This window comes from Lynx rufus, unplaced genomic scaffold (assembly GCF_022079265.1).
Source record: "Lynx rufus isolate CCGP_SWC_20201006 ecotype Redwood Valley unplaced genomic scaffold, mLynRuf1.p SCAF_3, whole genome shotgun sequence".
Taxonomy (NCBI): Eukaryota; Metazoa; Chordata; class Mammalia; order Carnivora; family Felidae; genus Lynx; species Lynx rufus.
Genome location: NW_025814845.1, coordinates 34905615 through 34977703, shown reverse-complemented (window position 1 = coordinate 34977703; position 72089 = coordinate 34905615).

The window sequence follows — 72089 nt, the reverse complement described above, 5'->3', positions numbered from 1 at the left end:
CTATCATCCTCTCCCTGTTCTCAATATTAAATCTTCCCTCAGGTGTTTGTCTCTACTTAAAATGAAAACATTGGCACATGGTACAAAATCCTCCTTTCCATAAAATATTTTACTGTCAATGTGGAAAAACTTACATCTTAAATGCATTTGTTGGCTCTTTGTATCCCCCACTAGTAAACAAGCTCCATAAGGGCAGAGGCATTGCTTTATATACTGCTATACCCATAATTTATCATGTATTAGCCTGGTGCTCAATAAACCACTTTGAATAAATAAACATATAAAATCTCATGTTCTTGGCCATGACATCTACTTCACCTTAGGCATCTATTCCCAAAACCATGCCCCGGATCTTCCAAATGCAAGAATCATTATGTCTCAGGCATCTAAACACCAATATTCATTCAATCCCCATTCAACTGATATTACCAATCACCTACCATACACAAATACTATTTTATGTATTAAACAATAAACATAGAGTGTCTGTGCCTCAAGTAACTACATTCTAGTAAGGAAGACAAAAAAGAAAATAAATACACAGTATAAATTCATTAACTGGAATTATATTATGAATAAATACAAAATACATAAAAAACTATTATGCTGAGTGAAGTCAGTCAGTCAGAGGACATATATCATATGTTTTCACTCATATGTGGATCTTGAGAAACTTAACAGAAGACTATGGGGGAAGGGAAGGGGGAAAATAGTTACAAACAGAGAGAGAGGGAGGCAAACCACAAAAGACTATTAAATACAAAGAACAAACTGAGGGTGGGCGGGGGACATGGGGGAGAGGGAAAATGGGTGATGAGCACTGAGGAGGACATTTGTTGGGATGAGCACTGGGTGTTGTATGTAAGCCAATTTGACAATAAATTATATTAAAAATTAAATTAAAAAATAAAATACTATGAAGAGATTTTATTATGCTATGAAGAAAAATAAAGTAGGGAAAGAAGACAGAGCATGATGGAAACATGGCTATTTTAAAAGTAGAATTGGTTAGAGAAAGACTCCTATAGGTGAATTTGGCCAGAGACTAATGAAGCAAGCAATAAACCACTCACATGTCTTGAGAAATAGCATGCCAAGTAGAGAAAACAGTAAGAGCAAAGTCCTGAAGCAGGAACAAATTTGGGAGGATGAAGGTACAGGAGGAAGGCCAATGTGATGGTAGGAGATGAGGCAGAAAAGGGCGAAGAAGATACAAAACAGGGGCCTGTGTTAATTAAGTTAATTCAGGAAGATTTCATAGGTAAACCTGAGATATCCATAATTTAACTCATTTTTCTAATATGCCATCGGGGAGGGGAGGAGGGGTGGGTGTCATTGCTCGTAAGGTGTTTAAGGTATCCAGAATAGTATCATCTTTAACACATGGCTTCCAAATCAATATTGTGCTAAAATTCCATCAACTGGAATGCATACTGAAAGGGATTCTGGGGCTGGCTGCCCAGTGATCTGCCCATGAAGAAAATGGTAGGCATAGTGAGCAAGTGGGCACTCTTTGCCAAACTTGTGTTGGCCATGATAAGGAATAGTGCTTTTAATCTAAATAATGTGGGAACCTAGGGGAGAGTTTTGAAAAGGAAAATGGTATAATTTATATTTTAATGAGTAGTATGATTGTTGGGCTGACAATAAAATCTAGGTGAACAAACTTGAAACTTCTTTTTTTCAAAGAGGAGGTGATGATAGTTTAGATTACACTAACATGCTAGCTCTGAATATAGCAAGAAATGTTTATATCTGTGCTATCTTTTGCTGGCAATTTCTTACGGGGTGCAATTTGAATTAGGAAGTTCTCAAGGCTGGGTAACATTCCTCTCTTTCGACCTCTTATAATCCTGTGTTAAATCACTATTACGCATTTGAAAACTCTCTTTTTTGACATGTATTTATGTGACTGTTCTATTATACATTGAACTCTCTAAGCATAATGACTATATCTTGATAACCCTGGTTATAGTACATTGCCTGAGGAGTTGGAGCACACAATTATTTTTTTTAACTGAATGAAGAAACTTGCCTATGGACACAACACAATTACAGTATCACCAACAGTACTGGAATCCTGATGCGGGTTATTACAAAACCAAGCCTTACTCCACTACTTTATGTTGTAGCAACTTATATATGGCAAAGGAACAAGGAAAGTTTTACTTAATCCTAGTTAGTCGATGCTCGTAGGTATCCAGTCTGGAGATTAAACTGTGACAACAGAATTTGCAAACAACATTTTATATTAGATGGATATGGATATTTTGTGTTGTTTATTCTGTCTGGAACAAAACTTTAGACAGAATCAGAGGAAAGACACATATGGAATCCAGATCTTTAAAAGACAGTATTGACCTGACTTTAAACAGAATAAGATCTTAACTCAAAAATATATATAAAGGCACAGAGGACTAACACTGGTATTCATTTGTTGATCCATTCAATGAATAGTTAGTGCCATCTACTATGAAGGAAGATCTGCTATATCTGCTGGAGGCATAGTAATGAAAAAAGAGTTAAAATACTCTACTCTTATGAAAACGGCTTTCTCCTGTAAACTGAATTTGATCTTGACTGTCTAACAGAACTCCAGACAAATGAAATGCAAAAACACAACAGAATATAGACAGAACAGATATCTCAGTGGAAAGAAAGGTACTGTTTTACTCTAGAAGTGCAGCATACAAAGATTACTATGAATGTAGGGAAAAAAATGGCGGGGGGGGGGTGCTCCTGCATTGTTCAGATCTGGGTCAGAGACCAAGCAAAGCTAAGGATACCAGTTGAAGGTATTCAGTGTTTGAATCTTTATGGGACTGGACAAAAATCTGACAATATGGTGTTTTTATTTTTATCCAGTACTTACTAAAATGGACAAGACCTAGAGGAGCAAATATTAAACTTGTGAGAAAAAAAACAGAGGTTGTAATGGGTTTCTGCTTATGCAAACTAACCAAGGAAAATAGCCCTCCATTTACCATACCTCACTTTTCACCACCAATTATTGGGAATACCTTTGACTAGATGTCATAATTGATCTCCAACAAATTGTGGGTGTTCTGCCCATGGGTTCTCCAATCAGAAGCTTGGGTGGCAAACTTGAACCTCAATCTGTGCACTTTCTCTTCAGAAGCTCTTCCCATTAGGAATCCTAAATTTGTCCCCTAAGGATGCTTAGGGCATTTGTTTTTATCCATCTTAATTCCAACAGTAAACTTTATGAGATCTTTTAGGTATATTTTAAGTTTAAATAACCAATGTTTTCCTATACTTATATATAATATTGCTTTTATTCATCTTTATCATTTTTAATATTTATTTATTGCGAGATAGAGTGGGGGAGAGACATAAAGAGAGGGAGAGAGAGAATCCCAAGTAGGCTCCCTGTGGTCAGGACAGAGCCTGATGTGGGGCTTGAACTCACAAACCATGAGATCATGCCCTGAGCTGAAATCAACAGTCAGACCCTTAACTGACTGAGCCACTCAGGCGCCCCTTTACTCCTCTTTATAAATACTTTGCCTAAATATTTAACTTTGTTATTTTAATTGCAAAGAGGAATAACCAGCCCAGGTTGCCAATTCTAAACATAACCCTTACCCAAAAGAAGCAAATGTCTGATCTTAGATAATTATCTGAGACCTGAAGACAGCTTAGCTTCTTTAATACGATCAGCAGCCTGGTACTTAACAATTGCTGCTCTAGGTGACTCAAGATCTTAGGAAAAATCTCTTACTGAAAAAAGCAGTAAGATGTGTCTAAAGAAACTCTGCCGGCATACTTTATTCTTCATATAACTTCAGTCTTTCTGATGAAAATTAATGACAAAAAAATCATGGCTCCTAATAAAAATAATATGCAGGTGATTTGTTTGTTCTGGTGAAAAATGCTTGAAATTTGAAAACTTACCACAAACTTAAAATGAAAGATGATCCTCCTCCCCCAAATTAATTAAACTAAATGAAAAATCGGTTTTAGAAATTGATTTGTAAACGTTGCCTATTCATAAGCAATTTATCCACTCTAGGAAGACTAATCTGCTATAGTTACAACTTGGCAGTTCAGCAGTAATTAAGGATCAAGAAGCTGGGGTATTGTCCAAACAAGAACAAATACTCATTTGAAAAAATATCCAAAATATGACCAAATTATATATCTAAAATCAGAAAATTTCACATCAAATAATTTATCAATTGCTTGAATATACAATGATATTTCAAACTTAAGGAAGTATTTTTCTCCACTGGATTTATCATATATTTATTTTTTAATTTGTTTTTCATGTTTATTAATTTAGAGAAATTGTGTGTGTGTGTGTGTGTGTGTGTGTGTGTGTGTGTGTGTGTGACAGAGAGAGAGAGAGAGAAAGGGGAGGGGCAGAGAGAGGTAGAGAGAGAATCCCAAGTAGACTCCACACTGTCAGCGCAGAGTCTGATGTGGGTTTTGATCTCACAAACCATGAGATCATGACCTGAGCAGAAATCGAGTAGTCCTCTTAACTGACTGAGCCACCACAGTACCCCAAAGATTTTAATGAAATATGTATCATAATCTGAATTCCTAAGGGGTGCTTCTTTTTTTACACTAAATTAAAAAACACTTATGAATGACTCTCATTCCTTGTAGGTCCATGAAGCATATGCTACAATTTCAGATTGATGTCTCTCAAAATCTCACTGCATGCTACACTGGTGAAATTGGTTTTATGTTCTTTCACATTTGGGGTGCCGGGGTGGCTTGGTCAGTTAAGCATCCTACTCTTGATTTCAGCTCAGGTCACCATCTCATGGTTTCTGAGTTTGAGCCCCACACTGAGCTCTGCACTAACAGTACAGAGACTGCTTGGGATTCTCTCCCTCTCTCTCTCTGCTCCTCCCTTCCAGCACACTCTCCTTCTCTCTCTTTCTCTCTTGCCTGCTCAAAAAATGAATAGAAATATATTTCCTGCCACATTTACTAGAAATAACTGTATTCAAAATAAATGTGGTGTACCAAAGCAAGCCCAAGCCCCTTATATTTATAAGACCCTCACTTCAAATATAATGATATAGATAGGTTGAAAGTAAAAATATTTTAAAAAGTACACTATGAATAAGTGAATTTTTAAAAAAAGAAAGCAGAAGTGGCTATATTAACATTAGGGAAAAAAAGGCTTAGGAGCAAAGATAATTATCAAAAACAAATAATATTGATATAACTAGTAAAAAAAAAATAAGTGAATACTACCAGCAATTCTATGCATATAAGTTACAAAAGTAGAGAAAGTAGCCCAATTCCTTAAAAACTGCCAAACCTTCATCAGCATATAATAAATTAACTGAATAGTCCTATAAATATTAAAGAAATTGAATCTGAAATGTAAAAGGTTTTAAAAAAGAAATTCCTAGGCCCAGATGGTTTCAATGAATAACTTATAGAAAAACTTTGGAAAACTTCTTGGCTGTTTGTAGTTTCTATAAAAGTTGAACATATGATTACAAGCCAGCAATTCCACTCCCATGTATATTAACATAAATATATATGAAATATACGTATATGAAATATATATCTTGAATATAAAAATGTATCTACCAATGTTCTTAGCAGGTCTATTTGCAATAATTAAAACCTCAGGAAGAAGTTCAGAGCTCAGTATTCTCAGCCTCCTTCAGAACAGCTGCACTCCAGGGAGCCTGGGTTGCTGAGTAGGTTGAGCACCTGACTTGGGCTCAGGTCATGATCACTCAGTTAGTGAGCCCAAGCCCCAAGTCGGACTCTGTGCTGACAGCTCAGAGCCTGGAACTTGCTTAGAATCCATGTCTCCCTCTCTCCTTGCCCCTCCCTGCTTGCACTCTGTATCTCTTTCTCTCTATCAAAAATAAACAAACATAAAAACAAAACAAAACAAAACAAAACAAAACAAAACAAAAACCAGCTACATTCCCTTGCCCCTAAACATGCACACACACACAAAGTGATCCCTCAGGCTTCTTTTCAAAATCCTATAATTGCTTAACAGAATTAAAAAACCTGTGCTATTAGGTACCTTGAGGAAATCAACACTAGCTTCCAAATTACCTAAACTTAAAATTTTTTTTGTTTGCCTTTTTTTTTTAAATATCCTTTTTTAAAGAAAGAATTAACACAAGTTTTATATAACATAATTCTGTTCCTGGATTTTATTTTCTTCATTAAACTGCATTATAAAATTTCACATTTATTTACATTTCTGAAAAAAAAAAAACTGACTTACTTCAGAAAGAAGTAAAACTTTAAAAAAATCTTATGATCAAGGATCTTTCAGAAAACCTTTAAAAAGTAGTATAATTTCTTAAAGAATTCTGTGTTTCTTACAGTCAGAATTATCTTTCTTACATAGACTGTGTGGCAGATGGTTTCATTGTTCTCCAAATTCCATTATAGATTTCTCTGTTAGTAAAAGAGGTTTAACTGTCTGTCTGCTCAGATAGACAGAATAGTCCTCAACTTCCTTGGAAACTAGTTATAATTAATAGACACATACTGTGAGTAATTTTGGATCATTCAATTAAAATAGAATAGTCTTTTTGGACTTAAACTCATACCTCCTTAAGGGCCTAAATATCATCGTGACAATAACTCAGCTTTGATCAGGTAGTAAAAACAAGAAAAACTAAGTGAAAAAAAATTAAAGAATCAATGTCCTTGGGTGATTCTGTGGAACAGCACCTCCCCACACACAAGAACCTGACCCACTCATATCTGGAAGGTGGTAGAAAGGAAATATTTGTTTTTTGTCAGCATACTTTGTGATTCCTTGTTGTAGCCACATAGCTTACACCCAAATATGGGCTGTATACCCAAATTTGGATTGTGACTTAAACAATATCAAAACCAATTTGAGACACTATCATGAAACTTAACCTCTATTCCAACAAAGCCCCCCGCCTACTTACAAACAAAATAAGAGCATTGGAAGACAAGTATTCCCTTATAATTTACTTTCAGACTGTCCACTTTCACAGCTTTATTCCACTCCATCTTTTGACGTCTTGTTTTTTCTTAAATCTTATTTCATTTGCCAAATAGTTATTTTATTCAGATTGCTTTCAGACATTTCACCTGCCTTCCAAATACTGTTTCACCTATATAATTATGAATATATCTCTCTAAAATATTTAGTTCATATACATTCTTTATACCCTTAGTATATATAAATAACATATTATATATAAAATATTTACTCTATGTATATTTGTATATTGTATGTAGATTTATGTGAATGCATATAGATAAAGATAGAAGGAGAAATATATAGAAAATGAGTTTATGATATGCCATCCCCAAAGTATGCAGGTTTGGAACATTCATTATTTTGAGCTGAAGTCTGTTGAGAAACAGTAGATGCAATAAGGGCTTTCTGATCTACCCTTTTCTATCTGAAACTGGGCCATAATATTTCCTATGAGTAAGGTTTCTCCCGGTACTAGGAAGAAATGCATATCCTTATCACCAGAGACTGGGGGCTGACACTGTAATGGATCTGTACAAATAACCTAACTAAATAAAATGACTTATCTTCCACTAGTCTCCTCCCCCTATACGTGTCCTAGTCACTTCCCCACAATATATTGCCCGTAGTTCTAACCCTTTTGTATCGTCATTTCTTCACAAATGTATTGTTTCTTTGTTGAAAAGATATAAAGCTTTCTGTTCTGGCAACTTCTCCAGGTACTCATTTTCTTTTGAAGTCCTCATGTACACAAAAAATTCTAATAAAACTTGTATGCTTTTCTCCTGTTAATTTGTCTTACATCAGTTTAATTCTTAAGGCCAGCCAGGGTTTCTAAAAGGGGTAGAGGAGAATTTTTTCTTCCCCTATAATCTCTATCTGTTTCATCTCTCTCTCTCTCTCTCTCTCTCTCTCTCTCTCTCTCTCTGGAGAGAGAAGAATGAGGTGGAAGAGGAGGAAGAGGAGGAGGAGGGGAAGGGGAAGGAGGACAAGGAGGAGAGAGAGAGAGAGAGATAGAGAGAGAGAGAGAAACAGCTCCACCATGCTAGACACAAAGAATAAACAATGAACAAAACAGGCATAATATCATTCAGTCATAATCTTATTAGGGAGACAGACATTAATAAAATTAATTACATAATAAATATGAAATCACAAATGTGGTAAGTACATAAAAGATAAATAATGCAGTAAAAAGCTTTTAATAAAGTAATTTGATCCAGTTAAGGAGGCAGGGAAGGCTTAACTGGGGAAATTGTTATTGAGTTGAGATTTGAATGAGGAGTAAGAGATGACTGGATAAGAATAGAAGACCATTTAATTCAATGGAAATAGCATGTTCATATGCCCTCAAGATTAAATATGGGAATGCAATTTATGACTGGAGCTGAAGGTAGGGGCTACTCCATCCTGATTGCTTACAAGTAGAGCTCCTGGTTCATTCCTGGCCTTTCCCTGCCCCTTATTCTCTTAAATGCCAGGGGATATGGAATAACTTTACCTCATTAAAAAAATTGGTAACAATAAACTAGTCATATTCAACTTAGGGCCTCTCTTCTTTTTGATAGTGAATCTGCCATCAAGGTCCCAAATTTTTCACCATCACCTCAATTCTTAATCCTTTCTTGGGAAGGTGTTCCAGGTTGTGGCTTGAGCTTTCTTTACCTGTGGCTTGGAATGAGGGAGGAGTTGGCTTATTTTTGAGTTTTATTTAAAAGGTCCATTTGCCTCTCCATACCAAGCTTAGACTTTTATCTCTCACCTTAGATTCTATTAGTAAAGTAACTTGATATTTTACAATATTTTGTCTTATTTCTCAATTTTTTTAGAACCTAGAGGCTCAGCTAAGGTAGGTTTAATTGTACTACCAACAAAAGATCAGAAACTTCTAAACTTCTTTGTCAATCATGCAGTCCACTGTGTCTAGATGACTCCTCAAGGCAGATATCTTCCAAGTTTTGACTTATCATTTCTGGCTGTATTGATTTCGTGGCATTCCGTACGAACAGGTGCTTTTGCTGTTGCTAGGTGCAGAGTAAGACTGCACATATAATCACTCACAACTCTCAAATACTTCCATTCAGAAAATATACATGTCATTTCAAGTTCACATTTCATCGGTTAACACAAATCATATGGCCATTATTGTCTCCAAGGGACATGTTCCCCAAAAGAGAATAAAATCAGGTACTTCAATGATCCCTAGTGTTGTCTTCCATAATCTTCCCTTTGGGATCACCTAAGCCTAGTCAAATTTAATATAAGTAGCCTAAGGCAAAAGTTGGATCAAAAAGTCCACTCTAAATATATCTCTGCTGAATCCTAAGTCTATATCATTTGTCTACATCTTAATATTCTACCAGTTTACCATTCCATTCATCAGTAAAAGTGAGAAGGCAGGAGCAATTGTTTCATAATTGTTGTTCTTTTTTCTCCAGTCCTCAGAATAGGTCTTTCTTAGGAGTATAAATGTGGGGAAGCAGGGGCACTTGTGTGGCTCAGTCCAGTAATTGACCCACTTCGGTTCAGGTCATGTTCTCATGGTCCATGAGTTCGAGCCCTGCATTAGGCTGTGTGCTGACAGCTCAGAGGCTGGAGACTGCTTTGGATTCTGTGTCTCCCTCTCTCTCTGCCACACCCCCCGCCCGGCTCACACTCTGTCTCTCTCTCAAAAATAAACATTTAAAAAAAATTAAATGTGGGATGCATAGTTTCTAAGAGGATTGCCTAGGGCTTTCATACTAAATAATGTAGGAAATTTGATTATTTAAAAGGGTCTAAATATTCATTCATCTTTTCATTAAATCTTTTCAGTGACCCAACCTCTAGGATTTTAGTGCAAAAAAAATACTCCTAATATTTTAGTCACTACAGCCCATTCCTTCTGTGTTAAAGCAGGAATGAAGTTGGGAAGGTTGGCATACCAATGACCTGGGAAGGGCAGAAATTAATCCCAAGCTGGTTGTGAAGGTCAATAAAGGCTAAGGCCTATTGGGTCTATTTTGAGTAGCAAGATAAGATGGATGAAATTATAAAAGTAAGTATCTCCAAAATATAACTTCAAAGATATTTTGGTATAAATATAAAATATTATTTATATATTTCTAAAGTCTATATATTATTAACTAAATTATGTTACCTATATAATAGCTGTGGTAAATAAAATTTTCCCTCCAAATCACCTTGAGTAATTATTTCTAGTTATTTGTAAAGTGGTTAAAATATTCACTCATTAAATCCATCAGTGTTACAGGGTGTCTATTAATACCCTGAGCAGTGACACATGCTACAAGACAAAGATGAATAGGTGGTGATTTTTGTTTCTGAGAAGCTAAAATTTAGTAATTATGGTTCTACAACGGGTATTAGTCTTCAGAATAAAGAACAGACAAATATAAGCAAATATATGGTTTACTACCATACCTAGGAATAAGACAAAAACATTTTTGTACATCTGCAAGGGAGCAAGTTTAATTTTACCCTAGTGTTCAACTCTCTTCTGAAAGTGACTCACTCCTTTCTAATTAAAAAGTTGGCATTTTACTTAATAACTATAGTAGACATTATATGGATTTCTCAAAAGCTATATCCAAATTAATTTCCCTTGTCTTCTTCTATTAACAAAGCAATAAAACTAAAATATATATTATCCAACGTTTCCTTGAAGCTATGATTAGTCACGTGAAGCACTCCACGAAAGACCTATCTTCCCTTGGTACTTTCCTTTTTCTGAATTTAATTGAGACACATTCTTCAGTGTGATCATGACAGCCAAAATCACAGGCTGTAATTAGTGAAGCAAAGAGATAAAGGACACCAAGTTACCAATGCACACTTAAGTCACACTACCAGCTCTGCATGACCTCCTTCTGAATTTCTTTACATGAGAAATGTAAGTCTATATTAGTATAAGTCATATTAGTAGGATTTTGTGTAAATCAGAGCCAAGTGGAAACAATGATAGAGTGACAGTCAAAAGACTACTAACTAAGAACATTTAGAGAGGAATTTGTTTTATTTTGTGCATGAACTACTTAGTTTCTATTAATTTTTGTGGGAAAAAAATAGCTAACCTTATTTCATAAATCAAGATTGAAGTTCTCATTTATTTTTCTGATATCTTCTAATTTTGCAAAATAAAGTCAAAGGAATGAAAATATGATTTACAATACTATCATGTAAATAAAAAGAACATTTTAGCTTCTGGGATTGTGGTTGTGTCTCGTTGTCAATTTACACACAGAGAAATGCACACATGCACACACTTGCATATTTAATATACAGAGAAAGTTGGCACCCAAAAGCAATTCTGCACAGTATGTGGGAAATTAATAAGACTTCTTTTGAAATAAGATATACAACACATCTTCTCAAATAGAATTTTCTAACAGATAGTATTAGATGAGGGATATTCACTCATAGTCCAGCTGCTGAGGGATTAGATCCAAATCTTGGTATTTGACCTATTGTTACTCTTTTGAAACAGGAGGGATTATTTTCCTCTTACAGATTTACAGAAAACAAATTTGCCAATTGAAACCATCTGTCACTGATCCAAGAAAATATTTATTTTCACTGAAAAGTTATATTTAACCAAAGAAATAAAAGTCATTAAAGATAGGTTTTCAGTTTATGATGCATTTTTTAGACTCTTTCATCCTAGTTAACTATACCTTCTTGTCCTTGATGCAGTTATCAAGGATCTAGAAACTTCCTGAAAATTGCATCTAGGAAAGTCAAATTAGAAGCTAATTCTTAGACTGTAAGAAGACAAACATACCTGTAGTAATTGCCCAAGGATATTCTAACAAAGTCTTTTCTGGATGTTACACAATCTCTGATTTTCTGTTAACCTAATAATTCTCTCACCAGTTATTCATTCAGCAGTTCCAGAAAATGATGTCATTGCTGCTCAATCACTGTTGAGCAAGGAAGGTGGTGAGGAAATGAATAATTGGTTGAATCTGGGGCAGCACAGAAACTTTGTCAATGACATTACCACTGTCACAAGTATGATGTGACATATGTGGGCTCACAGTCAAAATAAAAGATATCATCCACAGAGCAGAATACCTATTAATTATGAAATTGGTCCATCTCCTAATTTATAAAGATTTACAATTTGAAAGTCTGGATATTGTATTATTAGATGTTGCATAATTCCAGATGTTTTTATTGACTTATTATCCAATGTGCGTGTGTGTGTATGTGCACATTATCTATTTTAAGCAGAATTTGCAGACTATAACACAGAGAAGTATGAACTTTAGGAACTTTAACCACATTTCCAAATATTTATTTATCAATGTTAATGATTTGCATAATAGTAAGTCAAAAGTAAAATCTTAAGAGTGGCTGTATGCTCCATCTTGACAGACTCCTTTTTTTGAGTGTATCATAAGATAATATGTCAAAGTAAAACTTGCATAGAGAGACAAGTTTTAGATAAACTTGTAATAGTAAGGGTTCAAAAGCAATAAAAAGCCCTAAGAGATTCCATTGTATTTTTCCCACATCATTCATTTTCAGCCACATGAACTTCTCTAATCACCTACAACAGGCATAACAATGGGTGGCAAGTTCTTAAATAATAGTTTTAGTGAAGAAATTTCTTTATTGAAAATACAGAACTGAACAGAAACAGACTGCAGGCAGTATCGTTGATAGACAAATATAGACCTAAGTATAACACAAACGTGGTCCCAGATTCCAGATCTTTCAGGTGGTTTAGTTACTTAGGAAACACAAGAAAGATATTTATAATCTTTTTTTTTAATTTTTTTTCAACGTTTATTTATTTTTGGGACAGAGAGAGACAGAGCATGAACGGGGGAGGGGCAGAGAGAGAGGGAGACACAGAATCGGAAACAGGCTCCAGGCTCGGAGCCATCAGCCCAGAGCCTGACGCGGGGCTCGAACTCCCGGACCGCGAGATCGTGACCTGGCTGAAGTCGGACGCTTAACTGACTGCGCCACCCAGGCGCCCCTATAATCTTGAGTTCCATCATCAATAAACTAGGGATCTGAAAACCTCACAAGGTTTTTTAAAGATTAAATGAGCAATAAAGTATCCTATATATAGCACCTAGTGAATAGCATATGTTCAATAAATAATAAATGTGATTATTTCCTATTTGTATGTAGAACATAGGTGGAGTAAAGCAATAAAAACAATATAAAAGAATTATAAATTAAAAAAAAGCATAGTCAATGCAGTGGTTTATTAATTTTCAAGTTTATTAATTCTATATGCTATTGACTGCCAAAACTTTGTCATTGGTCCAATCTTCTTTTTAGATAAAGTCTCAATTTCTAACCAATAAGTAGGTACACATCTCTACTTGGATTTTCCTCAGGCATCTATAACATAGTCAACTGAATCCACTAATTCACATACATCAGCACAATTACAAAAACAATATCAGACAGAACATCACCATTACCACCATCAAAAAATTTGTTTCCCTTTAAATTCTAAGAGTCTTACCAAAACCCCTTGAACCTCCTTCTCTGTAAACATTTAGTCACCAAGTTCTAATAATTTGATCACTATATATATATATATATATATACACACACACACACATATATGTATACATATATATGTGTATATATATACACATACTTGTAATGGTAAGAATGGTATATATATAGGATGCATATATATGTGTGTGTATATATATATATGTGTATATATATATGTACATATGCATATATATGTGTGTGTGTATGTGTGTGTATATATATGTGTGTGTGTGTGTGTGTGATATATATATATACACACACACTATGTTTTCATTATCCCCATGGTTTTGAAACACAAATATCCTTAAGTGGATTCCATTGTTCTTTCATTTTTTCCCCATAAATCAGGTACATGTAGTCATCTATAGACACTTTGACTACATTTTACCCCTTGAACTCTATATTCTAACTATATCAAAGATCTTCCTATCCCTCTGATACATCAAATTCTCATAAATGCTGTTTCCTTCGTCTGTAATATCTGCCTTATGCAATTCCTACCCATCCTGCAGTGTTCATTTTAAATGGTAATTCCCCTGGAAGGCCAATATAATATTAAAGTATTTTAGGTTTCCATGGATACAGACCATACGAGGCAACAGGTCATGGTGCAATAGGGGTGAAATGAAATTATAAAGTAGAATTAAAGTGAGATTTGTGAAAAGAAAATTGAGTGAGTAGAGTTGGAATTGCCAAACTTAAACTACCATCTTCCTGCAGGAGATGGTTAAAAACTATTTGTTGAGTTCAAATTTTATTCACTTAACATATGTGTAGGGAATATCTAGTGTAGGCCCATTATTATTCTGTGTTCCAAGAATACAGCAGAAAAACTCTCTGTGTCCTCCTGGCATTAACATTATAATGAATTTTGAAAAAGTTTAACATAAAATTATCTTTTTAAAATTTTTTATTAATGTTTTTTATTTATTTTGAGAGATAGACAGAGAGCAAGTGGGGGAGGGGCAGAGAGAGAAGGAGACAGAATCCAAAGCAGGCTCCAGGCTCTGGGCCTTCAGCACAGAGCCCAGTGCAGGGCTCAAACCCACAAGCAATGAGATCATGACCTGAGCTGAAGTCAGAGGCTAACTGACTGAACCACTCAGATGCCCCCACAGAATTATCTTTTAAAAATGGTGTAGTAACATCAAAGAAATTAAATCTTAGGTATATAGGAATAACTCCATATTATTCCACTGCTTTGATGATATAGATATTTTCATATTGGCATCCTACCATTAATATTTTCTTCCTGTAAAGGTTTAATATAAATCAGTGAATGTACTGGATAGCACATTAAATGCCACAGAAGAGTTTTTGAAAAAAGTAATTTACTGATGCATTTCTAATTAAAAACATATATATATATATATTTGAAAATATAGATTTACAAATGCAAATACATATACATACACACACACATATATATATAAGTATACATACAAATACATATATATGTGTACATTTACTGACTTTTAACTTTAGACACTAGATACTCATTTCTGACATGAAAGATCAGGATCTAGCTTTCTTACTCTAGACTTCTCCTTAATAATACGCGCAATGTGTGTTATCATTTTAGTTCTGTCACTTACTAAAATCCTTTAAATATAATATAAAGATTTTGTTTCTTTTTCCACAAGTGTTTTCAGTAAGCTTTGACTATCTACATTGAAAGATGGTGGTACTAATACTCCTATTCTTTCTCCATATTGCATCTCCTAAATTCTGCTACTGATATTTTATCCTTACAAAGTGAAGTTTAATATTTATTTTCAATTTTGTTATAACCACCAAAGTTTGTAGTTTGGTCCATTAAGTCAAAAGCCTTTAAAATGAAAGGGATGAAATAACATTTACATTATTAATGGAATATAAACTCCAATATTAGACTTAGTAATATGCTAAAATAACACATTTTTTAATGCATCCAAGTAATTAACCCTGGAACCACATGAACTAAAATGTTCCCACCATTAGGTAAAATACATAAGTTTTATTCTTTAGTGGTTAATTTAAAATTCATAACACATTTTCCTCTCATATTGAGCAATTTTTTATACAATTTTTGTTCATTGTAAGTTTGCCAATTGCTTAATTTTGGTTATATTTTTGGATTTTCTTACATCTTCATATTTTTTACAATCTCAGCTATAGCATATATGTATTTGTGGTCTTTCTATACTTCTTGGCTTCAATTAAGACTGACTGTTCTGGGGCACATACGTGGTTTATTTAGTTAAGCCTCTGACTCTTGATTTCAGCTCAGGCCATGGTCTGACATTTGTGAGATCAAGCCTTGAGCACAGAGTCTACTTGGAATTCCCTCTCTCTGCTCCTTCCCCACTTGACGTGTGCTCACTAGCGCTCTCTCTCTCTCTTTCTATCAAAATAAACAAATAAACATTAAAAAAAAAAAAAAAAGACTGACCATTCTTAATCTGACGCACCGTTGTCATCCTAAACCCTGGATTTACTGACCCCTTGGATCTAATCCACTGTCTCCTGGATACATTTTTCTCTATCTTGATTTGCACCTTAATTTTTATGGAGAACTTCTCCTAGTAACTTTATTTTAATAAGTATGGGAGGTGATTTGGGGAACCCACAACAACCCAGTGTTTGGTGATACTTGAAGTGTTTGGTGACACTTGAAGGAACAATAGGACCCAGAGGCAGTTGTCCTGATGGCAATGATAAATCACAGTGAAAGAATATAGAGAAGGATCAGCAACAGAAAAAGACACATCAGGAAGTCTGGAGGGCATCAGGAACAGACATCCAAGTTTTCTCTCTCAGCTTAGGGGGTGGTGGGGTTGCAAAGAACATGCTCTTTTCTCCAGTAATGAAATGCAGTAACATTTGTATAAGACATCCAGGGACGTCTACTTGAGACTCAAATGAGTGTAGTTATTTATACTGGAAAAAGTTTCATGTCATTGCTTTCTTTTGTATCATACTTATTCTCATTGTCCTGAGAACATGTTCTGTTTCCAAGTAAATGCCACAAAAATATTCAGATTAATCAGTTATTTTTTTTGTAACCGAGAATCAAAAACAAAATACCATGTCTCATCTAGAATTTTGTTGGAAGAGTTATAATTTTCCTTTAATAAGGAAAAATGCCTACATTACTCTAGGCTAGTGTGGAGGGGGATGTGTACTTTAAATAAGCCTAGACATGAATGGCTAAAAAGTAACTCACAACACCCTAATACTGCCCATCAGCAATAAGGCTGAATTGTTCCAGAAGATTGGGAGAGGTAAGGACATTATGTGCAAATGCACGTGTCATTTAAAATAATGGCATGCAATAATGAAGTGTGATTATGCCATAGCTTGTTAATAAACAAGCAATATCTTAGTAGAAACATGTATTTCAAAAGTTTGAATTTCACAAAACAACTAATTTAAAACTATTAATATTTTTATCAACTTCTAGCTCCATCTTGAGGAGGATTAAATAAAATCCAGACTACTCATTTATGTACCTTCTTAGAAAAGATGAAACATCGAATGCAAATGTTACTACTACTACACAGTTGACTCAGTTTTTTGTTCCTTTTGGATTTAAGGGAAGAGTAGCAGTTCATTCCTCTCTTAACTGGTACTTTCCTTTCCATGTTTGGGGGTGTCTTCCTTTTCATTATCTTAACACGAGAATGCATTCATTTTGACTAGGTTTCAATAAGAAGGGACTCTTGTTCATTTAATTTTATATATTTAATCATTGGAATAACTTTCTACAGACTACTTTTGGAATCCTGCATTTCAAACCTGGTTTTGCTCCATTCACATAATTCTGAGTGCCATGGGACATAGTCATATCATGATAAGACCCCTGTCCCCTCATCTTTGTGTCATGACACTGAGAAAATTGGCATAGTGGGTAATCAAAACTCCTGAAAGCCATTTATACATATAAATGGCAATAAGTACAGATGGGAAGAAAAGCAAAACATCTGAATATATTCTCCCAGAGGTCATCCACATACAGCCTTAATTCAATACTCCCCTTTTCAGATCCTAAAATACCTTCTACCTCTACAACTTCATACAACACAAGGTGAAATGTGAGAGATGGAGTCCAGAGTAGAAAGAGACCAGGTTATGAAAGGGCTGTAGCTAAAATGTCTTTTACAAATACATGTAAAACACATGTGTAGGGCTCTGTATGAGTATTAGCTGAAGCTGGATCAAGTGAAATGCCTGAGTGTTAAGTTTCACTAGCTTGATGGTGAATCCACCTCTAAACACATGGGGGTTATCAAATGCCAGGCTTAGAAATGATGCACATAATTTCTGTCCATATCCCATGGGACAAAAGTCAATTCCATAGCCAAGTAAGTGCCAACTGAGTTTTGGAAATATAGTTTAGTTGTGCATCTAAAACAAAGTGAAAGCAAGTTTTCAGTGAACTCTTGACCCTGTCATAGATGATGATAAGGGCAATGCAGGAACACAAAGGAATTTGAGGAATGTAGAGACGGCAAGAGGTAAAGTTAGTTAATTAGTATAAAGAGTCTGGGGGCCCTATTTAAACTACTACCAGTGTGTTTTAGGGCTTACAGTAACGGTCTACATTGCAATACTGCCTGGGTTTAAATCTTGGCTCCACTCTTACTGAAAGCGTGACTTTGAAAAAACTAACATACCTCTCTGTGGCTCAGTTTCTCCATCTACAAAACTGAGGTAGTATTATCACCTAAAGTGCTTAAAATTGTTTCTGATAGTCTATCTACGGTATTTTCTATTATCATTAGGCCTTATTAATAAAGTATATTTGAGCAGAAATATGAAGATATAAGAGAGTCAGTCATATGGAAAAATGGGAGATATTCTAGATAAAAAACAAAAACAAAATAAAAAGAGGCTTTGAATCAACTTGTAAGATTTTGGTGACGTGAGGTCTAAACTTTGATCACTATTTAGTAAGGTAGAGAACATTGGTGTCCTTGACAAGAACTGTGTCTGTGAAATGCTAGAGAGAAAGCCTAGCTAGAGTAGGTTGGAGAAAATGTGAGGAAAGGAATTACATACATTAAATATATAGTCATTTTAGGTATTTTGCTGTAAAGTGGATTACTAAAATAGAGTTTTCTGGAGATCAAGTAAAGGTGTTGTTGAGATAATATTTGAATGCTAATAGAATGATTCAGTGGAAAGGAGAACTGATGTTGAAAAGAAAGTGAGACAACTATACAATTAGGCAGAGTGGTTGAAATCCAGGGCAAGTTTTCTCTAATAATGAGAGCAAAGGCAGTCATATGGACATGGGTTAGAAGTATGGGCAGAACAGGAGCTTAGAGAAGCTCTAATACTTCTATTTTCTCAGTGAAATTCACGGAGAAGGAAGACAGCAGTAGTCTTAATGGTAATTTGAGTTGAAGAAGGAAACATGTAAACTAAATGTCTAAGATATTGTGAAGATAAATGGTCAAGAACAGTGTTTCTCAAACTTTGGCATGCATCAGAATCACCCAAAGAGCTTGTGAAAACTTAGATTTCTGGCTTATCTTCCAGAATAAGTGCATCTGTGACGAAGTCTGAAAAACTATTTGAAATAAATCACCAGGTGGTGCTAATCTTATGTGTTCAGTGACCACAGTTTGAGAACCAATAAACAAAGGAATTTTAGAATTCTTGTGCAGCAAACACAGGTGCATTGATCATGGATTTAGTGAGAAGGTTGTGTATTTTTCTCTTATTATACACAGAAAATATAAACTTGGATTTAATCATAGTTTGTTCTCCCAATTTCACATAAGCAGAGAGCAGGGAGGGGATTTAGCCTATATACAAGAGTAGTTATAATGATGGATCATAGACTCTGACTCCAGGAAGATGAAACATGAGGATTGGACAGAGAAAGGACATGAAAAAATATTCGTGTGTGCACATAAAGATTTAATACATAGGTATTAAATAGGATAGGAGACTGCTATCCTTTCAAAGTCCTATTTAGAAAATTGCTCCTTGGCTGGAATCTGGGAGCTTGCATTTAGAGACAGTTCTTATAATTCCTTGATAGGAATGGCTTATTCTATCTAAACTGTTGGTATAAACAATATGGTTTATGCTCAACATCTGTTTTCCTTCTCTGGGTCTAAAACTTTAGTACATTCTAGGAAGAGCGTACCTACATGACCAGTTCCCAATAAAATTCTCAGGGAATGATTCTCCAATGAGCGTCTCTGGTAAACAAGTTCCAGACAAGTTGTCACAACCCATTGCTGGAGGAATTAAGTGCATCGTATGTGAATCCACTGAAAAAGGACTCTTGAAAACTTGCACCTGATTTGCTTCAAACTTTTTCCTATATGTCCTTCCCTTTGCTGATTTTGGTTGGTATATTTTTACTGTGATAAATTTTGGCAATGACTATGACTGTATCTTGAGTCCTGTGAATCTTCCTTAAAAATTTTTTTGAAACTGGAGATGGTATTGGGGACCATTAACATCATAAACTCGATGCATTGCAGTTATATTATGCGAGTGTGTGCTATAAAGTGGTAGTAACTAAAAAGATAGGAGATTGTGACCACAGAATAGGGTGCTTAAAATAAAATTATTAGAGAATTGTGGTTGTACATTAAAGGATTAATGTTATTAGCATGGATGTTGTGTCTAAAATAGGGTGAAAAGAGTCAGTTCATTGAAGAAGAAACCAAGAAACTTAAAGGCTAGAGGTTTTAAGGAACCATCTACATGAGAGATTAAAAAAAAATCCTAGTTTGTAGGTCTTTAATTCATTCTGCTAGGCATCAGGGAGCTCTTTTCTATTTATAGACTTATGTCCTTCATTCATTTGGATAAGTTTTCTTCTATTATTTCATCTCTCTATTTTATCTTTTCTTTTTTGGACTTGGGATATTCAAGTGTTGAATATCTTGAATTAATCCATTATCAGTGATACTATTTTCTCCTATTGGATATTTTCCATAGTTTTATAAATATAATTTATTGTCAAGTTAGCTACCATCCAGAGTATACAGTGTGCTCTTGGTGTTGGGGGTAGATTCCCATGATTCAGCACTTCTATACAACACCCAGTGCTCATCCCAACTAGTGCCCTCCTCAATGCCCATCATGCATTTTCCCCTCTCCTCTACCCCCTCCTCTCAACCCTCTGTTTGTTCTCTATGTTTAAGAGTCTCTTATGGTTTGACTCCCTCTCAGTTTATAACCATTTTTTTCCCTTCCCTACCCCATGGTCTTCTTTTAAGTTTCTCAAATTCCACATATGAGTGAGAACATATGATATCTGTCTTTCTCTTACTGACTTATTTCACACAGCATAATACCCTCCAGTTCAATCCACATCGTTACAAATGGCATGATTTTATTCCTTTTCATTGCCACGTAGTATTCCATTGTATGTATGTATATACGTATATATATATGTATATACACATATGTATACACATGTATTTATATATGTGTACACACACATATATACATATATTTATACACACACATATATGTGTGTGTGTGTGTGTATATATATATATATATATATATATATATATATATACACATACACACAAGATATACCTTCTTTAGCCATTCATCAGTTGATGGGCATTTGAGCTTTTTCCATAATTTGGCTATTGTTGACAGTGTTGCTATAAACACTGCGGCACATGTTCCCCTATGAATCAGCACTCCTGTATCCTTTGGATAAATTCCTAGTAGTGCTATTGCTGGGTTGTAGAGTAATTCTATTTTTAATTTTTCGAGGAACTTCCACACTGTTTTCCAGAATGGCTGCACCAGTTTGTATTCCCACCAACAGGATACATGCGTGCCAACATCTGTTGTTTCCTGATAATACAGTGAAAAAATGGGCAGAAGATATGAATAGACACTTTTCCAAAGAAGACATCCATATGACCAACATATGACATCCAGGTGACATATGAAAAGATGCTCAACATCACTCATCACCAGGGAAATACAAATAAAAACTACATTGAGATACCACCTCACACCGGTCAGAGTGGCTAAAATTTTTCCACTTTGTTTGCCTCTTGTCAAAATGCTGGAGAACAGCTTAAGTTTTCCCATTTCCCAGAATTCCAAGTAGATACCAAACATCCTCTTTCTTTGTATTTATAGCTTTTCTGACACTTTACTAAGACCAGAACCTCAACAGACACTTTCATCCTATATTATAAGGGTTTTAGGAACCAAGGGAAGTTTCCTAAAATAGAAAGGCTTCCTTCCTAATGGAAGTATTATGATACATCCTCCTCTTTGCCCATGCAGATGGTGTGGGGGTATGAAGATACTAGTTGGATAAAGACTCAGCCATACTCTTCAAGTTCAGTAGGAAGTAATAAAACAGAACTACTCATGGAGATGGAAAGGACCTGAAATAATGGAAAAATCTGATGTCCACAGATGAAGTAGCCATGCACGTATTGGGTCAAATTTCCTTCCCAAAACAAGCTCTCCATTCAGATTTTAGCTGACAGCCTTCAACTGTTAATGCCTTCAAAAGTTTGCTTCATATTTCAAGATGAGTCTATGTGCTTTTTGTCCAGCCAAACCAATGATGGGTCATGTTGTTACTAGAGTCTGGTCATTTGGACAAATGTTGGCTTATATTAACTCACACTCTCTGCTCTAGTGCTCTCCATGAGACAGACTAATACTTTTGCATATCTGCATTGCAGCATGAGCTTTTCTTTACATAGTCCTGCTTCCTCCAGTCTTTCTTTTCACAGATGTCAGATCTGCATCAGGGTCCAAAGGCTTTTTTTGGCCCAGTCTTGCTTCCTCTCCCTTTTAAATTTCACAAGCATTTACCATCCACCACTGCCTAATAAGTCTCTTGTACTAGTAATGTTAACTCATTGTCTGCTTCTCAGAAAGCCCACTGAATGCAATATTTTAGCTTTGATACTTATCTAACCAGAGAACCTTGAGGTTTTTGGAACACTTTGCCATGTACCCTAGAATGAGGGACATAAACAAAGAGGTTAGTGTCTCTTTTTCACTTGAAAAGGTAGAAAAGGTAGCCAAGCTTGAGTCTCACCCAAGCCTCACCCAAGAGTAGCTTGCAAGACAAAGGCAATGATACCCCTATAGCAGTAAAAGCCTGTTGGATGCAATTGACATGGCAAATGGCTGAGGGATATATGGAAAAGACAAGTAGATGCCCCAAAATTTTATGCTTGACTTTTAATAGTATAGGATTGTCAATGGGAATCTGATGAACAGCCAAAGACCACTTTTCTCAGCTGTACGTGCATTAATGTGTGCCTATTTAACTGAGTTCAGGTCTATGAAATAGCGTTGTGGTGGTACATTCCACTTCCAGGCCTGCCCTATAAAATTTTTCATTACTGCAAGCCACCATGTTTTCTCCTCTTCAACTGGATGTACAGTGATACCTAATAAATGTAAAGAAGTTACATACTGAAGAGGGAAGAGCTTTTGATAGACTTTAAATGATTATAGACCGAAACCTTTCATTCATTCCCAAACCCTACTGATTAGGTATATCTCCATTAGATTATTAGATAAGAAATTAGATTATATTTTATTTCACAACTTAATTTCCAGGGTTTAGTTGTTACAGCACCTCATTCTACTCTGAGTAGTACAAGAAGCATCTCAAAGAAGTTGGCTAAAGTAATTGCCCATGTTGAGTAATGAGACAGTCAGAGTTTTAATCGCTACAACAACAGATCAGTAATGTGAAAACCCTAATGAGAACTGATTCCACCAGATTTTATAAAAATTCACCAGATATGGACCAACTGTTTTCCCATATTATTTTAACAAATTTAAACTCCAGTAATAGTGTATGGATTTCCCCAAATTTCTTCAAAAACTCATAGGACTTTCATTTTTTTACCTAATCTTTCCCTCCCCTATCTCAATTTTGGAGGATGCGCCAGCAAGTGGGAGAAAATAAAGGAAGAAGGAAAAGCAGACCTTCCTCTCTTCCCTACTATAAGTCCTGACACTTCTGCTCAGATCTGAACTAGAGGGAGGGGAGAAGCTTTGAATTAGATGTGAGTGAAAATTTAAACTGAATTAGGTAGAACTGATACTGATTTTTAAAAATGAATACTATATGCATATAGTAAAAAAAGTCAGGAGGAATAAATAAGTATATAGTAAAAAAAAAGGGTTGTTTTTATATCCTTGTCATAAAAACATTCAATTTCCCACACATGAAGAAGCTACTTTTAATAGTAATAAGTCTTTTGAACATTGTTTCAGAGATTCTTCATAAACACAGAGGCAAAAAAAAAATGGTAGAATGCATTATACATTGTTCAGTACTTTGTTTTTTTCACTAAAAAACATTTTTTGGATATCATTCCATATCAGTAGTTAAAAATTTGTGTCACTTTTTTCTACCTATTGAATGGCATTATTTAACCAGGCTACTATGAAATCATTCATCAATCTATTATAAACAAAAAAAGATTACTTAATAATTTTTATATATGTTATTTATCTCAATGTGTAATTATCTGTAGGGTAATTCTAAGAAAATAAATTGCTAGGACAAATGGCTCATACATTTTTGATAGATATGCTAAATTGACTGTCATGGATACTGTTCTCATTGAATAGTATGTGAGTCTGTTTCTCACTCTTTCTAATACAGAGTTTTGTTCTTTAATAATTTGAAAGATAAAAAAAATAGTATCAAGGTATAATTTTAATTTGCATTTCTCTTCTTGTAAATGAGGTTGAAAATCTTTTCATATTTAAGAAAAGTACATATTTAATACTCTCTTTATATCATTCACCTTTTTTTTTAAACTTTTTAAAAATTAAACATTAGGGGCTCCTGCGTGGCTCAGTTGGTTAAGCATCTGACTTCAGCTCATGTCATAAACTCATGGCTCATGAGTTCAAGCCCCCCATCAGACTTTGTGCTGAGAACCCAGAGCCTGGAGCCTGCTTCAGATTCTGTGTCTCCCTCTCTCTCTACCCCTCCCCTGCTTGTACTCTGTCTCTATCTCAAAAAAATAAATAAATAAAATAAATAACAAACATTTAAAATATTATAAAAGTAAAATGATAAACTTTATATCCAACGTGGGACTCAAACTCATGACCCCAAGGTCAAGAGTTGCATGCTCTACTTACTGATTCACATTTTTTCTATAGAGCTAGATGTCCTTGTAAGACATGCATGTGCCAGAATATAGGAAACAAACTCTATAATGATTCAGATGAGACACTGGTGAAGTTCTTAGGAGTCCAGTGGACTGAGTCATGTTGGGACAGCACCATAAAGGCAAAAGAAAAGATTTTGCTCCTCACCCCCACTACCTGCCCCATACCTCTTACCACGATGAAAAAGTCAAAGAGCTTAGTGAATTTGCAAACACATACTACACTTGGGGATATTCTTGTAACCTATTTATTGGGCAACACAGAAGGCTGCCAGTTTCAAGTAAGATCCAAAGCAGGAGAGAACTCTGTGGCAGGTTCATGTTCTAGTGAAAACTATCCTGTCTTTTCTGTCTCATGACCTAACAAATAAGTTATTAGTTTATATACCTGTGTTGGTTAAAAATCATGGTTAATGTCTTTTGTAAACCCTAATATGATAGTTGGAGCACATGTGTCTAGGGTTTAGGATTATATCAGTGCCTTCTAAAGCCAACTATGCACCATTTGGAAAAATGCTCTTGGCCCAGTAAATTGAGAAAATGACAATGAAACAAAATATAGCAACATGACTTGACCATCATGATTGAGCCATCATTGGAGTCACTGAAGTACAAAGTTACATAGGCATAGAACTATCACGCTGTATAAGTGAAGCATTTCTTTCTGGATTGGGCTCTGACAGATAGTCCAGACTCAATGGCACCTATTGCTAATGATCTCTCAATTCACACTCATGGGCTAAAGGGCTGTTTCCAGTGACCAACTGACAGACAAAGAAATGATGTCACTCTAATTCTTATACCAATAAATGGATTGTTGCACTAGTGAAAAATGGACTGCTACCATATTGGTGCCTCCATTGAGTAGGGTCCCTGAAAACAGCATTGAAGGGAAATCCTTCCAATGGACAAAGCTACAGATTCCACCTGGAGAAAGATATGAGTGAGTTATATATACAAAACTCTGATGATTAAATGGACTGGTTGGTTAATAAGAGATGAGGAATGAAGAAGATTTAAATACTGGAAGCATAGAGTTATGAGATTGAAGAGGCCACAAAGATTATCACTTGTGTTTCATGCCAATGACCCTCAAAAAGTATCCACTTCAGAGGATGCTCTCAGTGACAAATAAAGACATTGACTTACCTAGCTTCTGTCTTCAACCACTCAAATGTGTACATAGTTAATCTGTTAATTTAACCCATAGGGACAGGGATGGAGTATATATGTGTAATCAACAACATGACTTTTACATGAAGGCTAATCTAGCTACTACCCTGCTGACTGCCCCATTTGTCATAGGGAAGGACTGATGCTGAGTTCTCAAGACAGGCATTTGGAAACTTATTGGTTACATTCCATCTTAAAGGGGACAGTGATTCTCACAAACCAAAATAATTCAAATTTTAAATGTGAGTCTATCTTCTCTGCCTATAGTATCTCCAGGAAAAATACCACCTCAGGCTTTACATAATGGCTCATACTTCAATATAATATCCTCACAGATTGCTTCAGACCAGGAGATGCAACAATGGGCTAATTAACCATGTGGGACATCACTCTGACAGCTGACCTGACAAATGGGGGAATAAGATATTGAATGTACAACTGAGGGACAACTCCAGGACATCTTGCATTGTTGGAGTCTTCTTCTGCAGGATGCAACTAGTCACTGTATCAATGATCAGAATATGATTCAATATCACAAGAATATACAGGTCTGCAAACAAAAGGCAGAAGTAAGTAGGTACCTTTCCTAAACATTTTCTATTTGAACATATCTTCCATGCATTCTTCAGATCTGACAGATTTGAGATTCTAGTTCCTGAGATAGTGGTGAGATATGAAAGGTGGATAATTTAGCTAAAGAAGACAGGCAGAGCTTGACTGTAAACCTAAATCTGTAACTAACACCAGGGAACCAGAGGGTAAAGGATGGAGTCAGTGCTCTACCTGGGATGATAACCCTAATTATCATGAGGAGCTAGGGCTGCTAGTACACAGAAGGCAGGAAGATACACACCCGTAATATAGGGCATTCATTAGGGTATCTTTTGATGTTTCTAACTTCAATGATAACTATTGATGGGGCAATTTCAGCAAGTGCAAACTTACAAGAGCCAGGCAAGTAAAGCTTCAGTCATCCTGGAGAAGGTCCATACTAACCATCAGGCAAACCATCTCAAAAAGCTAGTTTCATTCCAGAGAATCCAGAATAGTTGATGGAGGCAGAAGTGATCATTTATAGGCCTTGGGGAGCTGTAATAGTGAAGATCTTACTTTGTTATTCATTGTTTTTGTTTGTTTGCTTGTTTGTTTGTTTTAATCATTTTTAGTCCTTCTTAGGGCATTACAACTGACCACTAGCAAAAAGGATTGGATTTTTTTTTTATTCTTTCAGGCATGAATTGATAATAATATCTTATTGTCATATATTTGTATAAGATCAGATATCATAGAGGATATTGGATAGGAGTAGTGAAAGGGATTGATTCTTTACATACAATTTATGAGTCTCTCATATTTACCTGGCTGTGCCTGTCTTCCAGCCTTCGGCTTCTTGATTCATCTACTAATGCCTCTCTTTATTTCATCATTCTCTGAGAGGAAGGCTCGTCTCCATCTCTCCTACCATAATGAGAGCTGAGAAAGTTCCAGTATCCAAGCCCAATGAACTGGACCCATGGAAGCTCTGGTTTCTTCCAGCCCTTTCAGACTCAAATAAAGTGCTATATCATAAGACATGGGATCTGGCTTTCCCAGAGATGACTTCTTAGTCCTTTCCCAGGACTCATGAAGCACAAACCAGAAGTGAAAGAGAGTAAACACCCTGTGGGCCTAATTTGGCCAATAAAAAGAGGAAAATAAAAACAAAAACCAAACCAAAACCAAAACCAAAACCAAAACCAAAACCAAAACAAAAAACAGCACATAAACCTCTCCTCCTTCCCCTCAACTGAATGTTCTGAGTCATAGTAGTTCCATCTAGCCTTGTTGTAGATGTTGAATATATCCAAATAATGAGCTTTATTTTCTGTGAAACTCAGTAATTCACTATCCTGTATTTTCTTTTTCTAATTATCTACATCTATGTGTTCTTGCTGTTCTGGAAATCACACCTCAGTAAGGCATTAGCACATCCCCTGACCGCTCTCCTGTCTTAGGTTCTATTTTCTACAATCTATGGACCAAAACAAAGTCAATTACTGTAATTTCAGCTATATTTGCTCTCATAGATGCTCATCTTAATTCAGCTTTCATTTTTTTAGAAAGCAGTTTTGTTTTCATAGACTTCTAGTATATTGTCCTCTCTTTGGGAAGGTTTTCTATATCTACTTTGTCTTCTCATATTATAAACAATTTTACTTTGTTTCTCCTTTATATTTTTAGTCTTGGTGAGGTATTTGGTTGATTTTCACTTGATCTACAGGAACGTTTTTTTTTTTTACTGGTATTATTAGTCTATTTGTGTGTGTGTATGTGTGTGTGCGCACGCGCGCGTGTGTGTGTTTATGCGTACATGTGTTTGCATGCATGTGTTTGTATTCTTTTCCTAGTTTTATTTTGCAGCACCTCTGTAGACCTCATGTGATGGTTCCTTTTTCTTAGATTTATTTTAAAACCCCCATGAAGTAGATGAGAGCACAAACAGGAAGAAATGTTCCTAAACATTTCAAAGTGTTGAGTTAAGCATGTTCTTTTGGGGTGCCTGGGTGGCTCAGTTGGTTAAGCATCTGACTTTGGCTCAGGTCATGATCTCATGGTTCATGGGTTTGAGCCCCACATCGGGCTCTGTGCTGACAGCTCAGAGTCTGGAGACTGCTTCATGGATTCTGTGTCTTCCTCTCTCTCTGTCCCTCCCCCGCTCACACTTTGCCCCCTCCCCTGCTCATACTCTGCCTCTCTCTCTCAAAAATAAACAAAATATTTTTTTAATTTTAAAAAAGCATGTTCTTTTAACCCATACTTACCATATGCAAATAAGTATAATAACTATAAACTGATCACATGCACAACTCTCAGCAACCCCTACTTCACTAATATATTTTTCAATGTAAAGATAATCTATGATGTTTATCATTTAGCTCTCTAACCATTACTTCTCATGGGGGAAAAAAAAAACCCTAACAACAGAGTGTCAAATAGAATTTCAAATAAAAATAAATGAATCCATTATCATAGTTGGAGACTTCAACAACCCTGTCTCAGAACTAGACAAATGTAGCAGGCAGAAATCAATAAGAATATAGTAGAACTAAATAACAGTGTCAGTCAACCAGATATAATTGATATCCATAGACTAGTTTATCCAACAACAGCAGAATATGTATTTTTTCAAGCTCATATGGAATATTCACCAAAACAGATCACATTATAGGCCATAAACACATGGCCTAAGAACACAATAGAATGATACTGGAAACAATAACATGAAGACAAATGGAAAATCCCAAAATATGTGAAAATTAAATAGTCTAATTCTAAGTAACATAAAGGTCAAAGAAGAAATCTCAAGAGAAATTTAAAAAAATATTTCAAACTAAATGAAAAGGACAATAAATTATCAAAATTGTAGTATGTAGTGAAAGGAATACTTAGAGGGAAATATATAACATTGTATTCATACACTTAAAAAATAACTAAAATCAATAATATAAGTTTCCACATTAGGAAACAAGAAAAAGAAAAACAAACTAAACTGAACATAAGCAGAAGAAAATAAATAATAAGAATCAGAGTGGAAATCAATGAAATTGGAAACAAGAAATCAACAGGGAAAATCAAGGGAACCAAAAGCTGATTTTTAAATAATAATAATAATAATAAAATTGATAAGACTTAAGTCATGCTAAGAAAATAATACAGAATAAATTACTAATAGCAAGAATGAGAGAGGGGAAATCACTACAGTTTTATGGGCATTTCAAGATAATAGAGGAATACTATGAATAACGCTCTGCCCACAAATTTGATACCTTAAATAGACCAATTACTTAAAAAATACAATTTGCCAAAATTCACATAGGGGAAATAGGCAATCTTAATAGGCCCCTATTAATTAAAGACATTGAGTCAATAATTAATAACCTTCCAAGATAGAAAACACTAAATGCAGGTGGGTTCACAGGTGAATTGCACTAAATATTTAAGGAAGAAATTATACCAGTTGTCTACAATTTTTTTCACAGGACAGAAGTAGAGACAGCACTTGCTAACTCATTCTATGAGGCCAGTGCTACCCTAATACTAAAACCAAAGACATTACAAGGAAAGAAATGACAGGCCAATATCTCTAATATAAACATAGATGCAAAAATCCTAAATACAATATTAGCAAACCCAATCCAACAATGTATACAAAAAATTAGGTATTACGACCATGTCGTATTGGTCTCAAGTATACAAGACTGATACAATATTCAAAAATCAGTTAATGAAATCTATCACATTAATAGCCTAAAAAAAGGAAAAAAAAATCACATGATTATATCAGTAGATTCAGAAAAAGCATTTGAAAAAAACCAACATCCATTTATGATAAAATATTTCTGAAAACTAGGAATAGAGGGTAACTTCCTCAATCTGATAAAGAATATCTACACAACAAAGGCCTGTAGCTAACATCATACTTGATAGTGAGAAATTCAAAGCTTTTCCACTAAGATCAGGTAGAAGGCAAGGATGTCCCCTGTCACCAATCCTTTTAAACATCATACTGTAAGTCTGTGTTAATGAAATAAGATAAGAAATGGATATAAAAAGGATACAAATTGGGGAAGAATAAATAAAACTATTTTTGTTTGCAGATGTCATGATCATCTATGTAGAAAACTCTAAAGAATCAACAAGAAAATTCATGTAACTTACAAGAAAATTCATGTAACTTATAGCAAGGTTTCTGTATACAAGGTCAACATATAAAATCAATAACTTTCCTAAATACTAGCAATGAACAAGTGGAATCTGAAATTAAAAACACAATATCATTTACATTAGTACTCTGAAAATGAAATACCTAGGTATAAATTTAGCGAAAGTAAGACCTACATGAAGAAAGCTACAAAATCCTGATGAAAGAAATCAAATAATAAATAAAGAGACATTCTATACTTTCAGACAACTCAATATTGCCAAGATGTCATTCTTTTCAACTTGATCTATAGAATCCATGCAATCCAAATTAAAAAAGAAAATAAAAACCAGACATTTTGTGGATATTGACAAACTGACTCCAAAGTTTACATGGAAAGATAAAACAGACAGAATAGCTAACACAATATTGAAAGAGAAGGAAGACAGACACTACTTGGCTTCAAGTCTTTCTATTAAGCTATATTTATCAAGACAGAGTGGTGAAAGAATGGACAAATAGATCAATGGAACAAAACAGAGAATTCTCAAATAGGTACTCATAAAAATAGTCAATGGATTACTGACCAAGGAGCAAAGGCAACCAAAGGAGCAAAGATAGTTTTCTCTACAGTTGGCGCCAGAACAACTGGACATCCACATGCAAAAATATAAATCTAGACACAGACTTTATACCCCTCACCAAAATTAAATCAAAATGGATATTAAAACACAGGCTATAAAACTCCTAGAAAATAACATAGGAGAAATCATTGATGACTTTGAGGTATGGTGATAAATTTTTAGATACAACACTAAATGAATGAAGAAAAATGATGAGCTGAATTCATTAAAAATGAAGAACTTGTGCTGTGCAAAAGACAATATCAAGAGAATGAGAAGACAAGGCACATAATAGGGCACATTTTCAAAATACACTTCTGATAGGTGACTGTTATCCAAAACATAAAAGACCTATCAAAACTCAACAGTAATAATCTGATTTTTAAAATGAGCCAAAGATCTTAGCAGATACCTCATCAAAGAAGACATACAGATGGCAAATGAGCAAGCACATAGAAAGATGTTCCACAATAGATGTCATCAGGGAGATGTGAATTAAAACAACATTGAATTACTATTACACACCTACTAGAATGGGCAAAATCTGGAATACTGAGAACACCAGATACTGTTAAAGATGTGGAACAATAGGAACTCTCATACATTTCTGGTGGGAATGCAAAATGATACAGCCACCTTGCAAGACAGTTTAGTGGTTTCTAGCAAAACTAGGCATAATTTTACCATATGATCCAGTGATTACACAGCTTGGTATTTACTCAAACAAGTTGAGAGATTTTGTCCACAAAAAACACGTGTACATCGATGTTTATAGTAGTATTATTCAGAAGTACAAAAACTTGGAAGTAACTGAGATGTCCTTCAGTAGACGAATAGATAAACAAAAGGTAGTATATATAGAAAATGGAACATTATTCAGTTCTAAAAACAAATGAGCTATCAAGCCACATAAAGACATGGAGGGACATTAAATGCATATTTCTAAGTGAAAGTAGCCAATCTGAAAAGGCTACATATTGCATGATTCCACCTATATGCCATTCTGGAAAGGTAAGCACTATGGAGACAGTAAAAAGATCAATGGTTGCCAGGGTAGGGGTTGGAGGAAATAAACAGAGCACAGAGGATTTTTAGGGCAGTGAAAATACTCTATATGATGTTATGATACATACATTTGTCCAAACACCAAGAGCAAACCCTAATGTAAACTATGGACTTTGAGTAATTATAATGTTGTCCATACAGGTTCATCAGCTATAACAAATGCACCACTCTAGTGGGAGATGTAGATAATGGGGAGGCTGTAGGTATGTGGGAGCAGAGAGATGATGAGAAATCTCTGTACCTTTTCATTTTTTATTTGAACCTACAATTGATGTAAAAACAAAGTCTTAATAAAATCAAAAATACAAAGATAATAAAAAAAACTACTCAAACTTAGGAAAGTCTTGTGTGTCTGTATGGATGGCTACCATGGAAAGGTGGACTTGTGATATTTTTTGAGGTCTGCAACTGGAAACACCTTCTTCATACAACTTCCTTTAACCACTGTATTATTTCATTACTTTTGAAAACGCTTCATTTTATTTAACAGGGTGAGGTTCCATATAGTTCTAATTTAACTGAAGATGGAATATACATTTCTGCGTTCTCTTCTCCTTACTGCATTAAATGTGGGAAAGAAAGCCAAATCTAGCTGAACATCAATTTTCTGTACTTCCCTTTTTAAGAGCTGAAACAGCATCTTGGTTACTGAAAGTTCTCTTTCAGATGGAATGTTTAGGCACCTTGTGTGGGATCTGGAAGGCTTAGGTGAGGTGGCAGAAAGCCCACTGTTAAGTTTTTGGCTCCACAAAATGCCAGAGTAAGAAGAAAAACAAATACACAAAGCAAACCAAAAAAGACAAAAAAAAAAGTCTATGGATCTTGTATAACTCTATATTTCCATACCACTAGAAGTTTCTTAAATGTGTCTCTCATTTTGTCTAGTAAAACACTACATTAAGAAAACATGTTTCATATATGTTTTATTATATTTATTTATACTTATATTATCATTTCTCACTTATTAAAATAACTAAATTGCAGACAGCTTAAGGTTTCTAATGTAACTATTGCTTGAGAACATTTCTTTTAGTTTAAAAATGGTGTTAGGGAGAAGTGAAGATGGCGGCGTAGGAGGACGCTGGGCTCACCGCGCGTCCTGCTGATCACTTAGATTCCACCTACACCTGCCTAAATAACCCAGAAAACCGCCAGAGGATTAGCAGAACGGAGTCACCGGAACCAAGTGCAGACGAGAGGCCCACGGAAGAGGGTAGGAAGGGCGGTGAGGCGGTGCGCGCTCCACGGACTGGCGGGAGGGAGCCGGGGCGGAGGGGCGGCTCCCCAGCCAAGCAGAGCCCCCGAGCCCGGCTTGCAAAAGCGGAGGGGCCTGACGGACTGTGTTCCTACAGCAAGCGCGACTTAGCGTCTGGGAGGTCATAAGTTAACAGCTCTGCTCGGAAAGCGGGAAGGCTGGAGGACAAAGGGAGGGAGAGCTGCTGAGCCCCCGGACAACAGAGCTCAGTTTGGCGGGGAACAAAGGCGCTCGCCAGCGCCATCTCTCCCGCCCATCCCCCAGCCAAAATCCCAAAGGGAACCGGTTCCGGCCAGGGAAATTGCTCGCTCCGCGCAAACACCCAACTCTGTGCTTCTGCGGAGCCAAACCTCCGGCAGCGGATCTGACTCCCTCCCGCTGCCACAGGGCCCCTCCTGAAGTGGATCACCTACGGAGAAGCGAGCTAAGCCTGCCCCCCCCTGCCGCCGTGCACCTTGCCTTCCCACCCCAGCTAATACGCCAGATCCCCAGCATCACAAGCCTGGCAGTGTGCAAGTAGCCCAGACGGGCCACGCCACCCCACAGTGAATCCCGCCCCTAGGAGAGGGGAAGAGAAGGCACACACCAGTCTGACTGTGGCCCCAGCGGTGGGCTGGGGGCAGACATCAGGACTGACTGCGGCCCCGCCCACCAACTCCAGTTATACACCACAGCCCGGCGGAAGTGCCCTGCAGGTCCTCACCACACCAGGGACTATCCAAAATGAGCAAGCGGAAGAATTCCCCTCAGAAGAATCTCCAGGATATAACAACAGCTAATGAGCTGATCGAAAAGGATTTAAATAATATAACAGAAAGTGAATTTAGAATAATAGTCATAAAATTAATCGCTGGGCTTGAAAACAGTATACAGGACAGCAGAGAATCTCTGGCTACAGAGATCAAGGGACTAAGGAACAGTCACGAGGAGCTGAAAAACGCTTTAAAGGAAATGCAAAACAAAATGCAAACCACCACGGCTCGGATGGAAGAGGCAGAGGAGAGAATAGGTGAACTAGAAGATAAAGTTATGGAAAAAGAGGAAGCTGAGAAAAAGAGATAAAAAAATCCAGGAGTATGAGGGGAAAATTAGAGAACTAAGTGATACACTAAAAAGAAATAATATACGCATAATTGGTATCCCAGAGGAGGAAGAGAGAGGGAAAGGTGCTGAAGGGGTACTTGAAGAAATCATAGCTGAGAACTTCCCTGAACTGGGGAAGGAAAAGGGCATTGAAATCCAAGAGGCACAGAGAACTCCCTTCAGACGTAACTTGAATCGATCTTCTGCACGACATATCATAGTGAAACTGGCAAAATACAAGGATAAAGAGAAAAGTCTGAAAGCAGCAAGGGGTAAACGTGCCCTCACATATAAAGGGAGACCTATAAGACTCGTGACTGATCTCTCTTTTGAAACTTGGCAGGCCAGAAAGAATTGGCACGAGATTTTCAGTGTGCTAGACAGCAAAAATATGCAGCCGAGAATCCTTTATCCAGCAAGTCTGTCATTTAGAATAGAAGGAGAGATAAAGGTCTTCCCAAACAAACAAAAACTGAAGGAATTTGTCACCACTAAACCAGCCCTACAAGAGATCCTAAGGGGGACCCTGTGAGACAAAGTACCAGAGACATCACTACAAGCATAAAACATACAGACATCACAATGACTCTAAACCCATATCTTTCTATAATAACACTGAATGTAAATGGATTAAATGCACCAACCAAAAGACATAGGGTATCAGAATGGATAAAAAAACAAGACCCATCTATTTGCTGTCTACAAGAGACTCATTTGAGACCTGAGGACACCTCTAGATTCAGAGTGAGGGGATGGAGAACTATTTATCATGCTACTGGAAGCCAAAAGAAAGCTGGAGTAGCCATACTTATATCAGACAAACTAGACTTTAAATTAAAGGCTGTAACAAGAGATGAAGAAGGACATTATATAATAGTTACAGGGTCTATCCATCAGGAAGAGCTAACAATTATAAATGTCTATGCGCCGAATACCGGAGCCCCCAAATATATAAAACAATTACTCATAAACAGAAGCAACCTTATTGATAAGAATGTGGTAATTGCTGGGGACTTTAACACCCCACTTACAGAAATGGATAGATCATCTAGACACACGGTCAATAAAGAAACAAGGGCCCTGAATGAGACATTGGATCAGATGGACTTGACAGATATATTTAGAACTCTGCATCCCAAAGCAACAGAATATACTTTCTTCTCGAGTGCACATGGAACATTCTCCAAGATAGATCATATACTGGGTCACAAAACAGCCCTTCATAAGTTTACAAGAATTGAAATTATACCATGCATACTTTCAGACCACAATACGATGAAGCTTGAAATCAACCACAGGAAAAAGTCTGGAAAACCTCCAAAAGCATGGAGGTTAAGAACACCCTACTAACGAATGAGTGGGTCAACCAAGCAATTATAGAAGAAGACAAAAAATATATGGAAACAAACGAAAATGAAAATACAACAATCCAAACGCTTTGGGATGCAGCGAAGGCAGTCCTGAGAGGAAAATACATTGCAATCCAGGCCTATCTCAAGAAACAAGAAAAATCCCAAATACAAAATCTAACAGCACACCTAAAGGAAATAGAAGCAGAACAGCAAAGAAGCCTAAACCCAGCAGAAGAAGAGAAATAATAAAGATCAGAGCAGAAATAAACAATATAGAATCTAAAAAAACTGTAGAGCAGATCAATGAAACCAAGAGTTGGTTTTTTGAAAAAATAAACAAAATTGACAAACCTCTAGCCAGGCTTCTCAAAAAGAAAAGGGAGATGACCCAAATAGATAAAATCATGAATGAAAATGGAATTATTACAACCAATCCCTCAGAGATACAAACAATTATCAGGGAATACTATGAAAAATTATATGCCAACAAATTGGACAACCTGGAAGAAATGGACAAATTCCTGAACACCCACACTCTTCCAAAACTCAATCAGGAGGAAATAGAAAGCTTGAACAGACCCATAACCAGCGAAGAAATTGAATCGGTTATCAAAAATCTCCCAACAAATAAGAGTCCAGGACCAGATGGCTTCCCAGGGGAGTTCTACCAGACGTTTAAAGCAGAGATAATACCTATCCTTCTCAAGCTATTCCAAGAAATAGAAAGGGAAGGAAAACTTCCAGACTCATTCTATGAAGCCAGTATTACTTTGATTCCTAAACCAGACAGAGACCCAGTAAAAAAAGAGAACTACAGGCCAATATCCCTGATGAATATGGATGCCAAAATTCTCAATAAGATACTAGCAAATCGAATTCAACAGCATATAAAAAGAATTATTCACCATGATCAAGTGGGATTCATTCCTGGGATGCAGGGCTGGTTCAACATTCGCAAATCAATCAACGTGATACATCACATTAACAAAAAAAAAGAGAAGAACCATATGATCCTGTCAATCGATGCAGAAAAGGCCTTTGACAAAATCCAGCACCCTTTCTTAATAAAAACCCTTGAGAAAGTCGGGATAGAAGGAACATACTTAAAGATCATAAAAGCCATTTATGAAAAGCCCACAGCTAACATCATCCTCAACGGGGAAAAACTGAGAGCTTTTTCCCTGAGATCAGGAACACGACAGGGATGCCCACTCTCACCGTTGTTGTTTAACATAGTGCTGGAAGTTCTAGCATCAGCAATCAGACAACAAAAGGAAATCAAAGGCATCAAAATTGGCAAAGATGAAGTCAAGCTTTCGCTTTTTGCAGATGACATGATATTATACATGGAAAATCCGATAGACTCCACCAAAAGTCTGCTAGAACTGATACATGAATTCAGCAAAGTTGCAGGATACAAAATCAATGTACAGAAATCAGTTGCATTCTTATACACTAACAATGAAGCAACAGAAAGACAAATAAAGAAACTGATCCCATTCACAATTGCACCAAGAAGCATAAAATACCTAGGAATAAATCTAACCAAAGATGTAAAGGATCTGTATGCTGAAAACTATAGAAAGCTTATGAAGGTAATTGAAGAAGATTTAAAGAAATGGAAAGACATTCCCTGCTCACGGATTGGAAAAATAAATATTGTCAAAATGTTAATACTACCCAAAGCTATCTACACATTCAATGCAATCCCAATCAAAATTGCACCAGCATTCTTCTCGAAACTAGAACAAGCAATCCTAAAATTCATATGGAACCACAAAAGGCCCCGAATAGCCAAAGGAATTTTGAAGAAGAAGACCAAAGCAGGAGGCATCACAATCTCAGACTTTAGCCTCTACTACAAAGCTGTCATCATCAAGACAGCATGGTATTGGCACAAAAACAGACACACAGACCAATGGAATAGAATAGAAACCCCAGAACTAGACCCACAAACATATGGCCAACTCATCTTTGACAAAGCAGGAAAGAACATCCAATGGAAAAAAGACAGCCTCTTTAACAAATGGTGCTGGGAGAACTGGACAGCAACATGCAGAAGGTTGAAACTAGACCACTTTCTCACACCATTTACAAAAATAAACTCAAAATGGATAAAGGACCTAAATGTGAGACAGGAAACCATCAAAACCTTAGAGGAGAAAGCAGGAAAAGACCTCTCTGACCTCAGCCGTAGCAATCTCTTACTCGACACATCCCCAAAGGCAAGGGAATTAAAAGCAAAAGTGAATTACTGGGACCTTATGAAGATAAAAAGCTTCTGCACAGCAAAGGAAACAACCAACAAAACTAAAAGGCAACCAATGGAATGGGAAAAGATATTTGCAAATGACATATCGGACAAAGGGCTAGTATCTAAAATCTATAAAGAGCTCACCAAACTCCACACCTGAAAAACAAATAACCCAGTGAAGAAATGGGCAGAAAACATGAATAGACACTTCTCTAAAGAAGACATCCAGATGGCCAACAGGCACATGAAAAGATGTTCAGCGTCGCTCCTTATCAGGGAAATACAAATCAAAACCACACTCAGGTATCACCTCACACCAGTCAGAGTGGCCAAAATGAACAAATCAGGAGACTATAGATGCTGGAGAGGATGTGGAGAAACGGGAACCCTCTTGCACTGTTGGTGGGAATGCAAATTGGTGCAGCCGCTCTGGAAAGCAGTGTGGAGGTTCCTCAGAAAATTAAAAATAGACCTACCCTATGACCCAGCAATAGCACTGCTAGGAATTTATCCAAGGGATACAGGAGTACGGATGCATAGGGGCACTTGTACCCCAATGTTCATAGCAGCACTCTCAACAATAGCCAAATTATGGAAAGAGCCTAAATGTCCATCAACTGATGAATGGATAAAGAAATTGTGGTTTATATACACAATGGAATATTATGTGGCAATGAGAAAAAATGAAATATGGCCTTTTGTAGCAACGTGGATGGAACTGGAGAGTGTGATGCTAAGTGAAATAAGCCATACAGAGAAAGACAGATACCATATGGTTTCACTCTTATGTGGATCCTGAGAAACTTAACAGGAACCCATGGGGGAGGGGAAGGAAAAAAAAAAAAAAGAGGTTAGAGTGGGAGAGAGCCAAAGCATAAGAGACTCTTAAAAACTGAGAACAAACTGAGGGTTGATGGGGGGTGGGAGGGAGGGGAAGGTGGGTGATGGGTATTGAGGAGGGCACCTTTTGGGATGAGCACTGGGTGTTGTATGGAAACCAATTTGTCAATAAATTTCATATATAAAATAAATAAATAAATAAATAAATAAATAAATAAAAATGGTGTTAAAAGGATAATAATTTAATGGCTCGTGACTAAATATTAAAAAACAGCAAAATTTGAATTTGAGATCACTGTGCATAAAGGCTTCTCTCAATGGAAAAAGGGGAGGTGAATGTGATAGTTTTATGGATCAACTTGGCTAAGCTATGGTACCCAATTTATTTATTCAAATATGAATTTAGATGTTGCACTGAATCTATTCTGTAGACCCGCTTAGCATTTACAATCAGTTGACTTTAATGTCACCTCAGGAGCAAAACTTGAGGATTCCTGGAAAAAAGGGAATTTGACCTGAAAACTGCAGCATCAATTCCTACCTGAGTTTGCAGGCTGCCTGTCTAATCGAGTGATTTTGGACTTGCCAGTTCTCATAGTCATTTGGGCCAATTCTTTAAAAGAAAAGTAATCTCTCTCGGCTCTGCCCCTCCCTTTCTCCCTCCCTCCCTCCTTCCTCTAGCTTTCTCTGTGTTTGTGTGCATGCTTGCACGCACTTGTTTGTGTGTATACACATATATACACATAATTGGCCTGGATTTCTGGAGAACCCTGACTGGTACAGTGATACGTCCATACTAAGGTAGTTCTTTTTTTAAGATTTGTAAAAAATCTTTATTTATTTATTTATTTTTGAGGGAGAGACAGTGCCAGCGGGGGGAGATGGGGGGAGGGGAGGAGGAAGAGAGAGAGGGAGACACAGAATCTGAAGTAGGCTCCAGACTCTGAGCTGTCAGCCCAAAGCCCAACGTGGGGCTCAAACTCACAAACCGAGAGTTCATGACCTGAGCCGAAGTCTGAAGTTTAATCAACTGGATCACCCAGGTGCCCCTTATACTAAGGTAGTTCTGTCACAACAGTTTCACAGAATGAATGTCTGTGAAACTTTATTCTCCCTATTCTGCTACCAGTTGATTCTGATCCTATTACAAGTGACCTCTGCACTCACTCAAAAGAATCCTGAAGACCACCCCTATTACAATTTTCTTAGAACAATTACCATAGGCACATGTTTATATTTTGAAGAATTTGGTAGAAAAACTATGACCTTACATGGCAAGAATCTCATTGATGGAGACATCAGGGGTGGAGAAATCATGAAGACAATGTATAGGTTAGATTTAGGAAAATAATATAGGAATGAGCAGATAATCTTCTGTGTTTATTTATTTTTATTTGTACTTTTTTATTTTTACTTAAATTCAAGCTAGTTAACACATAGTGTAGTATTGGTTTCAGGAGTAGAATTTAGCGATTCATCACTTACATATCACACCCAGTGCTTAACCCAAGTGCCCTCCTTAATGCCCATCATCTATTTAGCCCATCCTCCAACCAACACCCATCCAGCAACCCTGTTCGTTCTCTGTATTGAAAAGGCTCTATGGTTTGCCTCCTTCTCTGTTTTTATCTTGGTTTTCCTTCCCATCCCCTATGTTCATGTGTTTTGCTTCTTAAATTCCACATATGAGTGAAATCATATGATATTTCTATTTTTCTGACTGACTTATTTCACTTAGCATAATATGCTCTAGTTCCATCCACATTGTTGCAAATGGCCATATTTCATTCTTTTTGATCACTGAATAATATTCTATTGTATGTATGTGTGTATATACATACATATATATACACACATACATACATACATACATACACATACACACCACAGCTTCCTTATCCATTCATCAAAGGACACTTGGGCTTTTTCCATAATTTGGCTATTGTTGATAACACTGCTAAACATTGGGGTGCATTTGCCCCTTCAAATCAGTACTTTTGTATCCTTTGGATAAATACCTAATAGAGCAATTGCTGGGTCATCGGTTAGCTATATTGTTAATTTTTTGAGGAAATTCCATGCCATTCTCCAGAGTAGCTGCACCAGTTTGCATCCCCACCAGCAGTGCAGAAGTGTTCCCCTTTCTCTGCATCCTCACCAATATCTGTTGTTTTCTAAGTTGTTAATTTTAGCCATTCTGACAGGTGTGATCCAAATTGGTAAGGAAGAAGTCAAACTGTCACTCTTCACGGATGACATGATACTGTACGTGGAAAAACCAAAAGACTCCACCAAAAACCTGCTAGAAGTGATACATGAATTCAGCAAAGCAACAGTGCAGAAATCAGCTGTACAGAACAAAATCAACATTGTACAAAATCAATGTACAGAAATCAGCTGCATTTCTATATACCAGTAATGAAGCAGCAGAAAAGAGAAATCGAGGAATCAATCTCATTTACAATTGCACCAAAAACCATAAAATATTGCGGAATAAATATAGCTATAGAGATAAAATATCTGTATGCTAAAAACTATAGAAAGCTTCTGAAAGAAATTGAAGACACAAAGAAATGGAAAAACATTCCATGCTCATAGATTGGAAGAACATATATTGCTAAACTGTTGATACTACTCAAAGCAATCTATATATTCAATGCAATCCTTATCAAAATAACACCAGCATTCTTCATAGAGCTAGAACAAACAACCCTAAAATTTATATGGAACCAGAAAAGACCCCAAGTAGACAAAGTAATGTTGAAAAAGAAAACCAAAGCCGGAGGCATCAAAATTCCGGACCTCAAGCGGTATTACAAAGCTGTTATCATCAAAACAGCATGGTACTGGCACAAAAACAGACCCGTAGATTAATGGAATAAGACAAAGTACCCAGAATGGGACCCATAAATGTATGGCCCACTAATCTTTGACAAAGCAGGAAAGAATTTCCAATGGAAAAAAGAGTCTCTTCAGCAAGTGGTGCTGGGAAAACTGGATGGCAACATGCAGAAGAATGAACCTGGACCACTTTCTTACACCACACTTCTTAAACTCAAAGTGGATTAAATACCTAAATGTAAGACAGGAAACCATCAAAATCCTAGAGGAGAAAACAGGCAACAACCTCTTTGACATTGGCCACAACAACTTCTTACTAGGTATGTCTCTGGAGGCCAGGGAAACATAAGCAAAAATGAACTATGTGGACTGTGTGCTTCTGCACAGCAAAGGAAACAATCCACAAAACTAAAAGGCAACTGACAGAATATTTTCTTTCATGTATGTGTTTTTTTTCTATGCGCGCATTAGTATTTGCTATGGATATACAACGTTAACACTGATGTATCAGTTACAAATAATTATTTTTGTTTTTGCCTGATATTCAAGGTTAATTTCTGATTAATCCAATTCTCTAGAATTATGTTTAGAGTTGCATAAAAAACTGGAAAGTAATATTTGTTTTTGCCACTGACTTACCACAGCGTAGCAAGTTTAGCCTGAGGAGGTTAAGACGGTAATTCTTTGCAGGCTCATTTTCAGGTTTGAGACACACATCAGTGGATTTCAAATTCTCCAAGGAAAAGTCTCTTGTAATGTTTTTAAACAGGGGAAGATCATTGTTTCAGAAAAAAAATACACACACACACACACACACACACACACACACACACAACATTTGGGTATTTATTTTAAAAGTTAGACTTCTGGATGCAGATGATCAGTAAAAATGGAATAGTTCAAAAGCTGTGTGGGGGCTAAGGGAGGAATGCATTATTAACTATACAAGTAGTAGGTACTGCTCCTGCTGAGTAGATTGTCCTATGCTTTCCCACCTAAAGCTAGTTAATTGGCTGAATTTTATTGCAGAGAGAAGAACTGGTGGCATATTACCACCACAGGATATTTATAAATTGTGACTATTCACTTGAGCACACATAAAAGAATCAAATGTGGAATTTCATCTAAAGAAAGACTTCAGATGGTAAAATCCATCTCAGTCCTGCTTCACTGATCCTAAGAGGAGCCACAAGACCCATGTTCTCAGTTGATTTTCTCTCTGTTTGTAGGAATGGTATTTTGGGAGAGAACTGGATTTATCTTCCCTTGAATATCTTAAAAAACTAAATGGACAGTGATTTTGGCCTATGTAATTTTAAGTGATTTTAAGCCTATGAATCTTTTGAATTAGGGAAAAATTTCTTTTTTTAACTTAGTTTTATTGAATTATAATCAACAAAAACTATTATATTAGTTTCATATGTAAAACAGTGATTCAATATTTTCTACTTTATGAAATAATCACCTCTATAGGTCTAGTTATCCTCTATCACTATATAATACTATTAATTAACTATATTCCCTACACTGTAGATTATATCCCTGTGACTTATTTTATAACTTTGTACCTTTTTCTTTTTTGTTTTTTAGCTGACAAAGACATTAGCTTCAGGTATAGCACACAGTGATTCAACAACTCTCTATATTGTCTACCATCACAAGTTTAACTACCATCTGTCAGTATGCGGCATTACAGTATTATTGACAATATTCCCTATGCTGAACCTTTTATTTCCATGACCTTTCATCCCATAACAGGAAAAAAAATATTTTCTAAAACAGAAGACTTACAGGGTTTTGGTCACTACCACTAAATACTATAGTTATAACATTCATGTATAGAAGTTATTATGGATCAGGTTCTGTGAGATGTGCTATGTGGATTGTCAAATTCAGTTCTCAGTTCTCATAATAGACCTAGTTAGATACTATCATTATTCCCATCTTACAGATAAGGAAATGAAGAACCAGAGAATTTTTAAATATGTCTAGGTGATGACTGAATGAGAGAAGCAGCATTATGCTATCCTTTTAATTTCCCTGAAGATTTTTTATATTTATTGAAAAAGTCCTCAGGTCTAGCACAGCAGTTTCCACTTGACTGTTCTCTTACTGCAGATAGGATCACCTGATGATTATTTTTCTGGGACCCCATGTGTTATATGCTTTATGACACTCACTTTTTATCTTCTGCTAGAGGATAGTTTTGAATGGTTAATGTCATTGGAATACTTGCCCAGGGTGCACATAGTATAGGTCAGGCTCAGACTGTCTTGAGTTCCTTCATTTCCTGCCCCTGACTTGTGCCCCAAATGCTATTTCACCTCAGTGGGTGTGTGTATAGCCACTTTGAATTAGGTAATTTATTTGGGCCACAGTTTTCTGGACTGCAAATTGTAGACTAAAAAAAAAAATCAATGTTTATTTATTTTTGAGGGTGATAGCAAGCAGGGGAGGAACAGAGAGAAAGGGAGATAGGGTCCAAAGGACGCTCTGGTGCTGTCAGCACAAACCTGGACATAGGGCTCGAACTCATGTACCGTGAGATCGTGACTTTAGCCAACATTGGACACCTAATTGACTGAGATACCCAGGCACCCCACAAGTTACAGATATTAAATGAACCTTCATATGAGTATGTCATGATGATCCTATGAGACAACAAATATACAATTCTGGGATCAGTGCCTAGAATATACTAGCCAGGTGTAATATCAGCAGAAGAAACAAGTGTAGAAATGGTGGTAATAGATACAGTGGTAGTTGTAGATAAAGTGTCTGCTTTAGTATATTTTCTCTGATTCTAATGTTATTTTTATTTTTTTTTAATTTTTTAATGTTTATTTTTGAGAGAGAGAGAGAAAGAGTGAGAGCAAGCAGGGGAGGGGCAGAGAGAGAGGGAGACAGAATCTGAGGCAGGCTCCCAGCTCTGAGCTGTCAGCACAAAGCCCAGTGCAGGGCTCGGACCCATGAACTGTGAGATCATGACCTGAGCTGAAGTCTGATGCTTAACCCACTGAGCCACCCAGGAGCACCCCCTCCCCATCTTTAAATTTTTTTAAATGTTTATTTATTTTAAAATGAGAGAGAGTGGGGGCCGGGGGGTGGGCAGAGACAGAGAAAGAGAGGGAGACAGAATCTGAAGCAGGCTCCAGGCTCTGAGTTGTCAGCACAAAGCCTGTCACTTTATTTGTTTGATTCTAATTCTTAAAGACAAAAAAGATCATGGAGCAAAAGTTAAAAAAAAAAGTAATAAATAAATTTAAGAAGAAGGAAAAAACCTTATTTAAAAGGGACAGAAAACATGAAACAGTTTACTGTAAATCTCTCACTGTTTGATAATCTTAATCTGTTTCCTTAGTATGCCTTCAGGTACAGAAGTAAAGAAAGACTATAAACCGCTTAAAAAATAGTGGTGAGGAAATGAGAGAAAATTTGTTCAAAGCAAAGAAGTGGTTGCAAAAGAAAGTAGAACAGTATTGCTGGTCAACATGGAAATCAGGTGAATGTACAGTAATGAGAAGGTAGTTTTAATTCATGTAATTCCAGTGGAGTAGTTCTCTTGAAGAGCAATTTGTGTCACAATTTTCAATATTGAAAGAGCTTTTTCATATATTATGTCCCTTACTCCTTGCAACACAATTGAGAGGTTGTATATCCATTTTATATCAGGAAACTGAGGGTTAATGCAGAAAGTCACTTACTGGACACCAAAGAGGCAGAATGTATGAGAACCAAGGGATACAGTATTATTCTTTTGATGCATACTCAATTTTTTCTACATTTTTTTGTTTCATATTGTATCATACTCTACCACTCATGTTATAGAGATTGCTTGAGTAATGAATCTTGGTCTATACCTTTTCTATGATAGACTGTTTCTTAAGCTGATAAAAGAAAAGACGGAGTAAAGGCACAAACACATTTAAGGTGAAATCTTTTCAAATATTAAATGCTCTGTGGTTATTTTTCTGAAAATCAATGCATGTTTTCCAACTGTGACATTTTCCTGGTTTTCATAAAGAGAACCAAGTGTAGATTCAATGACTTCAATCTATAATCAAATAGATTTCAAAAATAGGTCAAATACTTCTTCACAAACTATTATCATGTATCGTATTTTTTAGACTCTATCAAGGAAGGCTCGCCTAAAAAATGACATAGAAAACAGAATGTGCTTTAAGGACTCATCAGCACATGTTTTCAAATTTAAAATATCAATTTTATGTGTGTATACATGTATACTTTTTATATTCATGCATTTAAAAAATACTTCTTTTAGTCTATTCTTTTATCAACTAGGAAACACTCCTTTTTGGTCCCATCAGAGTATCTACCAGAAGATACAATGCAGAACTTGTGTTATAAGCATGACAGACATATGCCTATGAAGAAACTTTGCAAATCTAAGCTTTTTCTAGTAATCTTCAAATTTAATCAGAATCTTCAAAATTCTACTGCATTCTGATATTTTCTTTTTTTGCATATGATAGCGATAAGCTAAAATATCTGCCTTGCTTTGGGAGTTTCATGAATTTTAAGAAACCAATGTGTCTATATTTTTTATGGAAAAATAAATCTCATAGTAAAAAAGGTGTTAATTGAAAAATTAATCTGTGTGACTAATCCCAGAAATCATAACATGACAGGTGTATGGCTTTTTCTAAAAGACATCAAGCATTATTTAATGCTTCTTCATGGGAATTTTGGTAAATTAGTAGGTAATATATCTGCTGACACTGAAGGTAAGTTTCTTCTCAGATGGTCATTTCCAATGCTATATTTCTTGAGTAGTGATAACTTGTTTCTTGAAGTGTCAACACTGGCCACACACTAGGTTAAGCCTCTGACTTCAGCTCAGGTCATGATCTCACGGTTTGTAAGTTGAAGCCCCATGTTGGGCTCTGTGCTGGCAACTCAGAGCCTGGAGCCTGCTTCGAGTTCTGTGTCTCTCTCTCCCTCAACTCATGCTCTGTCTCTCTCTTTCAAAAATAAACATTAAAAAAATAATAAATAAATAAGTAAATGAATGAATAAATAAATAAATAAATAAATAAAAATGTGCAGAAATATATATATGTATATATATATTCTATATATTTCTAAATATTTCTTGGCCTTCTTATTGTTATATGAAATGATAAGTATGATCGGCTTTTAAAAATTACTTACAGCCCTGTAATCAACAAGCTAACTTGACAGCTATTTTTGTTCCAATCTTATTCATATGACCACAAAATTTAAATAGCTATAATTATGGTTAGTTTTCCAATAGGTTTCTAAGTTTTTGTTTGTGAGCAATTCAGCTTTCAAATAATACAAAAATGAAAATTTGACAACAAATTCTGGTGAAATAATTAAGATCATTTTGGATCTGGGGTACCTGGGTGGCTCAGTTGGTTAAGCATCCCACTTAAGCTCAGGTCAGAATCTCACAGTTTGTGGGTTTGAACCCTGCATGGGGCTCTGTGCTGATATCTTGGAGCCTGGAGCCTGCTTCGGATTCTGTGTCTCCTCTCTCTCTGGCCCTCCCCCACTCACGCTCTGTCTCTATCTCTGTCTCTCTTTCTCTTTCTTAAAAATAAATAAACATTACCAAAAAAAATTTTTAAAGTTCATTTTGGACCTGTATGTGGTTAGTCATTAAAAATAAATATGTAAATTCAAATCAATCTAGTTAGACCCTTGACTAGTTGCCTCATTTGACCTTTATCTGTCTAGCAGCTATACTCTGGCACAATGTACCATGTGAGAATATAAGACTCTTTATTTTCAAAATAAAAATATCATTAAACATCATTGCTCAGTAACAGTAAAACTGTAACTGCAGAATTAGCTACAGTGGCAATAAACTAAGCAGTTAGAATACTAATGAATCCATTTTATAGCAAAGTAGAATGAGAATTCTCAAGTGACCACGCATTGTGGCTGAGCTGTAGATCTCTGTTAGCATTTCAGCAGGTCAATCAATCATTAATTTACTTTTTTTTTTTTAATCCTAACAGAGAAGTCCTCTTCTGTTGATAGACATCTCAGGAGAATCCCTTTTCAATCTGACAGAATGCCAAGTATCCAAACAGATTGTTTATCTGAATCCAATATTCAGAGGTTTTCATCTGAGATGCAGAATGCATTTTAAACATCACATTTAGTATGAGTATGTTGTCCCACCCTAAAACATTTGTTGCCTAGGTAGTCAAGTCTTGTCAATCAAAGTCAAAACCTAGAAGAGAACATTAATTCTTTCAGTATATGTTTTTTCTAAATTTTTCACAGTTTTCTTTTCTTCTGCAGGTGCCACGAAAGGCTAAGGTAGAGATTTAAGTAACATGCACAACACGCTTAAGCCTCCAGAATCTCAAGTTATCCTACAAATCCTTTAGTAATCTGTCTTCACAAAGAAATCAGTTTCTTAGTTTCCTCTCTTCGAAATTTTCTTGTTCTGAGTTTCCATTAGTTCACTAGGTTATAGTAAAGAATGACAGATAGCCCAATGATTAAGAGCAAAAAATCTGGAGATAGATCTGGATTGGAGAAACACTTGTTCTTCTACTTATTAGCTAGATAACTTCAGGTGAGCATGGCCGATGTTGCTACTCTCCAATGACTAGTGTCTCTCTTCTTCTAGGCAATAGAAGGTTGTGCTTCTTGTCCCCTTGAGCATAAGAATAAATATGAGTCTGTGTTTGGCTAATGAAATGTGTACTCCTTCTATGTGAGGGCATTTAAGAATCACTGTTCAACTCTTCAGGAGACCATATATTTAGGAAGCTACAGTCTTTGGCATCTCCCTTAGCCTGACTAATTGGATGGCCATATCATGGGAAATTGCCCTGCAGACTCACCAGAACCTGCAGCATTTTTTTAAATAAGCAAGATAATAAACGTGTATTGTGTTAAGGTACTTGAATTTTAGGGTTACTTGTTATTATAACATAGCTTTTCCTGACCTGACAGAGACAGTAAGTTATTTAAACTTTCTAGTCTCCATTTTCTGCTGTAAAATGATGACAATAAGAAAACCCTCACAGGGATATTTTAATAGCCTATTAATTTGAAAATGTATATTTAAAATACTTAAAAAATAATTTCCCTTACACAGGGGTCATAAGTAGCTATCTTACTGTTATCACGTATCACAGTAGGTTCACAGCTTCAAGATGGAGGCTCTATTATCATGCCTACCAATATTCTTTGAATATTAGAAACAGCCTAAACTCTTTGAGCCTTATCCTGATGATCTACCACACAGAAGTAATACGCATGTTGTGCTTTGAATTCTGAAATATGCTTCAGCCTTACTGACAATGCCAATGTACTTCTTAAAATTTTTTTAATGTTTATTTATTTTGGGGAGAGAGAGACAAAGTGTGAGCAGGGGAGGGGCAGAGAGAGAGGGAGACACAGAATCTGAAGCAGGCTCCCGGCTCTGAGCTGTCAGCACACATCCTGACATAGGGCTCAAACTCATGAACCATGAGATCGTGACCTGAGCCAAAGTTGGATGTTTACCCAACTGATACACCCAGGCGCCCTGACAATGCCAATATTTTTAATAAGTAACATTTGGTTTAGCCTGGTGGAAATATTGATTGATGCATTTACCCACTAAGTCCACAAATGCAATTTAACACAAATTATGTGCAAGTAAGTTCCAGAATTCTTACCAAGTTTGTTTCTCTTGTTGAAAGTTTCTAATATGCTACCTCTGTTTCCTCAAATAAAAATTCAGAGCAGTAAAATTTAGCTTCTACCCATTTCCTGGGAAAATTGTGGTACTTTATATTATTATAGATAGAAGTAGTAAGGATTATAATGAAGGGAAACATCTACTGCAATTATAAGAACAAAATGCTTGTAAGAAAGGTAGAATTGGGATGAAATGCTTAAGCCAGATGCTAACATACAAGAAATCATACAAAATCCAAAATGTACTGTTGCCAAAGAGCAGAAATAAAATGCTAAAAATAAGAAAAGTATGGATAAGCATGGCACATAACTTCAGAGTTTTGCCTTAATCCACATGTTTTTTGATTTACCTATTTTCTTCACGTTCTGAACATATAATAGATTTGGTCAAAATGACTTTAAGATGCATGTCAATGTTAAAAATAGAGTACTTTGGGGCGCCTGGGTGGCGCAGTCGGTTAAGCGTCCGACTTCAGCCAGGTCACGATCTCGCGGTCCGGGAGTTCGAGCCCCGCGTCAGGCTCTGGGCTGATGGCTCAGAGCCTGGAGCCTGTTTCCGATTCTGTGTCTCCCTCTCTCTCTGCCCCTCCCCTGTTCATGCTCTGTCTCTCTCTGTCCCAAAAATAAAATAAACGTTGAAAAAAAAAATTAAAAAAAAAAAATAGAGTACTTTGTTCCAGATCATAAACATAAATGAGAAGCAGGGTGTGGTTGTATGGAAAGGAAAAAAAAAAAAAAAAATAGGATCCATGTCCAGGGAACATAAGAAGAAATGGACAAGAGTAGTGATTATATATTTTTGGTGTATCTGTAGCATCATCAGTCTTGACATCTAAACCAAATTTTAGATGGGAGTCTACCCTGTCTCAGTGGGTTATAACAGGGAGTTTCTCAAAGTACATTCCAAGGATCATTCAGCAACTTGATAAAAATTCATATAATTGAGCCCTACTCCAAGCTAAATAAATGACCTCTAACCTCTGGATTATTAAAAGAAATCAATAATTTTAATACAATAAAGTAAGAGGAATATTGCTAAAATATTCAGGTATATCTTATCTTTCTTTTATCTTTCATTTCCACTTATTTCCTCATTCAGAATAGGATAGAGTTTATGTCCTTGTATTGATTAATGATATAAAATTCCTTCAAATTTCAGCACATAGGTTACTTCCTGAGGTTGGCTTAAGCCTTAAGCCACCAAGGCTGGCCTGGCCTGGCCACCAAGGCAAACTATGATACTATCCTACTTTACTTACCTGTATCACACTTATCACTCTTTCATATTTTATTTTCTTTCAAACTTATTTGTTTGTTTGCTTCCATCTCATCCCATGAATAGAGGTTTTAAGAGAGTCAAGGCTTTCTTTGTCTAATTTATTTCTCTATCTCCAGGACCAAAAACAATGCTTAGAACATAGTAAGCCCTCAGTCAATATCGATGTTAGATAAATGAATAAATAAATAAGGCAAATAAAACCCAATTTTTAATCTTACCATTTCAGAGTAGATTCCTGAAACTCATATGAAGAAATATAAGCTTGAAGAGACTATAAGGCCTATTTATTTGAGCAAGATGAATTCTTTAGAGTTCCAAATAGACTATGAAACTAAATGAACTCCAAACATGAAGTTAATTATAAAGTTAACGCTGATGAGAATGCACAATGAAAAAGGGTTTATTGTTTTGTTTTGTTTTGTTTTTGTACCTTTCATAAAATAAAATTCAACCAATTATTAAGAGGAGAAACTATTAAGTGGAACATGGTCAGATAATAAATTGTTAGGGCTCTGATTCATGGCACTGACTCCAGAGGAACCAGCATAAGCATCAGGGACAAAGCAGCCTTCAACCCAAAGAATGCAATCTATTGTCAGTATCAATAGTTGAATGGGAGCAGGCTTAGCCCCTAAGAAACTCCCATCTTCACTCAAAGATATACCATATACATACCTAGGCATCTATAACACCCAACATCACACCCCATATAAAAATAATCCAATGCAATTATCTACAGCAGTGACAACTTATCTGTGTCCCAAAATGTTTAGTGTCATCCAAAATTCCCATTTCAAGCTCCCCTCTTTCACTAACCCAGGCAAACATATATTCCTTGATAATGAGTTTATAGCCTGGATACTTAGGAGGGCGTCTCCTAAGAGACTTAATGAATAGGGAGCTTAATGAAACTGCTTTAAGATCTTCACCAAAGCTTCAAAAACAGTGAAATTCCACCTTTACCCATTATGCATGTATGCCATAATTAAAAAAATAACATAGGAATAGATACAATCCATTATATTGCAGAGTTTCATACTCTCACTTCTAGATGTTAAACATCTGAGACCACAGATGTCCAAAGAATTCTAGCTTTCTTGGTAAAAGCTAGCAGAGCAAAGTCATATACTCTTGCCAAGATGTAATGACTCTCTTGAAAATCAATGAAATAAATAGCACCTAAGGGAAAATATATGACTTATGGACTCAGTTGGGGAAACAGAAAAGGAATAAGTTTAAGATAAAATATAAACAGGAAAGGAATAGTATAATATGAAAAAAATTAAAACAACATGCAAACCAAAAGAAACACAAGACAATGCAGAATAGCACAAATTTAATGTATACTGTTGTAAGGAATTAGCCTTACCAGAATCTTGAATTTGCTAAGAATAGTGTCATATAAATAAGGGTTTTTATAATTAAGATTTTCAGTATGCAATGTCCATAAATATGAGTTGGTTTTAAAAATATTTTTGTGGTAATATGGGGCTTTTACTGCAAACATGCTTATCTTAAACCATTAATTATATTTCTATCTCATAGGACTTTTTTTTAGACAAGAAATGGTAGGACTGAATTCCAAAAGGTAAATCTTAAGTAGTATAAATTTATTAAAAAACAATATTGGTGGTAACCAATTAACTATCCCACCTCTATCCTGAATTTGAAAGTATGTTAATGGGTCTATCATGTCACCTTAAACCAATAAATATGTACATCTTAAGCAAAATTGTGCTATGCTTTTGACCTTATTGGGGCAAAAACTGTCAGCAAAAGACAATCTAATCTTAATAACAAAGCTGAGCAATCCTTTTAGAAGCACTTCTTTTTTTTGCCAAAGATTAATTTTATAAACGGAATTAAACCTAGTTGAACGCACTCTTATTTATTCTGACAAAATTCCAAAACAAGATACATTACTTGGAAACATCTCAGATATATTGTGATTAGCTTGCCTGCCTTTGGGGATCATAATGAAAAAGAAAAATTTAAATCCACCATCTGACTCTTAGAATTGCTGATAACTACCTACATGATCTAACTTCTGGTCCACAGAAAATTCAAATGCAAGAACTATGAGAAAATATCGACCATCCTTTATTTAAACTACTCAGCAAATCTGATTAAGCAATCCTCAGAGTCCACCAGGTTAGATAGAGAATTTAACTGCATCCACAGAAATTTTTAATCCCAGCACAGATCAACTCGTTCATTTTAAACACACTCTGTTTGCCCTTGCTGATATGAGGCAACAATTCAAGCCCAAGGCTCAGGATTATTTTCTCTAAGTTGCTTCTTCCTCTACTTAGCAACAATGGCACATCTTTCTACACAATTTAACTGTTTTTATTGTCCATACTTTTTAGCTTCATCTTTAACTTTTTAAGTGTATCTATTTCTGGCCTTATTACAATAACAAGAGTTAAAAGGTATTCACAATAGCAACAATTTCTGTTTCAAATATACTGGAACATAAATTATTTACCTTTCTCAAAATACATACAGAAATCAATTTGCATATAATGTAACTGTACATGAGGGAATTCATGATTAGAAAAATGACTTCTGTATTGAAGAAGAATTTCTAGGCAGGTGCATAAGCAGACACTTACGATAAAACTGCTAAAACTAGAAGGAGCATTGCACACCAATCTATCATGTTATAAATAAATAAATATGATAATAAAGAAGATTCACAGAATCTACTAAAGAAGAACTTATTTTATCCTTTCAACTATACTAAGTGCTTATACAAGTAACTTAGATATGAAGACTGAGTGAATCATTAAAAATCCATTACAGCCCTTACAGTTGCTAAATATATTTATACTAAACTGTAAAGAAAAAAATATTTCATTTATATTATTCAGTAAGCATTTTCAACTAATTTTGTTTTTAGGGTATGTAAAATTCCAACTTAAACATATCAATCTTCCCCATTTTCTGTATTAGATATATTTATGAACTTGAAAGGTCTTACCTGAATAATGCAATCAAGTTTACAATACCCAGGATAAGCAAGTTCAGTAAGCTGCTCCTCTGGAAAAATCTGTTAGCAGGGTCTGTATAAATCCATGTAAGTATACTAACTCTCAAAATCATTTATTGTAGTATAAATAGACTACTTAAAAGCTATAAGAGCCCATGGACAATTTTTTTTTGTTTGTTTGTTTTTGTTTTTCTCCCAGTAGATAGTGAGCCATTTTAGGCAAAGGCTGATCTGAGTTGATATATTTGTATTCTCAGCACTTACAATAATACCTGATATATAATGATGTTCCCTGTATGTTTGTTGAAAAAACTAAATAAGTGAATGAAAATGTATATTTCATCAACTGCCAAGCAACGTTAATATAAAGAAAACATCAAACAAGTCAAATTTTAATGCTCAGGTAAAATATAATTCTTATAGGCTTTTGATTTGCTTGAATAGCATATAAATTGTTTGCCACCCTAAAGGGGGAATGACAGTTTCAAATTACCAGTTTCTAGAGAAACTGATTTACAGAATTTTAACTAGGTGGAATTCTAAAGCAATAAATTAAAGTACCTCAATGGTAGAAATATAATTAAAAACTGGTATTGCCTCTTGTGTTTAACATACCTTAGGGAGCTCTAAGCAATAAGCTTGTCAAGGATAAATAAGGCCTAACATCCACTGGGATTAGAGACTAGAATCAATTTTTTAAAAAGAAAAAGAAAATGAAAAAAAAAGTATTAACCTCTGATAAGTTATACAAATATTGTATACAACTTATTATATGCTTCAGATTATAAAAATATGAAAAACAAATGAAAAAAGTTCTGTGCAATATTTATATCTTACTGTAAATAAACAGCTCCCTAGTGCTTGAATACTCATTTTTCTTTATATTGTGTGAATTACTTCAGCATCTGCATGACAAATGTACTGTGCTTTCAAATCCAAAAAGCTAATGACTGGCAAAAGACTTTAAGAGGCACCATTTACATTTTTGATGATGTTGTGTGGGACTTACCACCTAATTCAAAATGCGGCTGAATCTATGGAATTTATTCAGGGTCAGAAATGTCTAATACACAAGCTGATTAGAATGACTACCAGATCATCTCTGATATCAAGCCTACCTAAAATCTACCCTGAATTTAAAATATATTCATAATAACACTTAACATGAATTGTTTTTGTTATATTGAATCCATTGTTACATCAGACAACCAGCAGTTTTGAGTTCTTTATTTGCAGAGCAAATTACATTTTAATTTCAGTGAAAGCATTTAAAGATAAACTCTTACAATGCAATAACAAGCCCCCCCCAAAAAAGCCAATAAAAATAAGCAAAATATTTAAATAGTCACCTTGCAAAATATGATATACAAATGACTAACAAGCACGTGAAAAGATTATCAGCATCATTAGTTTTCACAGAAATATAAATTAAAACCCAAATGAAATGTTAGAAACCTATCAGAATGTCTAATATTGAAACAGCTAACTATATCACAGGTTGGCAATATGTGAAACAACTGGAACTCTCATACACTGCTGCTATAAATTTAAAATGGCATAATGATTTTGAAAAATAGTATATCAATACCAGTTCTCAGTATTTTTCCTAAGAGAAACAAAAATATGTTTCACACAGTGATATTTATACAAGTGTTGATAGAGGCTTAACTTCCGATAGCCAAAACTGGAAACAACCTAAATTTTCATCAACAGGTGAAAAGATTTTTCAAAATCATGGTATTTTCCTAAGAGACTCATAAATGCACAGAACAAACTGGGGGTTTCTAGAGGGGAGATTGGTGGGGGGATGAGCTAAATGGGTGATGAGCATTAAGGAGGGCACCTGTTGGGATGAGCACTGGGTGTTGTATGTGAGTGATGAATCACTGGATTCTATTCCTGAACCCAATACTACACTATATGTTAATGAAATTGAATTAAAAAAATTTACATTTATATATTTTTGAGAGACAGAGAGAGACAGAGCACAAGTGGGGGAGGGACAGAGATAGAAGGAGACACAGAATCCAAAGCAGGCTCCAGGCTCTGAGCTGTCAGCACAAAGCCCAATGTGGGTCTTGAACTCAGGAACCGTGAGATCATGACCTGAGCAGAAGTCGGAAGCTTAAACGACTGAGCCACCCAGGCGCCCTGAACTTGAATTTTAATAAATGAATTAAATTGAGGCACTTTGGGTGGCTCAGTCAGTAGTGGCCGACTTCTGCTCAGGTCATGATCTCATGGTTCATGAGTTCAATCCCCACATGGGGCTCTCTGCTGTCTGTGCAGACCCTCCTTTGGATCCTCTGTCCCCGTCTCTCTGCTCCTCCTCTCTCTTTCTCTCAAAAAATAAATAAGCTTTAAAAATAATACATAATTAATTAATTAATTAATTAGTTTAAAAACCATGGTATTTTCAAACAACAGAGTACTATTCAGCAATGAGAAGGAATGGACTACTGCTACCTTCAAATACATTATGCTGAGAGACAGTAGCTTAGTCACAACAGAAGATAGAATGTATGAATCCCATATAAAGCCAAAATTAATCTCTTAAGACAGCAAATCAAAGGTTTTCTATGGCTTGGTGGGTGACTGGGAAGAGGATTTCTTGGTATTGTGAAAATGTTCTACACTTTAATTGCAGTGGCAATTCCACAGGTACATACATTTCTCAAAACTCAGGAAAATGAAACTTAAAATGGATGTCTTTATTGTATGTAAATTATATCTCAATAAAACTGATTAAAAACTATGCTAATCTTTGATAAAATAAGAGCTGTGACTGTAACAATAGACTTTGCCAAAGAATGTGGCTGAATATATACATTTAGATAAAAATGAGAATTTAAAATCAAAATGATAATAATACTAAGAACATTTTGAAAACTTACCATGAAAAGTATAGTAACAACATTTTGGAGTGTTTATTATATAAAATATTTCACCTCTAGTAGCACTTTTAATTTTAACCAGATAAGGAACCTGATAAGCAAGAAGTTTATAACTGAGGAATGAGAATTTTATAAATCTGCTCATGTTCACATATTCAATATAGCACCAGGATATAAAACCCAGACCTCTCTGATTCAAACCAAAGAAGAGCATAAAATCTGAAACTGTAAATGTCCTAGAATAAAACATAGGGAAATATATCCTTATTTTATTCTTGGCAATGATTTTTTGCATAAGACACCAAAGCACCAGCAACAAAGGAAAATTAACAAGTAGGACTACATCAAATGAAAAGTTTCTGTACAGCAAAAGAAACAGTCAACAAAATAAAAGAGAAAACCTACAGAATGGGAGAAAACATCCCATATAACCAATAAGGGATTAATATACAAAATATATAAGGAATTTTTATGACTCAAGAGCAAAAAACAAACAAACAAAAACACAAATAACTCAACTAAAAATGGGCAATGGATCTGAATATCTGAATAGCCATTTTTCCAAAGAAAACAAATGGCCAACAGGTTCATAAAAAGTTGCTTAACGTCACTAATGGTCAGGGAAATGCTAATCAAAACCACAATGCGAGGTCACCTCACAGCAATTAGAGTGGCTAAAATGAAAACCGCAAGAAACAAGTGCTGGCAAGGCTGTGGAGAAAGGGAAACCCTTGTACCTCTTTGGTAGGAATGTAAATTGGTACAACCATAATGAAAAACAGTATGGAAACAAAAAGTTAAAAATAGAACTATCATATGATCCAGCAATCTCACTTCTGGGAATATATCTAAAGTTAATGAAATCATGATCCTAAGGATGTCTGTACTACCATATTTATTGCAGCATTAGGTTATTTACAAAACAACCTAAATGCTCATTAACAAATTATAGATTTTAAAAATGTTGTATATACACATACATAGCAGAATATTATTCAGCCATAAAAAGAAGGAATTCCTGTCATTTACAAAAATATAGATGAACCTGGAGAATATAAGGTTATGTGAAAAAAGAGAAAAACAAACACTGTATGATATCACTCATATGTGGAACCATAAAAAAGAGAAGAACATCATAGAAATAGAGAGCAAAATGGTGGTTGTCATGCACTGGGGAAATGGGGAAACTGATCAAAGGGCACAGATTTTCAGTTGTAAGATGAATTATGAGGATCTAATATACACTGTCATGACTATAGTTAATATAATATTGTATTGTATACTTGAAATTGCTAAGAAAGTCGACCTTAAACATTCTCACCCAGGGGCACCTAGGTGGTTCAGTCAGTTAAGTATTCGACTTCGGCTCAGGTCATGATCTCGCAATTCGTGGGTTTGAACCCCCCATCAGGCTCTGTGCTGACAGCTCGGAGCCTGGAGCCTGCTTCGGATTCTGTGTCTCCCTCTCTCTCTGCTCCTCCCCCATTAATGCTTTGTCTCTCTCTGTCTCTCAAAAATAAATAAAATTTAAAAGAAAATTCTCACCCAAACAATGCAGGTGATGAATGTGTTAACTTGATTATGAAAATCATTTCACAACATTTACATTTATCAAATCATCTTGTACTGCCTAATGGAGATGTGACATTTGAATTCCCACAATTATAAGGTACCATCTTATACACTGTAAATAGATTCGCCTTTTTAAAAAAGTCATTCTCTCTTTACCTTGATTTTAAAGATATGCTTAAAAAAAAATCTTAATTCTGTTTTAACTGTTCTAAAGAAAAGCAAAATACATGGATCCCGTTTTTTTTTTTTTTTTTTTTTTTTTTTTTTATTTCTTCACCTGCCATACGTTACAAGCTAGAAATTTAGGAAGTGAGCAGAATATCCCGGGATTTAGAGAGTTTGGAGAGCACTAGCAATCTGTAAGAGAGGTCTCGCCTGATGAAAATCCTTGCTGACAGCCAGTTTTCCCTTTTTTATAAAAGACACATTTGCTGTAGCACTTCTCTACATAAATTTAAATCTGGTATTTTGTTTTAGTAAAGGTCAGGAATCCCTTACAAGGCATGTCCTGAAAGTATCAATTTATGAACATTTACATACATCTGGAGGATATTTTGACTTCAAAGAAAAGCTGGGCATGTAAAGCAGTGACCAGCACTTTTTTTTTTTTTTTGATACTATTGTAAATGGGTGGCAGGCCATTTTCAAAGATGGAAAGAGACACAAAATGTTGAAACAATTGGCACAAGGGCACAAAATTGGTAAGTGATAGAGAGTTTCCATCTGTTTGTATCCACTAAAAAGTACCACCCGGCAACTTAAATAACTTTGCACATTATTCTTTATTATATTATACACAAATGTAGTAATGTATAGAGTTATTTGTATTTACTAAATAACTTATGTTGCTTTGCATCATGTCCTTGGGTAAATTTAAACTTGATATGCGTGTATTTTTCTCTTATTATACGCCATTATTGGGCCAGAGATCAGTCTTACATGCTTTTTGCAACATTTCTCCCATTTTAAATTGCTTTTTTGCATCTATGCAAACAAAATAAAATTTGGGGCAGCAACAATTATCCACATTAATAGAAACTAATAATGGACAAATGAAAACATGTTCTAACAGGTTTTATCTTCCATATACATACACATACATACTTATATACATACATATATTTTATATGCATGTATATATAATATATATAAAAATATATTTTAAGAGAAATCATTCAGTGAAGGTTTAATAGAGAGCTGTTGACTAATGGGTTCTTCTGCTTTTCTTCTCCAGCTTTATTGAGATCATTATAATCGACATACAACATTGTGTAAGTTTACAGGGTACAATGTGATGATGTCGTAAAGCAGATAATGTGAAATGATCATCACAATAATGTTGGTTAGCACATCTATCATTGCATATAGTTACCTTTTGTGTGTGTGGTGCGAATTTTGAGGATGTGCTCTGTTAGCAACTTCCAAACATACCATAGAGTATTGTTAACTACATATTCCATGCTGTACTTTATATGCTCAGAACTTATTTTTCTTGTAACTGGGAGTCTGTATGCGGTGATCACCTACGCCCATTTCCTGAATGGATGGACATCTTATTCAGCCATCTTGCTGACATAATTCTATTTTTCCTGTACATATTCACTTAAACAGTTGACATTTTATTGCAAATTTGAGAGCTATGTCTAAGGACAGAACATTAAATATAGTTAATGTTACATGGGAAAAATTTGAAACTAATAATAATAAGAAAAAGAATTTTATTAAGTTTTTGAGAATCTCACTACCAAGGAAACCACAAGCCAAAACAAAGTTGTTACCAATACTGACCTGAAATAATCTCTGGGACACTAAGTTTACATGACCAGTAGAATTACTTTCAGGCTGAGATCCCTTGAGAAGGGCATAATATCCAACATTCATTTTAAAAATATCATGGAGCATAATGAACAGAAGTGTTTCCCATAAGACAGTAAGGAAATACAGTGAAAAAAGAAAAGAGAATTCCTCCTGAAGATAATGACTGCTCTACAAGAATCCAGGATTCCTATGGACCAATGAATTTTGAGTGTCTTCCATTCTTTTTATTTACAAATGAAATTTTAATTTTTGTTGCCTGGCCCCCCACACCCTACTGTGAATTCAATGCTGGGTGGGGGGATTCCAAAAACTTAGAAACTTATTAGAAATAGGATACTTTTCCTAACAATACCTGTAAGAAAAATCTCTTTAGAAATAATAATATTTTTAATAGGAATAGAAATTCCTGAATAGGAATTAATTTTTGAATAATATTAATTTTTGATGTGTTGACTTTTCCTAATATTCAATGATCCAGCAAATAAAATATAATGAGAATCCACATGGTAGCCAATCAGTGTATTATGTATCAACATATCCAGTCTTGGGGTCTTAAGTTTTCCTTTAATATTCTTCCATTTTAATTCCTTGACCTCACAATGCCTGGCATGTATGGTTTCTCTACTACTCTTGAGCAATCAGACTTATTTATGGACTCAATCCAGCTGTATTTCATTTGATCCACTTATCAAAGCTAATACTAAGATCAACTGGAACCTCAAATGGGGCTTTATCAAAATTATAAGGCAAACAACAACAACAACAAAACTTACATGAAATCATATGATATATAGGCTAGTTTACTTGAAAGAACTAAAACATCTCAGTACTGGGAATGCATTCCTTATTTGTTGTCTGTACCCAATAGTAGATACTTTCTACTGTTTAACATCCTGGTGTTAAGTGCCTAATATCATGTCACCACATAAATCAGTTAGGATTGATTGAGGATATTCTTCTAATCAGCTCCCAAGAGCCATGTGCAACAAGAAGGGAGAGTTATAGCCACTGGCACAGTACTTGTAGCCATTGAAGATATTATTGTGTGTCACTGAAAGTATACCGGTCAAGAGAGTCAATGTGCTGGGGCATTAGAAAAGGAAAGTTTACTCATTGTCTGCAGTATAAGTGGACAGCACAAAGAGAAAATGAACAATAAAGCAAGTGAGTACAGTGGCCAAACAACAGCGTTAACCCAAACAATGGAAGAAAAATAGACATATGTCAGGGAACATCCATCTTTATGGATTATAATCTTCCTCTATTTAAAAAAAAAGTGTATAGTAACATAAAAATATTGTGAAGATTTTAAGAATATATATAGAAACACTTTTAAAATTTGTATATCCTTTGGATATCTCTTACCATTCTTGGAATGTATCCAAAGAATATAATTAGAATAATGCATCAAGGTTTTTGTACACAGGGGCTCATTGCAGAGTAGGTTTTACTGGTTCAAAAAATTAAATATAATTAAACAGGTGATAGTTTAAATAAAAACAGCCATACCTTAGGATGGTATGCAGGTATTAATTATCATTTTATAAAAGTAAATTTAATATTTATTATTGATGACATGTATTCTTTTTTTAAATTTATTTATTTATTTTAAAAGAGAGAGAGCATGCGTGCACAAGTGGGGAGGGGGCAGAGAGGGAGAAAGATAATCCCAAGCAGGCTCTGCAACACCAGCACAGAGCATGATACAGGACTCAGACTCATGAACTGTGAGCTCATGACCTGAGCCAAAGTAGGATGCTTAACCGACAGCCACCCAGGCACCCCATTGATGACATGTATTCTAAATGCTTTGAAACAGTATTTCTTTATGAAATTACAGATATGAAATCAAATCTAATAGCTACCTGTTTTTGCTGCTTCTGATTTAATCTAAAGCTATGGTTCAATACTATACAGTGGACATGTATTAATTAGATAACAGTGTTTGTTAAGTGCTCTCACATGTGACCGACAGAAGACAAACTACCTATGGATAGATGAAAACCTATTCTAATTTGTTTTATCCTTCCTGTGCATTTTCAATAGAGACTTTTTTGAGATAATGTTGTCATTTGTCCTTGTCGCTCCCTAGATGTTTCTTTTTGCATCTCTTTTCTAATACAAGGCCTGACATATGGTAAGAATCCAATAGTTTTCTGTTGCATATGGAACACCAAGAAACTTTTAAGAAAGCAAGTGTGAGCTTAGAAAAACACTTCTTATTATCCACCTGAAGTTTCAATGTTATTTAATATAGTCAACCTATGAACTGTGGTATTCAGCCTCTAAGTATGAAATTCTATCACATGAAAGATCCATTAGAGAACTTTCAATATTCTTAGAATAAAGATGCAATTGTAAATTTACTTATGTCTGTGTTGCTCTTTGCAGTAAAACTTAACAAAAATTAAGAAATTATCCAATAGAGGTAAAGAACACGTACATATCACTGAGTTTTCCAGAAATGCATTGCCATCTGTGTTTGAAATAATGAAGAATACAGTCTATACAAATAGAACAACAAAACAGAAAGCCAAGGGCGTTCTGATTCATGATGTTAATAGTATTGAAACTTGTGCACATGAGTCAAAGGACACTGATGAGGAGAGTTAACAAGGTAATTTTCTACTCAATGATCATTTTCTGCTTCAGCCTTTCATGCACAAATTCTTTTTACGGAAATACAGCTTTTGAGTTCAACTTAGGAAGTCATGAAGCTCTGAATTTTAAACTCCACCTTCAGAAAAGAGAGAGATGAAAACAAGTATGCTAAAGCTAGAATTCTCTTCCAAGAAAAGCTTCAGAGCCAACATGGCCATATGCCCAATCAGTAATGCATCCCTTCCCACCTAGATCTGCACTTGGTCAAAATGCATGACAATTATTGCATAATCATGTATCATAAGGAATATAATATAGGGGCATGCGGGTGGCTCAGTTGGTTGAATGTCCAACTTCTGCTCAGGTCATGATTTCGTGGTTCAAGAGTTCGAGTCGCCTCAGGCTGTGTGCTGACAGCTCAGAGCCTAGAGCCTGCTTCTGTCTCCTGTCTCTGCCCCTCCCCTACTCACGCTCTGTCTCTGTCTCTGTCTCTCTCAAAAATAAATAAACATTAAAAAAAGAAATATAATACAATTTAAAATAAGAGGAAGTCACAGAAAACATTTTAGAATTATTTCTATCAAAATAGAATTCTTGAAGGCCTAGAATATAAACAGTTAAACACTAACTAACAAGTTGTTTGTCGAGTTGTTTTTTTTTTTTTTAATTTTTTTTTTCAACGTTTATTTATTTTGGGGACAGAGAGAGACAGAGCATGAACGGGGGAGGAGCAGAGAGAGAGGGAGACACAGAATCGGAAACAGGCTCCAGGCTCTGAGCCATCAGCCCAGAGCCCGACGCGGGGCTCGAACTCCCGGACCGCGAGATCGTGACCTGGCTGAAGTCGGACGCTTAACCGACTGCGCCACCCAGGCGCCCCTGTCGAGTTGTTTTTAATGTGTGACTTTTAAGAGCACGCAAGTATGCGGGTGCCTGGATGGCTCGGTTTTGAGGGCAGGACTCTTGATTTCTGCTCAGGGCACGATCTCAGGGTCATGGGATCAATCCCTAGAGCCCTATGTCTGGCTCTGCACTGAGCATGGAGCCTGTTTGAGATTCTCTCTCCCTCTCTTTCCACCCTTCCCCAACTTGCACGCACGTCTGTACTCTCTCTCTCAAAAATAACTAAACCTTTAAAAAAAATAAAAAGCACACAAGTATACTTACAATTCTGCTTTTTTTGATAGCACAAGGTTGAATTTTTCCAATGTGTCTTGTATACCATAATATTTCATATTCTGAATCTGAATACTTATAGACTGAATATATCAATTAACATTAAAGTTGAGGTGAAAGATAAATTATCTTTCCAACATTATGACTGCTTCCTTAAAACTCTCTTGATGTTGCAGATACAAAAATACGGAGTTGAGAAAAGGCGATGGGATTTTGAAATGTACCATGTCTAGCAGCTGCTGAATTATAGCTTACAATAATACCAATTTGGGAAAGTCTAATAATCAGAATTATTTATTCTTCAGGGAATGCAGGCTGATAAGGTTTATTGCCGATTAGTCAATTACGATAAACCTACCTTTTTAAAGTCTTTCTATTCATTCTATGCAGCAATTTATTTGCCACTGTATGGTTTTTCTGAATAAAAGTCCATTTTTGTCTTTCGTGGTCAGAGCACAGAGATCAGACGAGAAAAGAGTGAATTATGTGTGTATCCATGTTGTAGAGTGGAGTTTTAAAGGTCAGATACTCATTTTCATTATGCCATAAACTGTTGACCTAAGATGAAGCAAAGACTACTCTTACCAGATAGGATTGAGTTGCAGAAACCTTGCCACATGGTTTTCCACGAAAGAAATTTATAACACTTCACATATCTGACAGCACTGATTTGTCATAAGACACATCATTATTTCATGTTCTATGAAGAAATATAAACACACTGCCAGTTAAAAAGGGGGGAAATGTATTTAGAATTGATGGAAGACAGTGTCCCAATATTTCACACTGCTTACAAATGGGCTGCAAGTGCTGTAGGAGCTTCCCAGGAAATCATCAAGCCCTCAGAAGCACACTGCCTCTGCCCAGGAAAACTGTAGTTATCAAATCAGAAAACCAGTAAACGTAGCATGGCACTGCCTCTGCTATCATTGGGTAAATGCTACTCTGACTACAGAAATCTGCTGAATCACGGAAGTGATAAATGCAAACCCATGAATTCCTTTGCCAATCATACACCAGAAAAATGGATGCCTGTCAATTCTTTCCCTAGTTCCCCCATTTTGGAAGTCAAATGTCCCTGTAGTGCATGTGATTCTCAGATCTACATCACCTCTGGAAAACTAGCTGCAAAGGAACTCAGGATATATAATTCTAGTTTGGAGGTTAAAATGGGCATTGCATAAGCCATATTCTATACCTTCCATTTCACTTTTACTATCAAGGATGTAGCTGACTTTGGAATAGAATATAGGAAGTGTGGTAGTAGAATAATTCCCCCACCTCTTACCCCTCCAGAGATGGCCACATCCTAATCCCTGGAACATAAATATATTGTTACATGGCAAAGTTAATTAAAATTGAAGATGAAATTAAAGTTGCTAATCAGCTGACCTTAAAATATGGAAATTATTCTGGATACTAGGTAGGTCCAAAGCAATTACAAGAGTCATTAAAAGTGGAAAATTGCAGCAGCAGAAGAAACCAGAGGGAGATGGCTATAAAAGACTGGCCAAAGATAATACACATTGATTCTGAAAGAGGAAGGGGACAAGAGCCAAGGAATGGGAGTGGCCTCTAAAGGCAGGGAAAGAAAGAAAGAAAGAAAGAAAGAAAGAAAGAAAGAAAGAAAGAAAGAAAGAAAGAAAGAAAATGGATTCTTCCCTATATCCTTCAGAAGTAATGCTTCCATCTTGACTTCTTGATTTTAGCCCAGTGAGATCCATGTTTGACCTCTGTCCTACAGAATTGTAACATAATAATTTTGCATTGTTCTAAATTACTAAGTGTTCATTTGCTACAGTTGCAATAGAAACCAGACACAGGAAATAAACACTAAGAGGCTCTGTTTAGTCAACTAGTATTTGTCAAATGGTTACTCTGTACCAAGTGGTATTCTCCTGTCTTTAAGAAATTGCAGGACAGCCTTTGTTCTCATGGACTTCACAGCTTTAAGGAAGAACAGGGACAAGAGAACATTAAATTTTTTTTAATGTTCTGGGGTGCCTCGGTGGCTCAGTCCGTTAAGCATCCATTTTCAGCTCAGGTCATGATCTCATGGTTTGTGGGTTTGAGCCCTGCATCAGGCTCTGTACTGACAGAGCCTTGAGCCTGCTTTGGATTCTGTGTCTCCCTCTTTCTCTGCACCTGCCTTACTCATGCTCTGTCTTTCTCTGTCTCAAAAATAAGTAAAGCATAAACAAATTTAAATATATTAATGTTGTAATGGAAAAAGCATGAAAATGAGTGGTCAAGGAGGTAGATGGGAAAATCATATTTCTATGCAAATAATGATATATTGTTAGTACTTTAGAGTTCTTGCGGAGGTAAGGGTAGAGATAGGATTTAATTCTAAAGCAGCAAAAATGTTAGTGTTATGTCCATGTGAAGATTTCAGATATTAAGCCAAATGCTTAGAGAGTAATAATATTTTATATGTATAACAGGCTGTATAACTTCTATTGCATTCATTCTCTAGAATATCAGAGAAGTTTTCCTCAGCTTTTTAAAAAATTTTTTTTTCAACGTTTATTTATTTTTGGGACAGAGAGAGACAGAGCATGAACGGGGGAGGGGCAGAGAGAGAGGGAGACACAGAATCGGAAACAGGCTCCAGGCTCTGAGCTGTCAGCCCAGAGCCCGACGCGGGGCTCGAACTCACGGACCGCAAGATCGTGACCTGGCTGAAGTCGGACGCTTAACCGACTGCGCCAGGCGCCCCTTCCTCAGCTTTTTAAAAGTGCTGAATGATTTGCCACGCTATTTAAAAGACGGTGGTAGACACTATTACACAATGAGAAGCACCTGTGATATGCCTAAATGTGTCCTTCTGGGCCAATGCTTTATAACAGAGAATATTTTAGTTAGTCTTCATACTTTAGAATTCCTCTGTAGTACAAGCCATTTCAACAAACTTCAGAGTCTATAATTGCTACTTCACAATACTGTCATTTTAATCCCCAGCAAGAACCCTCCCACCTTAATTTTCATTAGTGGAAGAATCTGGGAGAGGGAGAGGAGAAACAGACTGTAAAGATAAAGCTACAGGGGCGCCTGGGTGGCGCAGTCGGTTAAGCGTCCGACTTCAGCCAGGTCACGATCTCGCGGTCCGTGAGTTCGAGCCCCGCGTCGGGCTCTGGGCTGACAGCTCAGAGCCTGGAGCCTGTTTCCGATTCTGTGTCTCCCTCTCTCTCTGCCCCTCCCCCGTTCATGCTCTGTCTCTCTCTGTCCCAAAAATAAATAAACAAACGTTGAAAAAAAATTAAAAAAAAAAAAAAAGCTACTGGCAAATAAATTCTCCAACTGAACTTTTAAAATTTCTTTTGTTCTTGCCTCCATTTGAAAACTCAAATAAATTCTCTGATTTGATAAATGGTTATTATTGTTGCTGGATCCTCATATGGTATATTCTCACTGGTATATTCATTGGTATTTTTATTTATAATTATTCTCATTGGTATATTTTTATAATACTTTCATAAAATGTACCACAAACAATAATTAGCTACCATAAACTCATAAAATATAGATTAAGAGCACATTTATCTATTAATGTGGCATCTATTTTTACCACTGATCCCCCTAGTTTTATAATCAAAGATGGTGAAAATGGGAAGTTATTTCCCTGCAACCATTAAGCATCTCATCTGTGGGCCCAGACTGACTGAATCTGAATCGTGGCTCAGCCCTTTTCTCCCTGAGTGACCTGGGGTAAACTTTATGTGCTTCAATTTCTTGTGTTGGGGGTAAATAATAGCACTTTCTGCAAAATGATGTTTGAAGATAAAATAAGTAAATACTGAATTTTACTTACAGTTATGCCTGACCCATAAAAAGTGCTATTTATTTGTTAAGTAAATAAAATAGAAAATGAATTCAAAATGCTTAATTTTCATATAAAGTGTTAAAACTCCACAGCATTTACTTTCTACCATTCTATGTTTAAACATACTTGGGATGTTTTCTTACACATCTCTTCGGTTATTTATTTAGTGGGATGGCTAGATAAATAGCACAGAAAATTGATACAAAAAGTCTGAGCCTCATAGAACTTATGGCTTCGTGGCAGATACAGACATTACACATAGAGTTATAAGAGTGTGAGTGATCTGAAATGGAAGCAAAGAGGGCATTGTTGGCAGATACAAAGGATGGTTGAATAAAATGTATTTTAAGGTAAAAGGCAAAAAATTCAACCAATCATCTGGAACTTCATCAAAATTCAAACACTGGATATTCTCTGAGGACTAACTCATGCTGTGCGCATGGCATGATGTTAAGGTAGGCACCATGCCAAACAGACTTTCTGCCAAGAAGTGCTCATTATATTAAACCCAAATGTCTCTTCTGCTACATTCACTTCATTTTCTCTGCTAGAGACTTTGGACCCAGAATAGGATGTTAGTTAGCACTGGCAAAATAGAAAGAAGGCATGATTCAATTTTATTTCTCAAACACTATGATAATCCATCCTTTTAAAAGTAATTTTTAGAATTTTATGGAACCAAACTTTTAAAGTAGCAAAAAAGAAGAAGGAGGAGGAGGAAGGGGGGGGGGAAACAATTTGCCTGCAGGGAAAATAACCATGGGCAAATGGACAATTTAACCTATACACGTTAACTATAAAAAGATCATTAAATTTGAAAACTCCTGGTGAATCTGTAACTGGCGATAATGCAAGCTCTCTGGGCTATCAGTGAGATGATTTTTAAGTTTTAATAGGCATTGGACTTTAAGAACAAACTACCCTCTTCCCTCCACCAAGTAGAATTGAGAACAAATGCCCTTAGGTACAAATATAATTAGGTCCACACTATAAGGGGGTCACATTGAAAGAAAAAGAACATCAATAAGGAGAATTGCTCCATTCATATCCAAAGGGCCTTAGAGGTGTAAGAAAGCAACTAAAATTATTGTTCTGCACAGTAGTGTGACTCTTTCTCCAGAAATAGAGAAGATAAGGAAAGCTAAAAAAAGTACTACTTGTATGGGCAATATTCAATAACAAAGAATACATTCGAGCTGGTTAAAGCCAACAGAGATGGTTTACAGAATCATTGGGAGTGCTGAAAAAACAGAATTAAGATTGCACTTTCAGAAAAGGCTTCCAAAGCCACAACAGAGAATGAGCCACCAAAAGGAACCACCTCTTCTATGATAAGGAAGCCACCTGCTGAATTAAAAGACTAACCTCAGAGCTATACTCAACACCACTCAATCCACAACACCACTGTAATTAGAAAGCCCCTTCCATGACTGAGAAGATGCTATCAGCTTCATAACCATTCTACAATGGTTATGATCAAAACAATGGCCCAGTCAGTCTTCTTGATACCTGTGATGCTACTGACTGGATACTGATACCTCTGCTAATTGTCCAATTGTCCTGTGAAATAAATAAATGAATTATTAAATAAGAAAATAAAGAAAGCTCCACAATACTGCTTACCATCCTCAGAGGGAGCAACTTTCCAGCAATAGCCTCGCTTCCTACTTTCCAAATGCATGCAAATATTTCCAAATCATTCTGGGATCTTAACTTGAAAAGGGATCTAAGTACTGTGGTTTTTAGTTTTCCAACTCTGCAGTTCAGGAAATTTCATTAGAAAGAAGTTAGAAAGTGTGTCATAAACCAATTCGCTAACAATGACTTTTGACATTATGAATCTCGATTGAAACATCTTTAATAATTAATATTTATTCTTTGATGTTTCTTAGGAGACTGGCTTGTTTAGTCCAACAGATCTAATAACCTTTAGGCAATCTGATCCATTTATAATTCATTCTTATGAGAAACCAGGAAAGGGAGAACTAGCCTTATCTCAAAAAAAAATCCACATCTTCTCATTTTCTCAATACAGATAGTGAGGATTTAGATAAAGGAGAAATGCCTAGAGATACAGCTTTCTACCAGCCATTACAGATTATTTTTTTCCGTCTCAATTTCTGGAAAGTTCTCTGTTATAGGCAGAATTCTAAGATGATCCCCAGATTCCCATCCCCTGGGGCACACATCCTGTGTAATCTTTTCCTCTTGAGTATGGGTGAGATGTGGATATGATGGATTTCATTCTTATTATTAGATTATATTAAATGGCAAAAGTGAAGGCATTCTACAGATGAAATTAAGATCCCAAATCAGTTGGCTGAGCTAATAAAAATGAAGATTATCTTGGGTGAGTATGGTTTAATCTGTGAAAGCTTTTAAGGACGGACTGAGCCCTTTGTGGAAAGAAATTCTCCAGCCAGACCAGGAGAAGTAGGTTGCAGGGTTTGAGAGATAGGCACCACATGTCATTGACCAGAGGGTGGACTCTAGGAGCTGAGAGTGGTCTTGGTCTACAGTTAACATGGAAACAGAGATCTAGGTCATACACCTGCAAGAAAATTTATCTTTCCAACAAGTAAGGAATTTGGAAGAGGACTTCACATGAGCTTAAAATGAGTTTGCATTCCTGGTCAATAATCTTATTATTATTATTATCATTGTTGAAGTACAATTGACAAACAATGTTATATTAATTTCAGATTTACAACTTACTAATTTGACAATTTTATATATTACTCACTGCTCACCACAACAAGCGTAGTTGCCATCTATCACAAGACAACATTATTACAATATTACTGACTACATTATCTATGCTGTACTTTTTATCTCCATGACTTATTTTATGACTGGAGGTTTGTACTTCTTATTTCCATTACCGATTTTACCTATCACCATACTCTCTCCTCTAGCTACCACCAGTTTGTTCTGTGTATTTACGAGTCTGTTTATTTTGGTTTTTTAAATTCATACGTTTTTGTTTTGTTTGTTTTTAGAATCACATATAAGTGAGATCATATGGTGTCTTTCCCTGTCTGACTTATCTTACTTGACATAAAAACCCCAAGGTCCATCCATGTTATTGCAAGTGGCAATATCTCATTTTTTATGGTCCAGTAATATTCCATTGTGCACCACATTTTCTATATCTATTCATCTATCAATGGACACCTGGGTTGCTTCTATATCTTGGCTATTGTAAAGAATTTTACAATAGATATATGGGTCCATATATCTTTTCAAATTAATGTTTTCATTTTCAAGATATACTACAAAGCTATGATAATCAAAATAGTATGGTAATGGCACAAAAATGGACACTTAGATCAATGGAACAGAATAAAGATCCCAGAATGAGACCCTCATCTACCGTGGTCAATTAATATATGACAAAGGAAGCAAGAATATACAATGAGGAAGAGACAATCTTTTCAATAAACAGTGTTAGAAAAATTGGACAGCTACATGCAAAAGGATTAAACTGGACCACTTTCTTCTACCATAAACAAAAATATAATCAAAATGCATTAAATCAAGAGCTAAATTTGAGACCTGAAACCCTAAAACTCCTAAAGAAAACATAGGCAGTGATCTCTTGGATATCAGTCTTAGCAACATATTTATAGATATGTCTCCTTAGGCAAGGGGAACACACACACACACACACACACACACACACACACACACAATTATTGGGACTTCACCAAAAAACAAAACAAAACAAAAAACCTTTACTCAGCAAAGGAAACCATCGACAAAATGAAAAGGCAACCTGGGGAATGAGAGAAGATATTTTCAAATGACATATCCAATAAGGGGTTAATATCCAAAATATATAAATTTTATACAACTAGACAGCAAAAAAAGTACAATTAAAAATTGGGCCAAGGATGCAAACAGACATTTTCCCAAAGAAGACACACAGATGATTAACAGACACATGAAAAGATGCTCAACATTATTAATCAATAAGAATCGACACAGTGAAAAACAAACAAACAAAAAAACTACAGTGAGATATTGCCTCATACCAGTCAGAACAGCTAGCATCAGGAAAAAATAAAGGAAGGAAATGAAAAGAAAAGAAAGGAAAAGAAAAAGAAAAAAAATAAATAACAAGTGTTGGTAAGGATGTAGAAAAAAAGGGACTGCTGATGTAGTGTTTATGGGAATGTGAACTGGTACAACCATTGTGGAAAACATTACGGCAGTATCTCAAAAACTTAAAAGTGGACATATTATATCATCCAGTAATTCCACTAGTTGGTATTTACCCCCCCAAAAAAATGAAAACACTAACTCAAAAAGATACACACGCCCCAGTCAACATGTTGCAGCTTTGTGATAACCGCAGCAAAAATATTCAGCTATACTATGCCCAAATTGATTAAAAGAGGGTACCTGAAATCAGTATATTCAATTGTCTA